The following is a 71,673-nucleotide window of genomic DNA, read 5'->3' as shown; positions in this document are numbered from 1 at the left end:
TCTTTTCTTTCTTTCTCTTTTTTTACTTGATGATGAAGTTTATGATACCAACTTGTGGTGTGGTGTCCGAGTTGGAAATGTGTGTTTTAATTCCCAAACGAGTCCTATTAATGAAAGTGAAGGGTCTGCAGAAATGGACCATATTGTAATGTTTTGCAGCTATATTTACATATGGTTATATGTATCACACTCTACTATATCTGGATCAGAAGTGCCCATTTCCACTAAAATCACCTATATATCTTTATTGCAACCTTTTCGACTGAATCACGCCAATATATCTTTGCTAAATAGCAAAGTGATTAAAAGACAATTCTCATCAATCTTTAAACGTCTTCTAGATTCCAGATTTTTTGGATTACAAACATAGTGCAGAAATTGGGGGTTTACTAAATGGACACACTTTTATGGGAATGTTAAACATATATAAAATCTCAATGCTTTCCAAAATGTTAAACGTAATTTTAGTTTTCCAATTACTGATTCAAGAGTATTGGAACTGATTTTATATTATTTTCTAAATATAATCACTCAAAATAAAAGCAAATAATTTCATAATCAATACTAATTTAGGCCATTATTAAAAAATTAACTTGTGTATTTAATCAATTTTAATATTTAATAATTATAATTAAATTTATATAATGGTTTTCTTGTACCAAGTAACAAGGCTTTCGCATATTACTAATATCGAAAATAATTTAGTTCATAGTTACCAAATTAAAAGGTTTAAACTTATATGGATTATAATGTAATTGACATAATAATCTTTTAAAATGACAGTGCATTAAAAATCAGATCATTCACGTAGGATTATTACCTTTTCTTATTAAAGTTTCCTTTGTTAAATCTATAAAATTTATTCTTATTTTCATAAGATTTTCTTTTGAAGAGATTTTCATCATCCTCTCTCGCTCTCTCTTTCTATATATATATATATATGGTATGATAATTTTTATCAGTACAACAGTGCATGATGGCAATTAAAGTTTTATGGAAAACTCCATTATTGCAAATTAAAATCATAAAGCTGAAAATCACGCTCAATCCTTATATAATATAATATAATATAATATAATCTCTATTTCACCAAAAAAAAAAATGGGTAACTTGAAGTCTTTATGTTCCGTCGCTACCATCTTAGTAGCGATCGCCTATTTTTGTTTCAGCGGAGTAGTCGTTGCGGATATAGCCTTGATTAAAAGCATCTGCAAGCAATCCCAAGACTACGACTTTTGCATGACAAGTCTCGGCACCGACCCTCGCTCCGAAACGACCGACGTACGTGGCCTTGCCATGGTCTCTGCTTCACTCGCGGTTATCCAAATTCAAGATACCCTCGGTCGCATTCCCGACATTATCAAACAAACGACCGACCCTGTTGCTGTTCGGCGACTCGGGGTATGCGAAAATGATTACGATGGTTTGTTGGGGAATTTCCAGAACGCCTTCCGCGCTACTTCGAACAATGCCTTTCAGGATACCGTAAAGTTTGTTAGAGATGGAGCAAAACAAGTTGCTGATTGCCATGACATTTTCAGGAAGGATGGACCGATTGCTACATCGCCGATTGAAGGGGATGATGTCAAAGTGTTCAAATTAGCAGAGCTGGTTCTGATAGCCATTTATCGTCTAATACCCAAAATATAGTAGAGTTAATTTTAGTTACAAAAATAATTGACACTGGACAACAACAGTTGATGATTTTCATAAAAATATCTCACCATTTTATCGCTTTTTGTTTAAGCAGGTAATTCTTTTAAAGATGGGATTCCATTTCTCTCTCAATAACTAAAGCAGTAACGACAATAATAAGTAGACAGCTTTTATCTGCGTTTCGGGTGATACTCGCAAAACAGCGAATGCCTTTGCTCTTTTTTCTTCTTTCAGTGGATCACAGAATTTTGGCGTTCCTTTTCGTTTAATCTAAATGCTCATTTTCTGTTGCTTAGTCAAGTGAGGTTAAAAACAATAGTGATGGTAAGATTAGTTAATATAGTGGTGAGATTGAATATTGTAATGGTGAGATTAAAAATAATGGTGGGATGTGCGTCTGAATTTAAGCGCAACTGTAGCGGTGAGGTAATAATAAAAAATAACTATTAAAGGCATTAAAATAGAAGTAATATATAATAGAAATTTTTTAAATTATTTTACTTTTACGAAATTATTAAAATATATGAATTTATAAATTCATTTAATAAAATATTAAAATGCATCTTCAGATATTTTATTATATAAAATGAGAATTTTAAAATTTTTAAATCAAAATAATTAAAATTTAAAATTAAAATAAATAATCTAAAAGTAGTTAATTCAAGGAATGGTAAATTTAAATTTCTTTTCATAATAATCTATATTAGTTTGTTATAAAATAATGGGAAAATGTTTATTATTTTAAATTAATAAAATTATCTTACAATTGAAAATACAAAATTATTGAAGTAGAAGGTAAAATGAAGAAAGTGACAAAAGAAAAAAAAAAGTAAAATGGAGAAAAATTAAGAGTAAGGGTGTATAAGGAAAAATGACCACTAATGGGATTTTGGAACATTTGACTGGAGCATAAAGCTCTAGTGGAGAAATCGATGTCCAGTGTGTTGAGTGATGCTCTAATCGTTCTGCTCTTTACAATCCAGATGGATTGGCACGATGCAATTCAACCAAAAAGTACTCCAAACGCACTGAAATGAGATCAAACGGGCATCCAAAGGAAGCCAGTGTTAGGATAAACTTGCATGAATTCCATCGTTAGTTGAATCAGTTAAGTAATTAATTTGGTGGTTTTATTAGTTTAATTAGTCAATTCGATTCTATTTAATAAATTATTAAAAAGTCAGTGTCAAAACCTTTTTTGAAATCAACTTTTTATTTAAAAAAGAACTAAAATGGAGTCTCCACCAATCCTTTTATGAGGTGTGATCGGATCACCTCGTAATTTGATCGTTTTAATAAACTGTTGGATTTACTAAAATAACGATTTTTGGTCTACAAAATTCAGGATATGGGTTCGGGAGTCGGTTATGCACAAGGAAGGATTAGCACCCTTGTGACGCCCAAAATTGGTACCTAATTGATTACTTGATGTCTTAGGTCGAGAATTAAAAATTAAAAAAAAATTAAAACACGAGTTCACTTTGCATGATGTTAATGTTAATTAAAATTACTTAAATAAATTAAGTTTTATGGAAAAAGGCCTTATTTCAAGTTAATCGAGAAGCAAAGATCATATCTCATAAGTTAAGACACGATCCCTCGAATTCTCGAAAACCAGAATAAACGCCATTTGATTGTTACCTAAATTTCTTTTCTTTTTTTTTTTGTTATTTTAAATAGGTTATTCAATTACTTCGGTTCTAGGGAGATGCCATACTCCGTAAGTTAGGAGCACGACTTCTCCGAATCCTAAAAATAACGAACATTGCCTCGGTTTTGAATATTTTGTATGCATTGGTTAAAACGAGTGTAACTTTTAAAACAAGGTATATTTAATTTACTTGGGCATAATGTAAAAAAAATGATAAGTACATTATGATAGCAAAATAAAATGAAATAATCATGTAGGTAAAAAAAAAGAAAAAAGAAATGATGATGTTAGTGTAATAAGCAAAAATAAAATAAAATAAATGAAGAAATTAAAACTAAAATTAAAATAAAAGAAACACGTTGGTAAATAACAATAATAATGTAAATATAATAGTAACAAGAATCTTGGTTTATAATAATAACAATGATAATCATATCGTAACTATTATCATAATAATAATATGAGTAAATAAACGATGATAATATGGATAACATAAAAAAACCGTATAATAAAATATAAATAACATAAATTTTAAATACTAAAATAAATAATATAGCAAATAAAGAGGCAAAATAAACCAAATAAGGATTAAATTGAAATTTAAGAGAAACTTAAAGTATAGATCGCAAAATAAATAAAGAAGAGGGAATAAAGAACTAAATTTAAAATATAAGAAAACTGACAATCTAAATTTAAAAAAAAAAATAGAGGATTAAATTAAAATAGGATAAAAACTTTAGGGGTCAAAGGGTAATTATCACCTTCATTTGACACGTGTCACTCCCTAAGGGGTCCACAGTGGGTCAGGGGACTAAATTGTACAGGAATTTAAATTGTGGGGAAAATATTAAAATAAATAAAACTGAATAAGATTAAATTAAAAAGATAAAAAAAGGCAGAAGGACCAAAATTGAAAATATCCCTCCCCTTTAAAAACACGCGGATCCTAATTCGGGTCGGGTCAGACCCAAAATTGTATCATTTTGGGGCATTTTGGAACCCCTTGAAACGGTGTCGTTTTGACGCCCTATTTAAGTAAAAAAAAACCCAAAAAAATATTTTAAACAGTTTTAAAAAAACACTTTGTTTTCTCTCTTTTTTTTCTCTGAAGAGGGTTTGGGTCTGGCCATTGTAGCCGCCGCCGCTCCACCGTGGCCATTGGCCGTCAACGACAGCGACCGTCGTCTCCGATGGCCAAAAAATTAAAAAATTACTTATTTAAATCCCCTTTTAAACCGTTTCAACCTCTTTTTTTAAAAAGAAAAAAGAAAAAAATTGATACCAAAACCCTAAAAATTTTCCATAAAACCTTTCAGTTTCTAGTTCTCCGACGAGGCTTGCGGCGAACCACCAAGTGTTTGGTGGCTTTCTAAGCTGGAGGAGTCTCCGACGACGGCGTTAAGGTAAGAACTTTTTTATTTTTGTTTTATGTTAAAAAACAGATTCAAATAAAAAGAAAAGAACAAAAAAGAGTCATCTTCGAAATTTTTGTGCTCTGTTTCTTTATTTCCTCATGTATATATCTTTTACATAGTTTTTTGTTTTGGCTTTTATAGCCAATACATTACATTTTTTTTACACTTTGTTGTCTTTTCTTTCTTTTTTCTTGTAGACGGTGGTTAAGGATGACAGTGACAAAGCAGTTGACGGTGGCAAAACTCAAGGCGCGAGTGTGCTGACATGGGGTACATGCGGCACTAGGGGGCTAGGGTTTTTTTTAATACTGTTTAGGTTCTTGGGCCATTTGGGCAATTAGGGTTTTCTGATTTGGGTCATATTGTAAATGGATTGTTATGGACTTTTGATTTTTGGTTTTATTTATTTTATTTATGGTTTGTTTTTTTTTTGTTTGGGCCCGGGCAAAATTAGGCTTCTACAGCTGTCCCTCTTTGCTCGTTGTCGTGTAACGAGAATGGAGTAAAGACTTTTAAGAAAGAACAATTTTCTTCGGTCTCACCGAATCTCGACCACTTTGGTGCTCCACTTTTTCAAGTAAATTCATTCTAACCCACTGCAACTTTAGAGGTACAGGATTTGTCACTTTAATCTATTCCACTGCAACTTCAGGAAGATTAGATTTGTAGCTTTAATCTGCTCCACTGCAACTTTAGGGAGATGAGACTCGAATCTTCAATCTACTCCACTGCAACTTCAAGAAGATGAGACTTGTAACTTTAATCTGCTCCATTGCAACTTTAGGGAGATAAGACTTGTAACTTCCATTTGCTCCACTGCAACTTCAGGAAGATGAGAATCGTAGCTTTAATCTGCTCCATTGCAACTTTAGGGAGATAAGATTCGCTATCTTCAATTTGCTCTACTACAAATTCAGGGAGATAAGATTTGCCACGATGACTTCAATCCGTCCCACTGCAACTTCAGGGATATAGGATTTATGGTTTCACTGATTTGTTACACCGTTCTCTAGGGAACATTACCTGTAGAATCCATTTCATGAGCCTATATTTATGCCAAGCGATTAGGATCTTATGATCAGAATGAATCAAATGCTCCTAACTAGATGTATATGAATGATATTTGCATGAATGCATAATGTCATTTTTCAAGAATAATTCTCATTTTAATGCTTAGGTTGACATTGCTCGTTGTTCGTCAAGATTCGATCACTGATGTGTTACCATGCCTTATTGTTCAGATCTGGTATATTTGATAGAAACCCGCAGAAATAATCACAATTTAAACTATTCGTTCCTAAACATTTTCAACTCTTAGATTTGGTCAGTTCTGACTAGTGGTTATGCTTCAAGTCATTGTACTATTTAGAAAACCTTTCAGAGCAATATACATGAATCCTTTTACTTGAATATTATTAGTCCATTAATCATTATTTTAATGAAAAATGCTTGAAAAAGATCATAAAAAGGGGACAAGATTGAAATTTATTCGGAGCAAATCTCTAAATAAATAGATTAATCAAAATAGCAAACGTTGCTAAAATACAAAATGAGTAAGATGAAACTAGGTGCCCAAGATATCGTAGCATGAGCTTCTCCGTATTAACTTCTCGATGACCTTTTTGAGCCTGATATGTGTTTAGAAGATCCAAAGTACTTTGTTGATGACCCAAGATGTAACTTTCTTCCTTTTGAGAAGACCCGACCATCACATGTTCAATCTTCAATTCAAATTTGAGCAGCCATTTTTTGGGATTTCAACTTAAAACCCTTTGGTCTCAAGGTGCCCTTTGCGAGTTTTCTCCTTGGCCTCTCCTTCCATTTTTTTGAGGTGAAGTATTTTTTGACTGAATTTGAATTCACAGGGTTAGGCAGGTTTTTTCCATCCATCTCGGTTAAAATTAGCGCTCTTCCAGAAAAGGCCTTCTTTACCACATATGGTCCTTCCAAGTTTGGCATCCACTTTCCTTTGAAGTCCTTTTGTATAAGAATGATCTTTTTCAATACCAGGTCCCCCTCATGGAATTCTCTAGGGCGAATCTTTTTGTCATAAGCTCTCATCACTCGTTTTTGGTACATCTGACCATGACGGATAGCTTTCAACCTCTTCTCTTCAATCAAGTTCAACTGATCATTTCGGGATTGGATCTATTCTGCTTCATCTAACTTCAACTTTGACGAAACTTGAAGAGAAGGAATCTCGACTTCAATGGGTAAAATTGCCTCTATTCCATAAACCAATAAGAAAGGCGTTGCCCCGGTGGAGGTTCTAACAGACGTTCGATAAGCCTAGAAGGCAAATGGTAGCTTCTCATGCCAATCTTTATAAGTTTCAGTCATTTTCCCCACGATCTTTTTAATGTTCTTATTGACTGCCTCCACCACACCATTTATTTTGGGGCGATATGGTGACGAGCTATGGTGTTTGATCTTGAATTGACTACAAACCTCCGCTATCATGCTGTTGTTGAAGTTCAATGCATTATCAGATATAATCCTTTCTGGCATCCAATACTGACATATGATCTCTTTCTTCAAGAATTTGTTGACTGCCGACTTTGTGACATTGGCGTAAGAAGTAGCCTCTACCCACTTTGTGAAGTAATCAATGACTACGAAGATGAATCGATGCCCATTGGAAGCTTCTGGAGAGATCGACCCAATAACATCCATGCCCTACATAGAGAAAAGGCATAGAGAAATCATAACATGAAGAGGTGAAGGAGGCACATAAATTTTGTCTCCATAAATTTGGCACTTATGACATCTTTTAGCATAATTGATGCAGTCCCCTTCCATTGTGGACCAATAATATTCAAATCTCATGATTTGCTTGGCCATTGTAAAACCATTAGCATGTGTTTCGCAAATACCCTCATGGACTTCTTCCAAGATTTTCTTAGTCTCAACAGTGTCCATACATCTTAATAGCACCTAATCATTTCTTCTTTTGTATAGGATCTCACCATCTAAGACATAGTTATTGGCCAGTCTTCTCAATGTTCTTTTATCATTCTCGATTGCTTGATCAGGGTATTCACGATTCTTCACAAATCGCAGTATATCGTGGTACCAAGGGTGGTCATCCTTTTCTTCTTCATTGATGTTGTAACAATGGGTCGGGCCTCATAAATACTCATCTGGTTAGGTTTTACACCCTCTTGTTTGTTCACTTTGATCATGGAAGCTAAGGTAGCCAGGGCGTCAGCCATTTGATTTTCATCTCGCGGAAGGTAGCTGAAGGTGATGTCATCAAACTCGTTAATTAACTCCAGAATCAACCTCTTATACTTAATCAACTTGGGATCTCTTGTCTCCCGTTCACCTTTGAGTTGATAGATCACTAATACAGAATCCCCATATACCTCGAGTACTTTGATCTTACATTTTATGGCTGCACGGATACCCATGATGTATGCTTCGTATTCTGTCATATTGTTCGTACAATCAAAATCCAATTTACTAGTGAAGGGATAATGATATCTGTTTGAGGATACTAGGATAACCCCGATACCGTTACCGATAGCGTTTGACGCTCCGTCAAAATTTAGTTTCCAAGGATGTCCTTCTTGAGCATCTTCTTCAGTGGTTACAACATACATCATATATTAATTCAGGAAATTGAAGTTCAAAGGCTCTTAATCTTCTAAAGCTCTACTGGCTAAAAAATTTGTTATTGCACTCCCTTTTACTGCCTTCTAGTTTACGTAGACTATATCAAACTTGAAAAGTAGAATTTTTCATCGGGCCATCCTTCTATTTATGGCAGTCGACTCCATCATGTGCTTTAGAGGGTCTATTTTTAAGATGAGCCAAGTTGTGTAGTACAACATGTACTGTCTCAGTTTCCGGGTTGTCCAGATTAAGGCACAACACAACTTCTTAATTGGCGAATATCTTGTCTCACATGCAGTGAATTTCTTACTGATGTAGTATATCGCTCTTTCTTTTCTTCATGACTTATTGTTTTAGCCAAGCACGCATCTCATAGCATTTTCAAATACTGCCAAGTACAATATCAGTGGCTTATCTGGACTAGGTGGCATCAGTACTGGGGCATTGGACAAGTAATGTTTGATCTTGTCTAAAGTCTTCTGGCATTCTTCATCCCATACACTTGGATTGTGTTTCTTAAGGAGACGGAATATGGCGTCGCATTTCTCAGTTAGTTGTGACATGAACCGGACGATGTAATTTAATCTCCCTGAGAAACCCCGGACCTCCTTTTAAGTGCGCGGCGGAAGCAACTCCTGTATACCCTTGACTTTGTCCTAGTCGATTTCGATCCCCTTTTCACTAACTAAAAATCCTAGCAATTTTCTCGACCTAGCCCCCAAGGTACATTTTGTTAGATTGAGTTTTAGCTGGAATTTTCTCAACCTCAAGAACAATCTCCTCAAGACTCGAACATGCTTATTTTCTGTTTGGAATTTTGCAATCATATCTTCAACATAAACCTCAATTTCCTTATGCATCATATCATGAAACAAGGTTACCATGGCTCTTTAATACATCGCTCTTGCATTTTTCAGTCCGAATGGCATCACTTTATAGCAAAATGTTCCCCACAGAGTTACGAATGTGGTCTTTTCCACATCTTCAGGATGCATCTTAATCTGGTTGTATCTAGAAAAACCATCCATGAAGGAGAATAGTGAATAACTTGGCATGTTGACCATTAATGTGTCAATGTGAAGCAACGAGAAATTATCTTTCAGGCTGGCTTTGTTTAAATCCCTATAGTCTACACACATTTGTACTTTCCCATTTTTCTTAGTGACAGAGACTATATTAGCTACCCGCTCAGAGTATTTAACCACTTTTATGAAATCAGCATCAAATTTCTTATTGACTTCTTCTTTTATTTTTAACAGGACGTCGGGCCTTATCCTTCAAAGTTTTTGTTGAATTGGCTTACATTCTTCCTTTATGGGAAGCCGATGTACCACGATATCAGTACTTAGACTAGGCATGTCTTGATATGACCATGCAAAGACATCTTTGAATTCTTGGAGTAACTTAATGAGGTTTCGTTTTGTCTCTGTAGTGATGCAATCTCCAGTCTTCACCTCTTTCTTTTCTTGTTCGTCTCCTAAGCTCACAATTTCTACTGACTCTTTGTGAGGTAAAATTTACTTCTCCTCTTGTTCTACCATCCTTAACAAATTAGGAGATACGTTACAATCTCGATCATCTAGATTACTCTGAATTAGTTCTAAAAATTATAGGGATCTCTTCTGTAGTCTAATTGTTAGAACACTTCCAGGAATGTAAGGACGAATACTTGAAAAGTTTTCCCCAATTTCTTCTTTGGATATGGAATTAATGCTCAAGTTTCCCAACATTTCTTCTGCAACTTTTTTTTCTGACCTTTTTTGTTCAGGATAAATGATTTTTCCTGATACGAACATTTTGGACATATATGGAAAGGTCATTGGTTCCGATTTGACCTCTCTCCCACTCAGTTGCGCTCTTTTTCTTTATTGTCACTTCTCCATCTTCTTCTTCTTTTGCCTCATATTTGGCTTGTACTCTAAGCTAAAGCGGTCTTGTTTGTTTATCAGCATAGGTGCTTCGACCCTTCCTTGTAGGTATTTTCTGAGTCCCTTCCTAGGTAAGACTCATTTCCCAACCATCAACTGCAGGTCTATCCTCGTAGTTTTAGATATTTTGGGCACTAGGATCTTCCTTCTTTCAACAATGAAACTTACATTAACAAATTCCAGTGATCGAAAGGAACATTCTATTGCCTCTCCATTCACTCCTATGTATAGTCACTAGTTACAGATGCGATGATATCTTCTTTAGCGTTTATTGTCACCAGTCGAACCTCAGTTACCAACTTTAATTTTTAGTGTAGTGACGACGGTACTACCCCAGCAGAGTGAATCTAAGGTCTACTCAATAAGAAATTATAAGAGGGCTTCATATCCATCACCAAAAAGTCTACCTCATATATTTTCGGACCAATTAAGAGAGGTATTTCAATCTTTCCCATCACCCTCATTTCTATACCATCGAATGTTCTTACTATATTTTGGAACGTCTTCATGTGAGAGCTATCCACTAGTAATCTGTTCAGTGTGGATAGAGGCAAGACATTCAGTACAGATCCATTGTCAAATAACACCGCTGACAATGTATATACTTTGCAGTGGGTAGTGATATGTAGAGCCTTCATGGATCCCATGCCCCTCGGAAGTATTTCATCATCATTGAAAAATATGAAATCGTCAGATGGTCTAGCTTGTTCACAGAGATATCATTAGCGACATAAGCATCATTCAACACTTTTATCAACGCACTACGATGTGTCTCTCAGCTCAAGAGCAAGGCTAGTATTGATATGCTAGCTGGTCGTTTGTGTAGCTATTCTACAACACTATACTCGCTATGCTTTAAGAATTTCAGGAATTCCTTAGCCTCATTCTCAGTTACTGGCTTGGTAACTAGTAATTCAAGCATAGCTATCTTTTCTTTCGTGTACTCAACTGCCAGGGTTTTCTCTTTAACAAGCTCGGTTCTTGCACTTGCAGGATCATAGTGTCTCCCACTGTAAGTGTAGAAACCAATATCTCGGCCCTCTTCTGAAGTGCCAACCGAATTTTCCTCTCTTGGGATCATCACATTGTAGTCATAATTCCATGGAGCCCTATTGCTATCCTTATAGGAAAAAGCCATGGGTTTCTGAATTATGACTCTCGACGCAGCTTGTGTTCCTACTTCATTATTTCTTGGTCGTGAAATAATCACCACCGGATGGTTAACCTTGTAGACCGTCTCTGTCGATCCTTCCGACTTTGCACCAAAGCTCTGAATTCAGTGTTCCTTCCGACTTCTCCGTTGACCTTGTGTTCCTCCTTCTGAGCCTTTGACATCTTCAAAGAATTCTAACTCATTATCATCCATCAGACTTTGCACCAAAGCTCTGAATTCAGTGCACTCTTGGCTCTCATGACCTCCTTCAACGTGGAACTCATAGTAGCTCATCGCTTCTTTATGTCTCTCCTCTAAATCTTGCATGATTAATCATCCCCCTATCATCTTTTGCCAAACCCAATTTAGTGGGGTTTTTATTTTCGCCACATCAGTTTTGGTCATATTTCCTCCACTCTCAATTATCGTGTTCACCCCTTGATTTGAATGATTGGGTAACGGATTTCCTGCTACATTAGGTCTCAATAGATTATCGAACCTTACGATCCTTATCTTGATGAACCTTTCAATCAGCTTTTTAAATGCAGTACAGTTCTCAATTGAGTGTCTCGTTATTCCTGCGTGGGTTTAAGTAAAACGGGGATACCACATGCGCATTGAGCAAATTCTGATATAACTCCCTATATGTCATCGGGATGGGTGTGAACAGGAGTTTTTCTATGTTTTGTCTAGTTAGATTCTTGCTTTGAGGGGCCTTGATGGTTGGTTGTTACGGTCATTGGTTGACCTACAGTGACCGATTTTGAATAACTTTTATACACACTCGCGGAGTTCGCTTATTTTTCTTCTTTTTCGGGGCTGATCTTTTAGTATTTTCCCCCGTATCTATTTTCTCACTCCTTACTACATTTTCAATCATTTCTTCGGATATTACTATATCTGATAAGCTCTTGGTAGCACTTCCCAACATATGGTTAATGAACGGGGCTTTTAGAGTGTTTATAGAAAGCATTGTTGTCTCCTTCTCCAGAAGAGGTGGTTGGACTTGTATTGCCACCTCTCTTCATCTCTTAGCGTACTGTCTAAAGCTTTCAATTTTCTTTTTCTCCATGTTTTGCACGTAATTCTATCCGGTGTCATGTCGGTCACATGGCTGTATTGTTTCATGAAAGCTTGTGTCAGGTCTTTCCATGAGTTGATTTTGGCATGGCTTAACTGGTTGTACCACTTGGCGGCCGACTCGATCAAATTATCCTAGAAGCAGTGAATTAACAGTTGGTCATTATTAACGTATCCCGTCATTCTTCGGCAGAACATTGTGATATAGGCTTCAGAACAACTAGTTCCATTATATTTTTTGAATTTTAGAGTTTTGAATTTTGGTAGGAGCACTAGGTCAGGGACTAAGCTCACCTCCTTAGCATCAACCCTGCAAAGGTAATTGGCATTCTCCATAGCTCTGAATTTCTTTTCCAACCACTTGCACCGATATTCTAGTTGTTTTGATAATTCTACCTTGGCTCTATCCATTTCGACCATGTCGTCCATATCGAGAGCAACCGGGTTGGTCAGATTATCCCTAGGGTTGGAACCTAAACCTGTTGGGTAATTCACTAGTGCTGAAGTGCCAGCTTGATATTGTTGAGGTTTTATGGTAACGGGTACCCTTCGTGGATATGTATCTGGTTGGGCTTGGACATTTGCTAGGGTAAAGCTTGGGGGTATATAGGGTCTTCATTATCGTTCCTAGAGTTATTTACACTACTTTTCCCTTTTTCAATCCCTTCGGCCAGCAACTAGGTCAACTGGCTTACCATGTTTCGTTAGGACTTTTTATTTGATCCCTCATGTCTTGCTGTACCTTAGCTAATTGTTCCTGCAACTGGGCTTGTAACTAATCTGGCATGTCTTTCTGAATTTGTTTTAATCTCTCTAACCTTTGATCCATGGCTCTGGTTTTACCTCGGGTACCGTAACAATATTCGGTTGGCAAATTCTTGTTGGTTTCCAAGGTAACTTCAAAATTTTTGATTAATTAGGGTCTTTTTGTGAAACTTAATGCATATGATGAAATATAATGCTGATGAATGAAAAATGAATGCAAAGAGAGGCGCTGGTTCTGTTTCAATTCTCTTAGAATAACTTTACTAGAAAACAAATCCCTTTACATAAAATGAATACATTTTACATATACGGCTTTACCCTAATACTCAAAGCCTTGACTTTCTTAAGAAGCCAAGCTAATTTTCGTCCTTCATCCAGTTCTAATTCGTATTTTAAGCTCAGCATGTCGACTTGAACCGCTAGGGTTTGCAAATGGTCGGTTACTTCCCGTACTTGAGTCACAGCTTCGCCCATGACGTGATCTCTATCCCTAATCTGACCTTGAAAGCATTGGAGTTGCTCTTTTCAGTACTCATTGTTCGTTTCAAGAAGCTCAACTTGAATTTCACAATTTTACAGTGCAGTCTCGATCTCTTCTATCTTTCCCTTCAACTCTTCAATCTTATTTAGGCTTGCTTTAAACTCAATTACGGAGTTGTGACTACGACATTAATGTAATAAATTTTCTAATTCTGCTACTCGGGCTCTTAATCTAACACTTTTATTTCACTTTCTAACAAATCCCTTTTTAAAGCATCTTCTCGAACTCGAGCATCTTGGAATTTCTTTTCCCACTGATCAGCTATAATCTTTTCTTTTTTGATTTCTTGTCGCCATTGTTCTCATGTTTTACCCAACCCGGCAGTCCTTATCAACAAACGTAACTTCTTATAATCTGTTTTTAGATTGTCTAAGCCTTCCTCAGCCTTTTCCTTTCCTTTTCTCATTTTCTCCACTTCTAACTTCTGGACTTCGACAAACGCTACATCTTTTCCTCTTCCAATTGTTCTATCTTTTTCCCCAGCTCTGAACTCCTTTTTTCAAAGTCTTGCTTTATGATTTCTAACTTAGACAGGATCACTTGTAAGTGTTCTTCTATTGGCCGAATGTTTTCTTGACTTGAGACAGGGACATTGTCATTGGCTCTTTTACCCCACCACCAATCATACTCGGGGGTCGTCATGGGGTTTGCAGTGAATCCTTTCATTTTGTAAGTTTGGTTCCAAGCGTTCGATATTTCACGAATCTTTTTTTGTAATTATCACCCTTGTACGCAAACTTGCACTGAGCCAACCCTTACGTTGTCGGTATGAACTGTCTTAATCTATATTGTCTCAATACAAGTAGAGGGTCGTATCCAATAGCTCCCCAAATCCCGAGTAGAGAGACTTAGTCGAAGTCTTCACATCGGTATAAAATCTCATCAGGGATCATCCAAAGGGCCTTCCATTCAACATCTTTGTCTTGGAGACTCTGGAGAATTGCCATCCATTTCTCCTCTAAAATGTCGTGTCGCCTTAGCGTAGCCACGAATTCTTTCAACGGAGAGTGGTTCTCGGAGAATACTTGATAAGAGATATTTTCTACCTTTCAAAAGTGGCTGTGAAACTAGGCTAGCAAGAGTTATGCACACTCGATAAATCTTCCTTCACCCGCTTTCTGACATGCAGTCAAAGATATAAAAGTTTTGGTCAAAATCGTCGGGACGGGTGTGACCCTTTTGTCAAGCCGGTCGAATAGATCTGAAATTGTATCATCTATGTGGCCTAGTACTTTAAAAAAGATGACCAACCCGTAAAGACTCAAGGCGAAGACGTCAACTCTTTTCTTCGTATCCGGATGTGCTAAGATCAAGTCCTACAAAATTTTCCAAGAGATGTATTTACTATCTCCCTTTTGTTTAATCCAGGTTGTGGCCCATTGCTTACTAATTCTCGTTATGCTCATTAGCCTCTTCAAGAAAGTCGGCACGTTGACGGCTCTAGAATAAGCTTTGTAGGCTTGGATCTTCGGGCAACGGAGCAGAGTTGTGTACTCTTCTACGGTGGGTACCAAGTCTGTTTTCCTAAAAGTGAAGCAGCTATAGGTGGGATTCCAATACTGGGCAAGAGCTCGGAATAAGTGCTTATCCACTTTGACATCGAGTAAATAAGATAAGTCACCATAGTTAAAGTAGAATAACTGCTTGGTTTCGTCATCCCATTGGTCTCATATTTCTTCCAACTCTTGAAGGTTATTCTGAGTCACACTAATGTAAGTGAAATCCCATAATTCTGACACATATCCCTCCGTCAGGCTGTTACCCTTCTCTTGTTATGTCTTCTCAGACCATATCTGGACGACCGCATTTTCTTCCACTTTATCAAGAAATCCCTTTTCCATGACAAGCTCTATATTTAGCACTGAACGTGAATCAGCACCCTTTTCTATGATGAAAATGCAATTCAATCATAACCAAAACAAAATGAAACAAGTCAGTATATTTCATACAAATTTAGAATTCAAAGCAAGAAAAAATAAATATAACACCTAATCAGGTGACCACTAGAGGTTCGGTATGGTTCTACCTAAGGTAGGCTCTTAGAGCTCATTATATGCGGTTCGGTTCTAAAGTAAGGATACCTGAACCAACAGATTCCTCGGTCCTCACCCATTATAGGCTCATACGAACTGAGTTCGGTTTATGGGAACATATTTCCCTATGGCTATATGAAGATGAAAATCTCACGAAGACATAGGTACGGATGTATCTTGAAAGCAATCTACTATCCTATATGGAGGTGAAGACCTCACGAAGGAATAGCTTCTCACTCCTACTTAAGAAGGGAAAAATCAAACGATTATGCAATGCAATATGCAGAAACATACCAAGAGACTCGAACCAATAAAGCAAACATATCATTATGTAACAAAATGATGAAGACCACAAAAATGAAGGATGAAATGCAATGAAGGGATCGTAAATTTAAATCAAATTATCAATTTTCGACAAAAAGACCAAAATTAATAAACTCGCGGCTTGGCTCTCTTATTTTGTCCTCAGTGGAGTCGCTAAGCTGTCAAAACCCTTTTTGAAATTAACTTTTTATTTAAAAAAAGAACTAAAATGGAGTCGCCACCAATCTTTTTACGAGGTGTGATCGGATCATCTCTTAATTTGATCGTTTTAATAAATGGTTTGATTTACTAAAACAACGATTTTTGGTTTACAAAATTCAGGAGATGAGTTCGGGAGCCGGTTAAGCACGAAAAAGGATTAGCGCCTTAGTAACGCCCAAAATTGGTACCTAGTTGAGTACTTGATGTCTTAGTGTCGAGAATTTAAAATTTTAAAAAAATTTAAAACACAATTTCACTTTACATGATGTTATTTTTAATTAAAATTACTTAAATAAATTAAGTTTTATGGAAACGGGCCTTATTCCGAGTTAATCGAGAAGGAAATATCATATCTCGTAAGTTAAGACACGATCTCTCGAATTCTCGAAAACCAGAATAAACGCCATTTGATTGTTACCTAAATTTCTTTTTTGTTATTTTAAATAGGTTATTCGATTACTTCGGTTCTAGGGAGATGCCATACTCTATAAGTTAGGAGCACAACTTCTTCGAATCCCAAAAATAACGAACATTGCCTCGGTTTTGAATATTTTATATGCATTAGATAAAACGAGTGTAACTTTTAAAACGAGGTATATTTAATTTATTTGGGCAAAATGTAACAAAAATGATAAGTACATTGTGATAGCAAAATAAAATGAAATAATCATGTAGGTAAAAAAATGAAATGATGATGTTAGTGTAATAAGCAAAATAAATTAAATTAAATTAAGAAATTTAAAATTAAAATTAAAATAAAATAAAAGAAACACGTTGGTAAATAACAATAATAATGTAACTATAATAGTAACAAGAATACGGTTTATAATAATAACATCGATAACCATATTGTAACTATTATCATAATAATAATATGAGTAAATAAAATGATGATAACATGGATAACATAAAAAAACGTATCAATAAAATATAAATAACATAAATTTTAAATACTAAAATAAATAATATAGTAAATAAAGAGGCAAAATTAACCAAATAATGACAAAATTGAAATTTAAGAGAAACTTAAAGTATAGATCACAAAATAAATAAAGAAGAGGGAATAAAAGACTAAATTTAAAATATAACAAAACTGACAGTCTAAACTTAAAAAAAAAAACTTAAAGGAATAAATTAAAATAGGATAAAAACTTTAGGGGGTCAAAGGGCAATTATTCCCCTTATTTGACATGTGTCACTTCTCAAGGGGTCCACAGTGGGTCAGGGGACTAAATTGTACAGGAATTTAAACTGTGGGGCAAAAATTAAAATAAATAAAATTGAACAGGATTAAATTAAAAAGATGAAAAAAAGAAAGGACCAAAATTGAAAATATCCCCTCCCCTTTAAAAATACGCGGATCCTAAGTCGAGAGGTTCAGCTCTGCCCCAAAATGGCGTCATTTTGGGGCATTTCGGAATCCCTTGAAACGGCGTCGTTTTGACGCCCTATTCAAGTAAAAAAAAAACCAAAAAATTCATTTTAAACTGTTTAAAAAAATGAACACTTTGTTTTCTCTCTTTTTTTTTCTCTGAAGAGGATCTGGGTCCGGCCACTAGAGCCGCCGCTGATCCATCATGGCCACCAGCCGTTGGCAATGGAGACTACCGTTCCCGTGGCCAGAAAATTAAAAAATTGCTTTTTTCTTTTCTTTTTTAAAAAAAATCCCCTTTTAAACCCTTTCAACCCTTTTTTTTTAAAAAATTGATACCAAAACCCTAAAATTTTTCCAAAAAACCTTTCGATTTCCAGTTCTTCGACGAGGCTTGCGGCGAACCGCCAAGGGTTCGGTGGCTTTCTAAGCCAGAGAAGTCACCAGCGACTGCAGCAAGGTAAGAACTTTTTTATTTTTGTTTTACGTTTTCAAAAAAAAAAAACAGATTCAATGTTTCTTTATTTCCTTGTGCGTATATTTTTAACATAGTTTTTTGTTTTGGTTTTTATAGTTGAATACATTACATTGTTTTTCACTGTTCGCTGTCTTTTCTTTCTTTTTTCTTGCAAGCAATGGTTGAGGATTACAGTGGCAGAGCAGTTGACGGTGGCAGACCTCGGGGTGCAAGCGTGTTGTCGTGGGGGACGTGTGGTGCCAGGGGGCTAGGGTTTTTTTTTTTTTGAATACTGTTTAGGTTCTTGGGCCATTAGGGTTTTCTGATTTGGGCTATATTGGGCCATATTGTAAATGGACTGTTATGGACTTTTGATTTTTGGTTTTATTTATTTTATTTTTGGTTTGTTTTTTTTTCGGGCCTAGGCAAAAGTGAGCTTCTACAATCAGTTTAATCGTCAGTTGAATTAATTTTTTGCTTGGTTCAATCAATTTTCAAGTTAACCGGTTCAATGCCTTTCTACGTATAAATACCTTATTAATTATCGATTCAACTAGTTTAGTTTGATTTAAACAATCTTAATAATCAGGAATTTGGATTTACAAATTTATTTTTTATATTAAATAAAAAATTTGAATTCCAATTCCTTAAATTCCAATTCAAATTCAATTTTTATTTTTTTATTTTTTGATATATCAAATTTAGAATTGGAAATTTATTTATAAAACCTATACATTATTTGAGGGCAAATTACACATAAAAGCCCTATTTTTTTAAAATTTATCGAAATGGGCCCGATATTTTATTATTTATCAGAATGGGCCATTTTCCCCTAAATTGCGTCCACGTCAGCGCGATGTCAGGGGACGTGTCAGCAAATCGCGTCCACGTCAGCGCGATTACTTACGTGGCAACAAATCGCGTCCACGTAAGCGCGATTTGCTGACGTGGAAGAAAATCGCACTTACGTGGACGTGATTTGCGTCGTACGTGAACAGTACAGCAAATCGCGCTTACGTGGACGTGATTTGCGTCGTACGTGAACAGTACCCAGCAGTCAAAAAATTGACCATTTATGTTTTTTAGCTTGAAAAACTTTGAAAGGCCATAACTTTTGGCTCGATTGTCCGATTGAGACGATTTTTTTTATTTCGAATAACTTTTCAAGATCTACACGCTAACAAACTGCCAAAGGCAATTTGCCGCAGTTTTTGTCGAAAAAGATCCTTTTTTACCTCTAAATTTTGATTTTTTCGGTTTAAACTTGAATTTTGAAACATTCAAATTATTATTTTCCTTATTTATTTGAAGTAAACACCGGATTTTTTTTACAGAATTGTTGTATTATTTTTTCTGATTTGACACGTGTATGGAATAGGTCTGATAAATCGTTAGAACGTAAGTAATATAATTAAGATAATAACAATATTTTTATAATATGTTAATTAATTAGTTTAGCTTAGTTGGTTAAGATGCTTGCTCTTTTCCCTTAGTACCTTGGTTCAAATCTTGTTGGCAATAATTTTGAATCTTTTTTGTACTTGTTGCATTTATTTTTTTTATCAATTAACTCTTCAATATTACAGTAATACATATTGGGGCAAAATACCAAAAAAAACCCTATTTTTTTAAAATTTACCGAAATGGGCGTGGTATTTTATTATTTACCAGAATGGGCCATTTTCCCCGAAATCGCGTCCACGTCAGCGCGATGTGTCAGCAAATCGCGTCCTCGTAGGCACGATTTGTGTCCACGTAAGCAAAGCGCTCTGACGTGGACGCAATTTGCTGACACATCCCCTGACATCGCGCTGACGTGGACGCGATTTCGGGAAAAATGACCCATTCCGGTAAATAATAAAACATCGGGCTCATTTCGGTAAATTTAAAAAAAATAGGGCTTTTTTTGGTATTTTGCCCATTATTTGACACATTTCTTCTTCTTCTTTTTTTTAAATTTTATACAGATATAATAAATTTTACATTGTTATGAGTAATTCAAATTTATTTATAAGATATATATATATTTGGACAAAGTTTGAATCTTAGAGTCAATCCTTATTATTAAGAGGGTTTTATTTGAATGGCACTCTCGATCCAAACATGACTAGTTTCAAATAGTAAAATGAATTATAATGATTTGTTATAAAGATAAAAGAAAGTGTATCACTTAAGTTTCTATCTTGTTTGATTTAGTATTACCAATCAATCGGATTCCAACTCGGATAAGAAATTACCAAAAACGCATTCTTTTTACAAAGTAATAAATAAATATTATTATGAGAGTATTCTTCATCTTTTATAATCTAAAATATATATACACCATAAAATTTCAACATAAACAGGCTGGTTTAAGTTGTTTTAATTATTTTTTCTAAATATCATTGTGTTTGGTTTTTTTTTATAACATGAGTGAAAAAAATATTATATAACATATAATATTTCACATTAATTGGGATTAATACATATATTTTACCTTTGTTTCCCAAACAAAGGATTTAATGAAAAAATTATTCATGTGTGCTAAATATTAATATTGAAAATCCATTGCATTTATGATTTTTTTTTTAAAAAGAAGAAGAAAATTCATCACATCTGATAACAAAACAGGGACTCCATAGCTAACAAGTAACAAATGGTTGTGAACAAAAAAAGAAAAGAAAACCAACAAAGAATTGATGCTACACTAGAAAAATACTGGAATTATCAACAATGATTTCACTAAAATCCAACACTTAATTATCCTAAAAAAAGCTAAATGAAAGACGTGAAGCTTGCTTACTGCAGGCATCTCAACACTGACACAACATTTCTTCCATATCCATGTTGCAGACACTTCAAATGTTGTTCCAGTTTCACAACAAGACTTCCATGAAGTGAAATTTCCCTTTTCTTACTCTCTTTCAAAGCTGTTTGAACAACATAGTTTCCATACCGATCTTTCGCGACCGAAACAAATCGATCACTTCGAAGAAGCTCGTTTATCACCCGATCCAACCCTGACGATAGCAAGCAGTGCTCCACCACATAACTTCTGGTTTTCGTTGTCGACAATTTCACATAGTAGCCTTCCAAATTCCTGAATATTTGGTCATTCATCGCAGGGTTTTGGAGTCGTATCACACATTGGACAACATAGTTCCCTGTGGGATCTTGTGCTAGGAATGCCGAATTCCTACTTATCAATTTCAGCAGTTGATCTCGTCGCGGTCCTTTGATTCGGGTCACAAACCCGCTCATCGACACTGATCCTTGCTCGTGTCTAACGAGTTCCAAACAATGTTTCATCGCTTGAATGTTTAACGGATCGTTAGTCTGAGAATCGAGAACATCGAGGCACTCGAATATCACATAGTGTCCGATCGGATCCATCATCAGTTTTTCGAATTTGTCACTCAAAGCTTTAATGACACAAGTAATCAATGGTGATTTCTCAAGAACAGTGATCAATTTCTTGATTGAACAGCTTCCATATTTGAGAAGTGATGCATAGTAAATGTAATTGTGAGGAACTAATAGCTTTTCCAGTATCATTTGCAACTGGGTTTCGTCTGCAGATTCGATCAATTTTTGGAATAAATAGCGACCGGATTGATCGATCATCAACTCGACTATGAAGTCGAAAACCCAACTAAATATCATATTGTTATTTGTTGAATTAGATAACAATTTCTGGAGATCTTTTGATCCCTCTTCAGTCTTTGCCATATCAATAACCCAATTACTGTAACCATAAGAATACTCTGAACCCAAACTGAAGATAGGTTGAAACCCAGGGCTTACATTAGAATTAACGTCATCGAACATGGAAGAACCCAGATTCATAGATTCTCCGGTGAAGTAATCCAAACAAGACCGAAAACTCCCAACCCTTGAAAAACCTAAACCATGGTTCCGTTGAGGATCAGGGAAAACGCCAGTTGAAGAAGCATTCAAAGACAAAGACGAATTGTCGAAAAGATGCAGATTTTCAAAAGGAAGCTGAAGTGCTTCAAGAGAAGAAGAATACATGGAAGTCATTGTGTTGGGGTTTTGGGGATGAGTTGAACTCTCCATTGAAACAGGAAGAAGAGAGAGGATGCAAGGAAAGACAATGAGATCTTTGGTATTTATAACACTTTGAAATTGTTGTTGGATTCGAAGTATGTTTTCCAGGTTCTTTTGGAAGTGGGAAATTCATATTATATTTTTAAAAACAATACTTGAAATCTCTTCTTCGACTCTCCGTAGGATTTTAAACTTCTCCACAAACTAGGGATTGAGAAAACGTGATTACTTGTTTGACAAGTAATCTCAATTCTAGTTAATCTTAAGAATTAACCCTCCATATATTTAATTTCTTATTATATCAAACTAAATATTTAAATTTTAGACTTATGTATATAATATAAAAATTAATAAATATCTAAAATGGTATACCAGTTCAATTAATTACAGTAAAACCTCAATAAATGAATATTCGATAAATTAATAATCTCGGTTAAATAATAATTTTCGGTCCCGACTTGGGGCCAAGGGATAAAATAATAACATCGCTAAATGTATAAGATAATATTTTTAGAAAAATCCTTAAGGGCCCAATGAAAATATAAAATAATAATTCATTAAATAAACTGAAATTTTATATACAATACATAAAACTAAAGTGTTTTCTAGATAACTCTTTTTTTCAATTTTATTCTTTGCTAAAATATGCATCTATAGTTAACTACTTATTCTTTGCATGTGAATCAAATACAATTTTATCTTTAACTTTTAGAAGGGTATAAACCAAATCTCGTATATTCTTCTCGTGTTATATTAAATAATTCTTCAAGGTATCCACAGCTAGAAAAGCCTCTTTTGGAGAAACATGTGGTAAAACACTATTGCCATTTGGATCTTGCTCGTCATCAGCCGGCACATCCATTACTCCTTGAATAATTTCTTCATCCGTAGGTGACTCCATCAAAGATTCATTTTCACTTAGATAATTCAAAATCTGCTCAACATCCATGGCATTTCTATAGTGTAAATAAGAAATTACTTCTTTTAATTTATGAATACCTTCAACATCACCAATTTCTTGTTTGAGAGGCATATCCTCCTCAGATCGAATTTTGCAATGTCGAAAACAATTTGCAATAGTTGTAGGCTTCACATCAATATTCCAAGCAGCATTAATAAAATGGATTACATCCAATACATTAATCTTTTCAGGATCTATTTCTCCTTTCTCATAACCTTCCAAGATGCTAGAATAAAATCGGCGCTGATCTTAACTGCTCTAATAATTTCAACATCACATGGTTGAATATGAAGGCAAAAAGAATAATTCAACGTTTCTCAAGCCTTCAATATCCTTGGGATGGGCTAGGCAATTGTCTACCATAAGCAATACCTTTCTACTAGTCATTTTAGCATCAAACCAACAAATAAAATCTTGAAAAAGTAATCTAGTCATCCATGCTTTTTTGTTGGCTCAATAATGACAGTTAAAATTGTCAATATTCACATGTTTAGAGCATCTAGGATTAGCAAACTTACCAATAACCAACAGAGGCATTTTATCTGAACTATCCTTATTGTAACAAACCACAATAATAAGTCTTTCATTGTCCTTTTTTTGTCCTTATAATTGCTTTTGTAGCCAGTGAATGATCTCTGCTTTCAAACGATAAAATAAGCCTATTTCATCCACATTATAGATATTCTTCCAATCAAAATTTTCCAATTTAGCTCTTATTTGAGGTAAAGCATCTCCAATATTCTCCATAACAACTGAACCACTTTTACCAAATCTTCTATAAGACTTAATCCCTTGTCTTGCCTTGAATTGTTCTAGCCAACCAATTGAGAAGTTAAATTTAGAATTTGCATCATCATACATTTTCTGCAGAAACCCTTTTGCTTTAGTTTGAATTATTTCTCTAGTCATGTTTACTTTCTCTTGATATTGGAGAAACCACTCATACAATACATTATCTAATTAAGAATATTTGGCTGATTTGTGCCTTTTAACATTGCTATTCTTTATCTATTTTGACAAATATTTAGATGACCTTTTAAGAGTATTTGATATTGTTGATTGGCTAATAGAGAGATCAAATGTTTGTTGAACCCACTGTTGCAAATATTTTTGACTTGAAGAGGGATGCTCATTTTTGTACTCACATAATGCTTTTCTCATCTCATCTGTCAATGTAGACTTTTGTACAATATTTTGATACGTACATGTGTTTATTTATAATAAAATTTTTAATCTATCCAATGAATATATACGTATTAGATTTTGAAACCATTAACTCTTTTTTTTTCTTTTTGGTTACATGAGCCAATTAATTAACTCTTTTTTGTTACATGAACCAATTAACTTTGATTCATTGCACCTACATGCATATTGGATTTTGATAAATAAAAAACTCATGCATAGAGTATGAAATTTTCTCTAATTAATTTATCGATAAATTAATAAAATATTCATTTATCGATAAACTAATAACCTCGATAAAATAATAATTTTTCCAAGTCCTAAGGGTATTATTTTATAGAGGTTTTACTGTACAAAAATGGTATGGTATGGTGGTGAAGGCTGTCAAAGAGGTAGCACCACCCCTCTTTTCTGAAACATGTCAGTCACCGTTAAACAAAAAAAAATTAATGGGTGAAGGTATCTTCATTAGTGGCACTGAAAACTCGTATATAGGTCAAAATGGGTTAAATACTGGTCAAAATGGATTAAAATAGGGGTCAAAATATGAAAATGGTATTTTTGGTGAAGCCTTGTTGATAGGTGACACCAGTGGGTTAAGCCTCTCTGACAGGCGGCACCATATTGATGAAGCCTCAATGACAAGCAACACTGGTGTCAGCGAGAGGTCTTGTCGACATAGGGGAGCTGACGTGATGGGATGAGGCAATGGTACTTCATGTGAGTGAATGTTTTAGTTTGGAGGACCTTATAACCAGCCATGGTCCTCCATTCGGTGCTAAAGAAATAGAGGGAGGAGTTTTGGAGTTAAAAAGAAAGGAGTAGAGAAGAGAAAATGAAGAAGGTGAAAAAGAAAAGAAAAAGTTAGTAGAAAAGATAAAAGAGAAAGAAAGTAGAAGGAGAAGAAAATGAGAAGGAAGGTAAAAAAGAAAAAAAAACAATTAGTAGAGAAGGTAAAAGAGAAAGAAAGGAGAAGGAAAAAAAAGAAGAAGAAAAACTCATATTTTAGGATAGAGAAGAGGAAAGAGAAGGCATGTGTGTTTGTTTGTTTTAAAAAATAGAGGAGATTAGGGATTAGGGAATAAATTTTTGTTTTAGGGTTTTAAAGGAAGCTTAGAAATAATTTTATTAGTAATAATTATAAATTATTAGTTAAAATGTGAGGGGTAAAAAGGCCCAAATGCAAATTAGTTACCGAAATGTGTTTTTTGCAATAAATTAATTAAACTGATTTTTTTTTTTTGAAATTGTAGATATCTAAATGGATTCTTTGATTAATGACGACAATCACATATAAAAAAGGTCAATGTGATGTTAATAAAATTGTTATTTGTTATTCAACGGTCCTCTTATAAAAAGTGCAGCCATTTACGGAATTAAATTAGGTTATATTAACTAATTGGTACTTTAATATTGTCAGGGCCCATATTGAGCACTGAAGGATCGCGTGAATGGTGTAGGCTATCTATCGGATGAACGCCTTATCCCATACTTGGAGTTAGTCAGATTCGAATCAGCAGCATTGATCTGAACATTTGATTTGTAGTACGACTTAATATCCGTTTTAGTCAAGTGGTGGCACCTAAAGACCCACACATTTCATTTGCTGTGTGGGGAGTGCACCATCACACTAGAGAATGTTGCACTACAACTCGTGCTCCCAATCGACGAGAGTGTAGTTACAGGCGATTTTCATGGTTGAAGATAACGTTGATTGCCGCGAGTACCCGCAACGTCAACATCGGGCACTACAATGATTTACCCCTTAGACCACAGCATCAAATCATTAATTTTAGAGGTTTCTGTAATTTCAATGTTCAAGTTTGTATTTATTTAATTATATTAATATTTGGGCATTCTAACTAAATTCTCGTGGAACAAACTTTGGATATTTTGCTACTAAATTTAAATGAAATTGTGTCTAAGATATAAATTATCGACTTACATACATGCAAAACATACATACAGAAATATACATGCAAAAATTAGATTCATTGGAAGAAATTTGGAACAAACTTCGTAATTTAAATGATATGCACTGCACCAAACTTGGAACAAACTTTGTAATTTAAATTAGATGCATTGGAACAAACTCGGTAAAATACATATCCAAATTCCAGCATGGAGTACATTAGTACAATTCCTACCCGATCATGACGATTGTCCAATATGGTAGGTTTGCTGTAGGCATTTACTCTGATTATGCCCAGCTAATCTATACATGCCACAAAGCTTCCCGTCAGTTTTCTCCCTAATGTCAATTTCATTAAGGATTCTAGTCACTTGCGGATGACCTTTCGAATTCCTATGCAACCCTTTGTCTGGGACAAGCTTGAAAGTCATCGGAGGCACCTCCCATATAGACAGATCACATAGAATAGGGAACTCATTTTCCCAAACATGCAACGTGCGCTCAAGAGTATACACCTCAGTGATAAACTATTCAGCATTGATCGAGGTGTGAGCACAGGCTGCAACAACATGAGCACATGGACAATGAAGTGTCTAGAACTTCCCTCAATCGCACTGTCTGTTTTGGAGATAAACTCCGTAGGACTTAGGTGAGATACCGGGTTGACGACCAATTGACTCCGCAATTTGATATGTTTCAAGTTGTCGTGAATATATTTCTACATTCATCGACCTCGCCCTCTGACAGTTCACATCCATTGCATTCCTGACATCTTCGACAAACACATGTCACACCTCTATCTGGTTGACTTATTTCAGCCACATTCTTGGCATCAAGGTAGCTAGCTAGCTTGTAGAACATAGCCAAGAACACAGATGAAATCAGAAGATGTCATATTTTTCTTAACACGAAGTTAAACGCCTCTACCAAGTTGGTGGTCATATAACCATATCGAAACCCGTCATTGAAACTTTGAGCACATTGCCATGGCTCTATGGTACTCAACCACTGTCGGAAAGGAGTGTTTCTTTCACCTTCTATGTCACTTTCAAGTCTAGTCATCCTTTGTTGGAAAATGTATGGCCCTAGCTCGTACGCTGTGTATGTATTAAGAAAGATAAGTTATAGTCTCGAATTAAATTGTTCTAGTATAGATAATAGTAAAACATATATTGAAATTAAATTTTACATATTTTCACAACTTTTCTCTGCCAGTCTGCATTCTTATACTCTCGGTAGAAGTTAGTTGTGATGTGCTAGAAGTAATAAACGGATATTTATGGAACACTGGAGCACCTAATGGCGACAATTATTCCCTTCCCTCTATCAAATATGATGCAAATATTATCATCCCTAACAAGATACATCCGCAGGTTAGTGAGGAAGAATTCTCATGATTTCATGTTCTTCTTGTCCACAATGGTAAATGTTATCGGGAGCACATTTTTGTTCTCGTGTTGGGCAACCGCAATAAGTAGGATCTATGTATATTTCCCGTATAACTAGGTCCTATCTACCTACACAAGTGGCTTGCAGTAGGGAAATTCCCGCATGCATGGATCAAACATCTAGAACATTCGATGGAAAATTCTTCTTCTCAATTGTAGTTGGTCATCTGGGCCATAATAAGGTTGTGTCTCCAACTCAATGACAGTCCTCGGTACATACTCCTGCATAGCGACTATCCATTATTGTAGCTCATTGTACGACGCATCCCAATCCTCGTACAACAGCTCAATTGCCATCTGTTTAGCTATCTGCTCAATTGTCATCTGTTTAGCTATCCATGATTTCTGGTATGATACTCAATACTGGAATCGTGCTTGCATTTTGACAATCAGTACCAAAACTTTAATGGTTGGCATGTCTTTCACCATTGGCATGAAGTATGTGCAAATAGTTTTGGAATCAAGTTTTCGGTGATCTTCTGTCATATGTGTTGAAATGCATGTCTAAGGCCAAATAAATTTTCGTATCTCACACATTTGCGACTTCTGGATAAATGCAGCTCGTACCAGCCAATTGCAGCCTTCTATCAACCTCCAACGCTCCCCAATAGACAATGTTGGTTTAGACACGATGACTTTGTAGTCCACCGACACATTCATGCTATACCACTTAATGACAAATACACACTCTTCCTTGGTTGCGAATTTTTGGCCCACGAACAACTCTTCAAGTTAGGAATCTACGGCCAACTGGTGAGCAGGTAGTATATCAGGGTACTCTAGGAACTCGGCTGCATGTATCGCATCGGGGTTTATGAGCTGCATATGTGCCCCATGATCACTGTGTATCACAATGCATCGAATCAGGTTCCCGACTAAAGACTCGTTAACATTTTCATCGACATTTGCGCCTGCATCGTCGATATCATCCGGAACCTCGTCTAGATCGGGATCAGTATAAACCTTGTGATTAAAAGGATCACTATTATCATATCCATAATCACCATCCACATTAGTCTCAAACACCACCGGATGTAGTTGTAAACGAGGTCCCGGGTTCTGGTTCTCAAACACAGGTGCAACATTAAGATCGATATCGATCCCATGTACAGTTGATTGGCTATCAGTGTACAATATCTGAACCACCAAACATAGATCTTGAAATCAATATTCTTCACCTAATGAAGTGGGACTTCAGCTGACTCCACATCAGCTAACTCAGCAAATTATTGAATCGATGCAGTTATGTGGCTCCTATTCCCACAATAAAGAGCGACTATTGTCTCCACGTCTTCATCATTTACAAGTTCCATCTCGGTGATTTTGATGGGATATGTCAAAACTAGAAACTTGTAGAAACGTTTTGAGATCCTTCTCCCACGACGCCTAACAATTTTCGCACTAATCCTTTCCTTCATATCATCAACCGAGACATTTCTATTAAATCTCATTGCTATTTGTTGGCGACATTCAAATATACATCCAACTGTTGTTGTCAAAATTACTCCATCGAAATAAACACATAAGAAAAATTGATTATCTATTTTCAATACTAAATTTGTTAAAAAAGAAATAAAAACTCTCAATATAATTTCAAGCAAAAGAATTATTGTAATGTAAAAAAAATGAATTTCATATCTACTAACCTTGTAAATTCTTCTCTATCTGTTTACTCTTCTTCTATAGAAAATTTTTTTTGTTATTCTTGAATTTTCAAAAAAAATTTGTACAAAACACTGGTTAAATACTGGTATGGCTTGATTGGTACCGCTTTTGACATGGGCACCACCACCAAACGACCCAAACATATATGACCTAGACCTAGACCAAACCCGTATTTAACCCATATAAAAGACCATTTTTGGTGCCGCCAATCAACATGCCTTCACCCATTAAAATTGTTTTTTTTGTTTAATGGTGGTTGACATGTGTCAGAAAAGAGGGTGATGCCGCCTCTTTAACACCCTTTACCACCCCTACCATACCATTTTCATAATTAATTGAGTTGGTATACCATTTTAGATATTTATTAATTTTTATATTATATACGTAAAAAAAACCTAAATTTTAGTTTTTATTCAAATATTTAAATTTTGGGTTTTAGGCGGATATTTAAATAAAAGAGAAACTTATTAAATTTCGTTAACTATAAAAATATCATAAAAGTCTTTGTACTATATTTTGGTTCTCTTACTAAAAATAAGTAAATTGGTCCATGTACATTAGACAAAAGCAAAATATTCTTTCAATTGAAACTTTACTATTAAATGTTTATTTTGGTATTTTATATATAATCATAATAACAAATTTAGCCATCCACCTTTTCACATTTATTCAATTTAATCAATATTATTTTATTTGATTCCTTACTACATGACACTATTTTATTCAATAAATAATTTAAATGTCATAAAAATAAAAATTTCTTCAAAAATTTCAATATGGTATTGCTTGGAACCGGCTGTAATACCGATTTATCATCCCAATACCAATCTATTTCTATAATAATGATATATCCATTATTGAAGCGATTAAAATTATTGGGTAAAATATATTAATAGTGATCTAACTATTACTGTTTTTTAGATCATATAATTATTCAATTTTTCATTGTTTTGTCACTTGTCGTTAAATGGCTAAAGAAAATATGATGTTTTATATTTTTAAAAATAATTTAATAGCAATTTTAAATCTCAAACATTCATATATTGTGTCAATTTAGTCTTAATTTTTTTAAAATTAACTATTAATGTCCACAAAAATAGTTAATTATCATTGAGAAATATCAAGTTCTCAACCATTTAAAGCACAAGAAAAGTAATTTATTTGGGGATTATCTAATTTAATAATAAGCAAAATTTAAAAAAAACTTTTGTTTTTAATTTTAATTTATTCATTGTGTATTGAATTATTTTTCATGTAAAAATAGGATAAATTAGGAGATGTGTAAACATTAAGAGCTATTTTAAAAAAAATTAAGACTAAATTGTCACAATGTATAAATGTTTGAGGGTTAAAGTTATTATTATTTCAATTTTAAAAGCTAACACATCATCTTTCCATTACCTATTTAACAGTTGGTGAGAAAAAAGGAAAAGATCGAATAGTTGAGTGACTATTTTATAACTTTTCATAATTGGGTAACTAAAAATACTTGCTTAAGTGACTAGCATTATAATTTACTCAAAATTAATGTCATCCATAATATATAACATATATAAATTCAATTATTTGATTAATTTTTTTATATTTGTTAAAGAATATAAAAAATTGTATATTTGATCAAATTTAAATTCTCACCGGGGATGAGGCTTACACTTTTGTTGGAATATGATGGCTTCAAATGCTTTATACTTACTAATATTAGTTTTTAATTACTTCTACTTTGTGGGGTGATGCGGAAGCTGGGGATTAAATTTTAGAAGCTCCAACAATCAACTCGAAGTAAACCAAATTAAAAACAAGCTTTCTTAGAAAAGAAAAAAACCACGGCAACAAAGACTTTTAAACCTTCAAGAACTCAAAAAATTCAATCAAATAAATTAAAACTCAATCAAGAATTTCTAGAATTAAAGAAGTAAATAAAACAAACAAGGATGAAAGAATAGAAAGATGAAATGGAAGGTAGAAGATCAATGATAAATGTCGCAAAAGTAGATGGATAGATAGCCTAGACTACTTTGGTGAACTTGTACAAAAAAAAAAAAAAAAACTATATTCGTCTTTAATCAACTCTCCCAATTGACTTGAATTAGGTCAAACCTCCGCAACAATTCTTTAAGAAATAAAGTAAAGTCTATTAAGAAAATAACAAGAAGCTATTCTAGTAAGAAAGAACTTCATTGGAGCATTTTTATTAATCAAAATAATCAACATACAATATATATGGTGGCTATAAAAAATATAAAGGCATATATATAAGGAAACAACCCTTCCTTTATCTCCGAGCAATTAACCTAGCCTAAACTACTTAAACAAATGGTTGTATATAAAATTGTCCATGGATTGGGTTAGGCCAAGTAAAAATTTTAGGCTCATTTTCTAGGCCCGAGCTAGCCTAAGAAATGGGCCTAAATTTTGTCTAAGTCTGGTCCGGATAAAAATGCTAAAACTTGAGTCTGGCCTAGCCCACTCGTATTCAAATTTTTATATTTTTTATATATAAATAAATTTAAAAAATATAATACACTAGAAACATTAAAATAAATGTTTCCCAACAAATGGAAAAACTATAAAAAATACTTAAATAATACTAAGATAAGTACAACTTAACAAACAAATACTTCTAAAATAGTAGCAAATTTAATAATAAAAAAAGAATTATACAATTACCAAACAATAACAACAAAATAGTAAGAATGTAATAGTGAAATGATAGAAAAACAATGAAAAAACGGTGGCAAAATAGTAAAAAAAATAGTTTTTTTTTTTGCAAATCTGGGCTGAGCCCAAGCAAAAAAGGCTTACCTGAGACCTGGCTCGTTTAGAAAATGAGCTTTATTTTTTTTGTCCAAACCTATTTTCCGGGCTTATATTTTTGTTCAAACTCTCTCACTTTTCAGACGGACTTTCAGGTCAAACCGGGTGGCCCAACCCATGGACAAATTTAGTTGTATGGGTGTCTAGGTTCATTGTAGACTTAACGTTTTTAAATAATTTAAAATAATTTTTATTTTTGCACTGCTTAACAACTGACTTAACAAAATCAGAAAATTAACGGTGAATGACTGAAACTATTGGTTAAAGGGACTAAATTGATTGTTTTGGCCAAAGTTCATACGCTTATCTATCCTTAAGCACTACGCTCATTCATTTTTTAGCAAAAGCAGCATACCTTGGAAGAAGGATTTATGCAATGACTTGAATGCGGAACATTCAGCAGATGAACCATCAACTTGCATAGAGGATTGATGCTTGTAAAAGTTACTGCAAACGTAGAGCTGTCTTTTGCGTTTGGATTCTCAATTGCGACTAATTTTTGTTCAACATTCATAAATTAATTTCAGATCTTTCCATGAGCTTGGTATTATAGAAATTGGTTAAAGAACTGTTATGATTATGTTACATAATTTAGGGAAGAATAAAAAAGGTCCACTTATTGCACATGCTTAAACAAGCATTCAAGAACCCAAACAAAGAAACGACATTATATTGTATTTATATATTTAACATTACAGCAATCAAACGGCGTAACCATCAATTTTCACCAAGGAAGAATGGCCCAAAACTGTTTGTTTCTTTTGGTAGCTATATTCAGATAATACCACAAGGAAAAACCAAAAAATTTAACAATTATTCTTGAACTACAAGCAACAAATGGCAATTTTTGCGAGAAACCATGAAAAATACAGCACACTTGAACTGGGGTAGACATCCATATAACTCAAAAAGGAACCTGAATTAGTGGTGACTGAACTCAATTATGCCATCTATGCCTGCAAGGTGCGTACATGTATACAGGTGTAACTGAAGATGTCAAAATACTACTATCTGTAACTTCAGGTATAACTATAATAAGAATTATGTGTGAGCTTCTTTACCTTGTTTGCAATATTGTTCGAGAGCCAGTCCAGTCCCTCGTACAGTCCTTCACCGGAAGTGGCACATGTGCTCTGGATATACCTGCAGAATGTATTCTAGAGGGTGATATACGGATCCACAAAGCAGAGAGGGTCAGATACAGGACAGAGAGAATTGATCATCTTACCAGTGGCGCTGGCGGGGAGAATGAAGACCAAGCTTGTCAGTAATCTCAGCAGCATTCATAGCATTTGGAAGATCTTGCTTGTTTGCGAATACTAGCAGAACAGCATCCCTCAACTCGTCCTGCCAATGCACAAAAAATAGCATGTTAAACTTCAGCAGAACACATGCCCCCCTAACAACCTAGAGAGCAACTTCGAATCATTTCACAACCATTTTTATAGCAATCATTGCACCAGTATAAGAAATTTTACTGCTCAAGTACCTCGTTCAACGTCCTATGTAACTCATCTCTAGCCTCAACCACACGATCGCGATCATTGCTATCAACCACAAAAATAAGTCCTTGTGTGTTTTGGAAGTAATGCCTCCACAATGGTCGGATCTATATAGAAAACTCAAAGCAAATAAGCCAAGTGATTAATTAAGATCAACAAAAACCATAAACGCTTCTTAATTTCTAACAGGATCTAAGATATACTCAAAACAGATGGTCCAATTTTGACAGACTAAGTATCCACCTTCGTATATATACCAAATGAACATCTACCTAGGCTTCTCTCCTTTCAAGGAACTATACAAACTTCAGTTTATCAAGAAATTATTTATACTTAATACAATATATGAGATCAGCACAATCCCATTCTATGGTCATAGTAATAGACAAAATAACATACACAAAAATGCCCTAGATAAAATCTTTTGATGCAACCTTTACAGTTAATAATATATGTAACGGTACCTTGTCCTGGCCACCAACATCCCAAACAGTGAAACTGATGTTCTTGTATTCCACGGTCTCAACATTGAAACCTACAAGATTATAGTATATCATAATAAGCCATCTTGTTTGAAACAAAATGCAATTGAGAAACGAATGTTAAAACTCCATCCATCAAAAGAATAAAAGAGCGAGTTACCTATGGTGGGAATGGTAGTGACAATCTCTCCCAACTTGAGCTTGTAAAGAATTGTGGTTTTACCAGCGGCATCAAGTCCAACCATCAATATGCGCATCTCTTTCTTGGAGAAAAGCCAACTGAATAGCTTTGTGAAAGATAGCCCCATTTTTCATGTCTGCCAAACACCAAAATCCACATCAATTTCAGTAATCATCAATTTATTAGAAAACCAAAATAACTAGAAGTATTCAAGGTCAGAGCAGATCCAACGGTCATAATTGAAAACAAGCATAGGATCTTAGAGAGACGATCGGTAACCAAACGGAGTCCATATCAAAACATGAAAATCTAAATACCAATACTACACGAAATCAATTAAAAGAAATGCATATCGGAGCAATTTAATGAACTTACAATGCTTCCAAGAATCAAAGCAGATGAAATAACAAGGAATTGAAAACTCAAGATATTTAAACAAAGTTGAAGTCAAAATTTTAGAAAAGAAGAAGGGAGATGGGGAAAAATAAGTTAAAAATGAGAATATTCTTTGGTTTTGAGAAGAGATAGAGACTTGCCTGAGAGAAATGTGTACGATTATTACGCGAAGACAATCAAAGGAGAGAAGCGAAGATCTACACCCCTCCCTCGAAATCAAAGGTGCTGTCTTTCAGTGTTTTTACGGGGATTTGGAGATTGATAGATCCAAAACGGGATACGCCGTCAGCCGTTTTTTATTGCTTTACCAGGTAGTTAGCTTCGTCCTTTAAACGCACGCGTTTTAGATCGCTATCCCTTCTAGTAAATAAATGGTCGGTTTCCCTTCGACCAATGAGATCTTTTTAAAAAATTGAATAGTTTTTATTCCTATTTTGCTCTCAGTCCCTCTACTATTCGAAAATACGAAACTTATGCAAGTAAAAATTATAATCACCTTACTTTACAATCCTAAATTTTGAATAAAAGACCTTACAACTCCAACTTCATTATTCTTATTGGCCTATCACTTAATTCAATTTAACAGAAATCACATCAATTGGAGTTTAATTGATTAAATCAAAATAATAGAAATTTAGAAGTAGAGAGACCTAATTTCAAATGTGTAAATAGAAAAAAGACCAAAAGCATAATTAACCCCCCCCCCAAAAAAAAAAAAAAAAGAAGCTTTCTACCTAGTAAAACATTTCAAACACCTAATTATTCAACTGACGCTATACGGATTCCCCCCTATGTTCAACTGACGCTGTTAAAAGAAAAGAAAACCCAGCATAATCATCCTAATTATTCAATTCTTTTTATTAAGTGAATTCTTAGAAGGTGTTAAATCCTCATGAACAACAGTCATTTCTCTTAATTATCTTTTTCACCATCAGAAATAGATTTATAGAAAACAATGGTAGTATCATAAGCTTCTATGTCTACAACATGCAGCAGCAAGCAGTATAATTAAGTATGCTCTGCTAATCCGCGGCATCAATATCATTGATCTCACAACTTAGGTCAATGTAGTGGCTGACATATCAGCACGTCCTCCGGTCATCCTCTCGCCTGAAAATTGTGTCTACAGTTATTAAGGCTTGCATAAACAGGCACCCATCCTTGGTATGGTAGTTGTTAAAGCAAAGAAATGATTGAGCTACTATTATCTTAAATAGTAATTAGAATTTACCTGTGCGAACTCTTATAACATCCGTGACAGGTATCACTGTAGAACCGACAATTAAAATATTAGTATTAATCAACAGCAACAGGTTAAATTCTTTACACGCATGAAAATCAGATCAATTATAGCCTTTTGCTAACAATTTCATTCATTCATATATTAATGGTTGGACACAAGAATAAGAATAAGAGACCCCAATACAATTTCGGAATGTTATAGTCAGTGAGGTCAAGTATAAACAGTTCAACAAATGGTAGTAATCATGATGCAGCTGCCAGTTGTTATGACATTTAGACTTAGACATGCAGAATTTAATCAATATTCCAATTTTTCCAAATGCCAGCACAAACATATAGAATTCAATCCTTATTCCCATCACACCAAACACTGCATCACATATTCAGTGACCAAACCATTTTCCATTCACGAAAGAACAAAACTAGACTAAAGTTTTTCTGTAAACAGGCTTTGTACTTAACCTGATAGTTCAGAGCCATAAATTTCAGCTAAAAGGAAATTAAAGGACTTCACTATTAGATATGGAGAGTAGAGAGTTTGATCTCTTACATAAAATCTTGCCATCACCAATCTCATTTGTCCTTGCTTCCTCAATTATCTTGTCTATTACTATAGCAAGATGGTCATTTAGACTAAATTTTCATAATCATGCTTCCACCTTTGGCAGGATGGTCATTTAGAAATGTACATGGTTAGAAATAAATATAAACATACTACCAAATCATTCATATATAGGAGAAATGACTCTTTAGATTATGTATGTACATACCTGGTCCTTGCTCACCACAATCTCTATCTTGACTTTAGCTACAAGCTTGTCTTCAGAAAATTCAGAGCCTATAGAACAATAAACACGAAGAAAATTTAGTAAACAAAAGGAATATCGGCTAACTTAAGCCTGCCCAAGAAAGAATAGAGAAGTTTGACTAAGGTACATTAACTAAAAAATTGTTGAATTCCACCAAGATCATCATTAACACATATAGATCATAAATTTGATAAACAAATAAGGAAAAGGTATAACTTTCAGCCCCTTGTATATAACAAGAGCTTACCATCATGTCTCTCTGTTGAACCTCCTTGACAGGGGCGAAACCAGAGCAATTGTTTGGGGGGGGGGGGCAAATGAAATTTTAATTTCTTATAGTCTATATCTTTATAATTTTTAAAGAATTAAATCAAATTTTTATAATGTTAGGGGGCCAAAGTGAAATTTTACCTTTACTTAGAGGGCCTAAATGGCAATTTTCCCCTGTGGCCTTTTCCCCTCCCCACTCATCTTAAGCTATTATATAGAAAAATTATTCCAAGGTCCAAGCCCTGTCCTATAAACTATCCTCTTGCCATTAATAAAGCCCATCTTTTTTGCAGATGCATTACATAGGCTCGGAAGAGTACCACAATTAGGGGTGAGTATTCGATCGAATCGAATTGAAAATTTTTGAGTTAATTGAGTTTCCGAATTTCATTTTATCATCCTAACTTTATTTGAAGTTTTCTCGAATCGAGTTGAGTGAGATGGAATTTGAATCGAATCGAGTCGAATATTTATTCGAGTTAAATTTTAAAAAATAATTTTGGGTCCTTGTAACCACTATCGCCCATCGTAATAAAATTTGTCTGACTTAATCAAATTTTTTATTAACTTTCATCGCCTCATAATTTATTTATTAATTTTTTATATATTGGTTAGCTTCTTTGCTTGCTTAGTTGTTTCAATTATCTTGATTCTTGTCACTATATATTTTGGAATTAAAAATATATTAAATGTAAAAATATGATTTTTTAATAAAAGTTATTTTAAAAATAAAATGTGAAATTGATACCAATATAAAATTTTAACACGAATATTTTATGGCATAATTAATAATTCAATTTTAATATAAATATTCAATATACTAAACAATTCAATAATATAAATAATATAATATGTGAAATTTAATTTAATAATATAAATAATAGATATAAATAAATTTATTACTATTTATGTTTAGTGATTTTTTTTGGATAATTTTGATTTTTTATTTAAGAGTACAAAGTAAAGTTTAGGGGGAAAATAAAAAGTTTTGAGGAATAAAAATTTGAGGAAAAGTAAATAGGGGGAGGGTTTGGGGTAGATGGGAGGTGAGATGAGAAGGTAATAAAAGTTTTAGGGGAAAAGTAGGAGGGAGTAAAAGTTTTGGGGGAAAATAAAAGGTTTTGAGGGTTTTTGGGAGTAAAATTTTGAGAAAAAGTAAATGGGAGAGTAAAATTTTGGTGGGAAATGAATTTTGGGTAGATTGGGGGGTTGGAGGGGAGGGGAGTAAAAGTTTTAAGGTAAAAGTAAAAAGGTTTGGGAGTTTGGGGTAAAAATGTAAAATATTATAGTTTGATATTCAAATTATTCAAATTATTCGAGTTATTCGAATTCGAAAACTCAACTTGATTCGAACTCGAAATTTGAAAAAAAAAATTCGAGTTGATTCGAATAACTCGATTCGTTTAACTCGAAATTCGAATTTTTTTTCGATTTTTTCGAGTCGAATCGAGTTTTGCTCCCCCTAATCACAATAATGCCTCACTATCATTACAAGGTTTACTATTTAAGGTTAAACTTGAACACATTTTAAGAACGTAATGCTCAAAATCACTGCAATACTAGAAAGCATACCATAGGCGCAATTTTTAAGTAACATTTGCCACATACATTGTCACATTGCCTAACATTTCAGTACTATATCAACTCCAAATACGGTAAAAAAAAATCAAAATTACGCTGTAAAAGTGGCTTTTACCGAAGAAACCTGCTGAATTCACCATGGTCTATTGCGTTCAATTATTTAGCACAACAAGAAACCTAAATGAAATTAGATGTGCTATATAACTAACAGACCAACTATGCCATCCACTCTCAATTATTAGGGGAAAAAGGGAAGAAGAATATAGTGAACACCTTAGAATAACTTCAACTTTATAAAATTCTGCGTCGGTGGTGTAATTTACAAGCAATGAAAACATTTAAAAAAGAAAACCCAGTAAATTTTAGAGGAACCCATTTCTCTATACTTCAATGAAGAAAAAATGCAGGAAAATGAAAACTGGTAAAGCTATGTTTCTGGTCGCTAAGTTATCCATCCATACCAAGAGAGTTTTGGGCTCTGATTACAGGAAGAATTGAAGCATTTGTTGAGCGTTTGAGGGTGACTTTAAGCTTAGATAAATGGGAATCTCAAAACCTGGGAACAATAGAACTAGAAATGGGAGGATGGTCTTTACCATGGAAAGGGGAAAGAAGGGGAGAAAGGGGGTTTGATGTTGCTACAGCAGCCATGTTTAATGGGAGGAGGAGATGAAAAGGTGACTTTGGGGGCACTGCAAGTAGGCTGTCAGTAAAACAAGGCCTTTTTTCTTTTCGATTGTTGAAAATTGAAATTGACTTGAGTGCATCTCACATACATGGGTTGCCAACATATGTTAAGAAAATGAAGCCCATAAAAGGAATGTTATGGTATCTGACTCTCTGTCCCATATCCTTTTTCTTCTGTTTTGACTTTTGAGAGCCTTCACTATTGTTTATGCATATGCAATTGAATAACTATTTTTTTTAAACAAGGTTTAAAATTATTTTTAATTTTTTTCTAAACCTTAAATGGGAGGATAATGCATTTCAACGCACTCGAATTGAGTTAAAACACAATCATTGATTTGAATTATCAATTGCTACAAATTAAGTTATTTATGTATGATTTGAATTATATCTTGCCCATTAAATTTTAATTACAATACAATCACTAATGTTATCGGTTTGTTACATTTTTATTATTAAACTCTTAACAGTGTCAAAACAAAAAAATATTACTCCCGAATGAGCTTTAGTTCAAATTCACCATGCCTAGGTGTAGATATAAATTGCTTTCATTTTATCTTTTGACTCATTTTGAGCACGATAAAGTGGATGTTATCATAAATTTATATGGTTTCTAATCTAGCATTCATCAATATACAATGTCTTCTCTTAAAGATTGAGGAGATAACATTTTGGATAAAGAGCTTAAGTTTGAAGAGTTTAATGAGGACTTAATGTAGTCAAGCATGTGTATGGAACACCTTGGGATTGATACTTCTCAAAATTGGTAGACTACATGTATAACCATGAAACTATCATTTGAATTTTAAGCTGTATTCTATTGACCGAGTTTAAATTTTTCCAAAAATAGTTTGAATTTGAATTAATAAAATAATATAAAAGAATTTAATTGCTAAAAAATAAAGATTAATTATGAAATTTGATCTAAATTTTGGTTTGAAATAATATATAATGCGTCACGTTAGTTTTTGTTATACCATTACGATAATTAACGGTTGAATGATGAAAATATAAATGATTAATCAATTGTTTAGGAGTAGTGACTAATATTTTAGTTAAAGCAAGACAAACGATGTAGGTTGTCTTGAACGTAAAGGTGGATGTTGTGTACCTTTCAAATTGATGCTAAGGATAAAACAAAAACACACACTTCATATATTTTGTCAAAGAATTATTCATTTTTTAATTAAATTATTTTAATTTCACAAAACCAAATCTAAAAATTATTTGAAAAACATTAGTGTCTTTCTCTTTGCGGATAATTTTAGAAATGAAGTTGAAAGGAGTTGGGTAGCATTTTGAAGCCACTAACCCAACAATATAACTATATTGTATAATCAATATATTTTTTGGTTAAATAGACTTGCAATGTGAGCCGCACATATTGCTAATTAACATAATCGTGACTTATCATATTAGCATATTTTAAGGTTTCAAATGGAATGATATAATAGAATTTTTTTTTTTTTGATAAAAGAAGAAAATAAAGAAAAGACTAAATTACATAATTCAAACCCTAGTAAGGAGATTTCAAATACTTGCAACCCTTAATTATTTATGTGAGTCAACTTGGCCAGTCTGCCAGCTTCTCGGTTCTCTTCTCAAGGGATAAGGCAAATGCTTCAATGTTGGATCCGTGAAAGGCCGAGTTTAGTCAAACTGTGTGACTCTTCTGTATAGCATTAGTCACTTCAATACTATCAGTCTAAATCTGCACCTCTTTGTATCCTCGAACACTGAACAGCTCCCCAGGAATCTATTGAAACCCAAGATCCATTGCCCACTTCGGTCACGTAAAATTTCCCCTGCTATAGCAAAGCCAACCTTGGGTTTAATAGAACTATCAGTATTCAAGTAAACCCCATTCCAAGACAAGTTAAAGCATGAACAAGGACACCGAAACTAACTTATATGTCTCCTATCTGACATATAAAGTGTTTGGCCCAACTATATGAGGCTTTAATAGTGTTATTATTGCTCCAAGGCGCACCCTGAAAAATAAATAAATTACGATTTTTCCATATACGCCGGATGAGGATCCCAAATAAACATTGCCAATCAACCTCCCCAAAGCTAAGATCATGTTTATTCTACAAATTTTAAGTGATCCAATCCTACAAATTACCATAATAAAAACTAACAAGTCGGTCAATAAGAATTAAAAGGTTCCAGATTTCTCTTGCTAAAGGACAATCTCGAATAATATGCAACAGATCTTCGATGATATGCCCACAGACCCCACACGTTGAACTATGGCTAATATCCCCCGAACTCTTTCCACGTTAGTGAGCAATCTCTGTTTGAGAACAAGCCAAATAAAAAATCTAACCCTTTGTGGTCCTTGAAACTTCCATGGGATCTTCCACACTTCCTCCTTCGACTTCCAAGAATTCTCTCGGATTTTCTCATAGGCGCTTTTAACAGAAAATAAACCTGTTGTCGTACCTCCCCAGATGATCCTATCAACTCCTGCAGATGGGTATGGGTGGGGTATCCTGATAATCTTACGAATGACCATCTCTGGCAACCAAAGTTGAAACAAATCAAGGTTCCAAATGACATCATCTAAGACTATATTGGCTAGCGAGCATTCTAGATCAAGGTTTAAATGCCCAGGAATCAAATTAACGATAATTTGGTCTAGTTACTGTTAGAAATTTTCTTTTTGGTTCTTAAATCTGACATAATTTAAAAGTTTAAATTTATTATTATTTTAATATTAAAAATTATATTTATATTTTTTGTAATTAAATTTAAATAAAAATATTTTTAATTAATTAATAATAATTTAGGGTGTTGATACAAGATATAACAAGAGAGGAGATGGGGAGGAGTAGGGGGTGGTGCTGTGGAGACCAATTCACCTAGACAAGCAGAAAGCTAGAAAGAAACAAGAGGACATGTTTATTGTCGGGAAAGAGGATATTTGTGCAGAGTAACTTTGAGAAGTTGAGGGTTGATCTCTTCTTCATCGTTAGGAGGATATTTATAGGAGAGGTCGTCTTGTCCATTAATATGATGTGGCAAGTTGTTATGAAGGAGGCTACCATCGTGCAATACGTAAAAGACATGCACTGTGCGGCCCATTCTATTATGCATTCGATCAGTATGAGCTTGTTATGCTTAAGTGGGTCCCCATTACCTTAAAGGCATGTTCACACCATTTTTGTTTGCTCCATCATATAAGAGTTGGGGGATTTGCTGGGAGAATCTATCGAGCGGGTGGTCCTAGGTACAAAAGGTTGGTATGTCTCCAGTCAATGCAAGTGACTAGGCAGAGTTGCCCTCTCAAGTAAAGTTAGAGAAAAAGTCAATGTCATTTGTCTTGCTTACATGTGTATAATAGCCTCCCCCAAGTCGAATGATAGGTTACAAAGTAGTATTCCATGAGACATTCCTTTGCATAATACTTAAGGGAAGAAAAAATGTTTCCCCTTGGAAAACGAAAAGTTGTTGTAATCCTTCTAGAAGACTAGCCATAAATGCAATATATAATTCAACTACTTCTCGGAGTAGTGGCAATAATGAAAAGTATCTGACATGACACATACGACCAGATACCATTTGTTATGGTCTTCAAATCCAAAACAGTGCATTTGTGGGGTCCTTTGAGAACATCTATAAATTCGAGTATTAGTCATTTCTGAAACCATTTTTTATTTCTTTGATTTTCCAGGCTTTTCCTTGTTTTTTCTTCAATCGTTGCAAGTTTTTCTTTAGTTTTTAGAGTTAAGGGCTTTCTTGTATTTACTGCTAGAATTTTTATAAACATTTGTCTTCTCTGGTATTATTTTTGCAAGGATTAACTATGGCTAGGACTCAAAGATCTAGATATACAAGAAGAAAGAAGGCTATGAAGGATCAATCATCAAAGGGCAAGTCCTTCGCCACAAAAAATAGGCCAATCACGACGAGTTTAAGCTTGAAGAGAAGAAACCCAAAAGATAAAAGAGTAACGGATGAAACAGTTGTTAATGGTGAGTACGAATGTACTACTATAGAGCAACAAATGTGGAGGGTATTGATATGTAAGAATCTCCTTCAAAATCATCCTAAATATGGTTTTAGTGCTCCAAGTGGGACACGCCACTTAACTGTTGTATTCAGGCCAAATTATGGTGGGGGCAGACCCAGGTTTTATTTGCATTTATACGCATTAGAAGTAGGCTTTCACTTTCCCCTACACACATTCATTTGGGATCTTCTAAACACTTATAATGTGGCATCCAAGCAGTTCCCAATGGGTAATCACAGGAATTATTATATTGTGTGAGCAAAAAAATATATGGCCCGATGTGCTACTATTTCAGCATATGTACTACTTTCAGGAAAAAGAAGATGACAATTGTCTTGGACATTTTTTATGTGGCCTGGAAAGAAGGAACAAAACAACTTATCTTCAGAGGGGTGGGCAAGTTATCCCTAAACCTAAATAAATATATATTAGTGGAATTGATGTTTGGGGGATCTTTTGGGTTTCCCATCGAATAAAAGAGACTTACAACCTTGTAATGTACTTATCACTCAAGGCTTGAAGATATTCGCAATGGGCATGAGCGTTATTCTCTTATTAATACTCTTTTGATCTTAGTCATTTCTCGAGATATCTCATCCTTTGGGGTATTGCGCTTTTGTCTTCGCAATCAATGTGCTATGAGATATGTGCGGGGTGACATAGTAGAAGGGTTGGGACACCTTAAGCATTAGAAACCACGAACATAGCTTTGGCCTTTCGATTCGAGAGATACAATTGCCAAATATGTTCACGAATTAAGGCCAGAACATTGGAATTTTTTTTATGAGCACACTAGACTTCCAAATCGTTGATGAAAATTCATGATGGATATCCCCACACGATGTCGATGTAACGACCCGAAAGTCAGTGGTGTTAGAAATTACGATTGTGGGACCTTATTTCCCTAAATCGAGTCCATAAATATTAAATAAGGATATTTACGAAGTTAATATTTAGATGAATTGAAATTTGGATAGTTAATATAGCTGAAATTGTGTTTAATTAAGGCCCATTGACTAAATTGTAAAGTTTAATCACTATATATTTTTAATTAGAAAACAACTTAGAGACTTAAATTATAATTATTCAAAGGGCCAAAATGGTTAATAAACCATCACTAAAAACATGTTAATGTACGATATCATTATATGCCAATTATATTAAATATTTTAAGATTTGTTTAGTTAAAATTTAATTAATTAAGTTTAACTAATAAGTTAATCATGTATAAATAGTAAATTTAGCAGAAGGAAAGAGAAGATACTATCATCTTCTTCAAAACCGTGAAAACCAAAGAGTAAAAGAAAGAAGAAAGCTTTTAAGGTTCAACCATTCAACCATTAAATTGGTATGTGCAATTAAATCATTTTCTTGTAATTTTTATAGATTTAAGGCCATGAGAGAGCTTGATTTAGCTGGATCATGTACCAATTTGTAAAACTGTTAAAGATTTTTTTAAAAAATCATTGTTGGTTTTTGATAACTCTTGAAAAAAATTATATTTCGAGCCTCTAAACTTGATTAAACGCATGTACTAAAGTAGATATACTTGCATTTTTAGGTTATTTTTAGAACATTGCATAATAACAATTGGATTGTGCCTTAAATGTCATTTTATGTTACTTTTCCTAGGGGAAGAAAGAGAATTGGTTGTTGTATGCAATAGGTATAGAAAAGATGAAGAAAATGAGGAAGAGAATACAGGAAGTGAAATATTACCATGGTAAAAGGTTAGATGGATTGCCAACATAAATGCCATGCCAATTCCAGGATAATGCTGACGCAACACTCAATCCTCGTCACTCTCAACCAGCTATCCGTGTACTAGATAAATTCGCCTGAAAAAGAAGGAGAAAAGTGTGTGCAAAGAGAGGAGGACTTATCCTATAAAATAGGAAAGAGAAAATAAAGAAGGAGAGGATTTTTTGGAGAAGAGGAATTAGAGATGATTTAGAGATTAGTTTTTCTCTTCAGAAAAATTTAGTGGAGAATTCTAAAGAAAGAAAGAGTAGCAGCTTAAGAGAGCAGAATGCAGACGTGAAGAATGAGGAGAGACAAGTATCCTAGATTTACGTACAATCTAAAGATGAAAGAGAAGCTGGAGTGTGACGAGAATTCCTGCATTTTTGCCTTTATTTTTATGATTTATGTGATTCGAACTTATTTGAGAATGTTGATGAATGATTTTATTTTGATGTTAACTTTTCCACCCATGAACTAAATCTTTTTTGGGTTGGAGTTATTTGGGTAAATGTTTTATCATCTTTAATGCCCATGATTTGAGATTGTCTATGTCACTGTTTCATTCGATTTATGCTTATTTTAAATACATGCATGCAAGCCCTAAACATAGTTGATTGTGTATTGTGTTTTTAGATGTATTTTTAATTTTGAAAAGGTTAAATATACTGGATCTTGAATTGTTTGATACAAGTGAATACTCGATAGAATATTCGTAGCACTCTAGACATAGATGTTACAAGTTGTACAGATAAGAATGTTCATTGTAGTTATTAATCTAGAGTTCTGTAGACATACAACAACTCTAGCTTAAGTTCTAGCTATCGAAAGAGACAGGTTACAGTAGTGACTCTCTGAGCAGTTGATTAGACAATATTTTTTCATGGTATTATTTTGATATGAGCATTTCACCTGAATAATTCCATCCCTATTCATTAAAAAACATGAATACTCTTACTTTTCTCTATAATTTGCCACAACATTTTATTTGCCATATCAAATTTTTGTTTTTAGCATTTGATTTCATTAATTCATTATACAAACATCTTATTCAACTTGAAAGTATTTCCTGCTCTTCAGTATAGTCAATAGGATTATAATAACTTACTCAATTTCTTACCAATTTCTGATCCTTGTGGAGACGATACTTACTTATCACTTTATTACTTGAATGACGTGTACACTTGCACAATTGCATTAGTTATTTACATGCAATAGTTTCTTGAAGAATTAGGTGTTAAATTGATAGAAATTAAGCTTAGTTTAAGAAAATGACTAAAATGTAAAGCTCAGTTGTTAGTTTTGTATATTAGGGACCAAATTGAATAAAATGTAAAGTTGATATGAAATTTTAATAGGAATAAGAAATAGGAGGTCCCTAGTGAGTAATTGTTTAATTGGATTTCAATCCAATGCTTTAAATTGGAAGTTATGTTTGTCTCGAATTTATGGACTAAATTGTAAAATATGCTTGATTTTGTGACTGGTTCTGATTTGAATGGAATTTGATAATATTATGTGTTTTATGATTTTATTTAGCTAAAGTTGACACGGAACTGTTGAGAAGGAAAGGAAAACCGAAAGTTGACGACGAATAGCTTAGAGTTTCAGTTTGTATCTCTATGATCTGAAATCAATCTAATTACTGCATATTCATGACATTATGCATTATATAATGTTGATGTGAGTTATTAATGGTTATTGAGTTGAAATGCTATGGTTGAATTGAATATAGAGATAGAGATTAAATTGAATAAAATAGAAAGTTGTTTGACTTAACTGATATAGGAAATTGGTGTGAAATTAAGTTGAATTATGTCATAATATATATATATATATATAATGAAATGGTGAATTGGATTGAGAATGATGGAATGTGAATTGAACTATGTGATGAAATTGAAAATTGATTACTCGTTAACGGCATGATTTATACTTTGGTATATTTGATAATACACTTACATATCGATATATTTACTTTGATTTATCCGATAATATGCTTACGTGTCAGTATAATTACTTTAATTATCTGATAATGTACGGCGTATATCAGTATGATTGATTTAATTTATCTGATAATATACCATATGTGCTAGTATAATTGCTTCAGTTCATTCGATGATGCAGTACGATAGTAGATTGAGATACAAGGCGGTGGGTTAATAAAGTTACAAAGGAATAAATTGCTTAAATGATATGTAAAGTAACGAGGAGCAGAACAACCCAACAAAAAGTCATATGAACAACCGACGAGTCCATAGTTTCCCAAGGTGAGCAAGTTTGTTGTTTACATTTTACTCCAAGTCAAATTTGACAACCGGTGGAAGCGTGGAAGGTACGTGAAGGATGAATTGGTCATTTTCCCAACGAAGCAAGGCATTCGGCAAAGTGCTTGCGGAAAAATAAACAAACAAACAGTGTGACGCGTGGACGTAAAACTTTCACGTGTCCGTCAAGCCAAAGCTGCTTGCTATTATGTTGCGTATGATTTGGATTTTATTATGTTTTTAGTTGGGTAGAATTTGCAAATATGCTATAAGCCTATAAGGCTGTAAGGCTTACACGCGTCAATCAACAGCAACTTTTAAACCCGTTGCTAATTACATGTCCATCCCCATTTCCGAACTTATTTCAGTTTAAGCCCACCAGCACCAAGTTTGATCAATATTTTTGCTGACCCAAACCAAAAAAAAATTCAAATCAACCGCGAGTAGGGAGGAAAAAGAAAAACCCAAATCGTTTGAATCTGAGTTTGAATCATTTTATTTTTGTTGTGGCGCTTTTGCTTTTTGTTTATGGTAATTGTCTGAAAGTAGGGAGATGGTAGCTGAAGCTGAGGTTGTTTGTCACCAGAGCGTGCCGGTGTCGGACGTTCCGTTTTTTGTTAAAGGAAGTAATATTGAAGAGATCGATGAAACTCTTGCGATTAGATCGCCGAAGTTCGGACAAGTTCGTGTTGCTGAATCCGATGTATCCCTCTCTCAACAGGTTTCTCTCTCTCTCTCTCTCTCTCTCTCTCTCTCTCTCTCTCTCTCTCTCTTTTCCCCAACTAAATTTTTTTAGTACGGTTAGAAAGTTTTAGATGGAATATGTTCATAGCATAGCTTTGGGATTCGTAGATTTTATGTTTTCGGGTGTTTTGAAAAGGTGTTAAATTTACAAGCTCTGGTCAATGGAATCTAGGGAATGAAAAATGAATCCTTTAGGTGCTAGTAAATGTATTATTAGTTGCTGTAATCTCAATTTAAGAGGAAATCTACTTGGTAGATTAAAGCTTAAACCTTTTACCAGATGAGAGTTTTTTCCCATTTCAGGATGCGAGATCTGTAGAAAAAGTCCCGGATCCATGTGTTGAATCCACCATTCTGCAATTTTTACCGAGCATCCGTTCAGGTAGTTTTGCCGACATCGGACCCAGAAGATTCATGGAAGATGAACATATTAGAATAGATAATTTATCATCACATTTAGGATCCATTTTCAAGTTTCCAAAGCCTAGTGCGTTTTATGGGGTAATTACTTTTCGGCCAATGTTGCTACTGTCTTAATTCGATGATGTTGTACGACTTGTTAACTAATTTCTGGTTCTATTTTGTATGCAGGTGTTTGATGGTCATGGCGGTCCTGAGGCAGCTGCGTATGTTAGGAAACATGCACTTCGATTCTTTTTCGAAGATGTCAAATTTCCCCAGACATGTGAGGTTGATGATGTTTTCTTGGAAGGGGTTGAGAACTCGCTCCGGAAATCATTTCTTCTTGCAGACCTAGCTCTTGCGGGTGATTGTACGGTGAATAGCTCTTCTGGGACAACAGCAATTACTGCTCTGATATTTGGAAGGTAACTTCATGCTTTATAGCATTGATTGCTATATATTTACTTGAGTGAGTGTTGTTTTCAGCTTCTAAATCTATGCCTGATTTCTGTGTGCTTTAGGCTTCTAATGGTGGCCAATGCTGGTGATTGCCGAGCAGTTCTCTGCCGAAAAGGGGAGGCAATAGATATGTCTGAAGACCACAGACCTATATATCCATCAGAACGGAGGAGAGTAGAAGAGCTGGGAGGGTTTATTGATGACGGGTATCTTAATGGTGTTCTGTCAGTTTCTCGAGCCTTGGGGGATTGGGACATGAAGTCCCCAAAGGGTTTGCCATCACCTCTCATTGCAGAGCCCGAGTTCCGACGGATGGTTCTTACAGAGGATGATGAGTTCCTCATCATCGGGTGTGATGGGATTTGGGATGTTATGTCAAGTGAGCATGCAGTAAGCCTAGTTTGCAGAGGGTTGCGACGGCATGACGATCCTGAGCAATGTGCTAAAGACCTTGTCATGGAAGCCCTACGTCGCAACACATTTGACAATCTCACGGTGGTTGTTATATGCTTCTCCGCACCTGACAGCCGAGAGCAACCATCACCTCGGCAAAGAAGATTGAAATGTTGTAGTCTATCAGCAGAAGCTCTATGTAGTTTGAGGAGTTTGTTGGATGGAAATGCCAATCGGTGAATTTAAATACTCAAAAAAACTAAATCCAACAAACAAGCTTTTAGTATTACAATAATCAAAACATGGTAACGTTTTACATCTTGTAAATGAGGTCTTCCGGTGAATGTAAATACACTTTTTAGATGATACTATTTGTTAGTAGGGTACATTCGTACTGTTTCTGGCTGCTTCAGTTAGAGTCTATAAAAAGCAGCTACCAGTTTTGCAGGGCTTAAGGGGAATGTACATACAGGATGGTCCTCTATATATATTGCTAGTTAGTTATACTGTCAATAGAGATATTTATCAATTAGGATTTTGCAGAATATGAACATTGAAGATCTTATCAATGAAAATTTGATGCATTTATTTCCAACCCCACAAAATTGCATCTGGTTTAATGGAATTACAGAGCTTATGCAAATAATAATAATAATAATAATAATGTGATAAAATCTTAAAATCAGGGTAGATATTTTAAGAGATGAATGAAGAACTATACCCACACGGTGGGGTATTGGGATTGAATATAGGTGAACTGTCACATCAATGGATCAGCGATTATGAAATGATTATCTTGCTGAGCTTGAACTTTTAGCAAATTTTGCAAATCGGTCCATACCTCGTTCCAGTAAATTTTCCATGAAAGGTTGAAGTACCTGAATATATCAGAAAAACGACGGATTACTTCATGTTAACCTCAAAATGATGAAAAAGATTACTTACGGAAGCCACCGGAATCAAAAGTTGAGGAACTTCATATGAAATTCTTAGCTGAAAAGAAAAAAAGGATTGCAGCAAGTGAGTACAGTTCGAATAAAAACACTCATTAGCTCTCGTCTATGGTTTTATCATATTGGTCTTACAACAGCAACATCAATCTAACAGGTTATATATGCTCATAGTGTGATGAAAATATAGTGTAGAGCTGCCTCACATCTACTAAACAGGATGAGGGACCTTTCGGATAGAATCGAACAGCACCCCTACCATGTTAAAAGCCCAGTTAGTGTTAATTTTTAAAGCTTTAGATGTCAAAAAACCACAGAGCAGAACTAAACCCAGAAACTGTCCTAAAGAATTGAGTGGATAACAAATTGGGTTACAGGGTTCTTTTGTGCTTGCCTGTTACCAAGTCCTTCCAAAGATCTCCAATGAATTTTCTGATTGGGAATGGGCTGCAGCATAAACACTAGTTGAATCAAAATTTGCAACAAAAACTTATCAAATTGAAAGGATAAGAGATGACTGATACATACTTCCATATTTTTAGCAAGCCAAGAGTATTCAATATTACGACCAAATGCTTTATATTTCACGAACCACCGTGACAAATCAGGCTTGTCTTCTAATACCTAGTTACACAAAACAAAGAAGCAAGCTCACAAATATCCTGCCCTTGTACCATATATACATACAATACTTGCCTTCACAGATGAAACGAATGGCATCCAATTGGGAATTGCTTCTCGATCAGAGTACAATTGGTAAGCCACCGAGGCAGGAACATCAATTTCCATTTTTACCCTGAATTCAGTCAACAAAAATTCAGTCCAACCTATACTTGCTTGTTTATGAGGAAAAAGAAAAGAGAGAGAGAGAAGAAGATTATGAAACAGACGTGCAATCCTGCCATTTCATGAGAGGAGAAAAGGGCTTGGAGGAAGTGAAAAAGGAGGGCTTCTTAAAGGAACCATATGGGATTCTGATGAAGGAAGGTGGCTTCAAGGGAGGGACCCTGCAATTGAATATTGGATTTGTTTTAGTTGGGAAGACATGGGTGAGGCTAAGTGATTGTGGACTTGAAATGAAGGAAATTGCAGACGAACACATATCTGCTAGACTTTTTTGCTGCAGAAAACAAATTTTCAACAGAAATAAATGAAAGATTGAAGGTGACTGGACTACACACCAAACTCACCCAAAGTTTCTGCTCTTTGTAATGATATAATTTTTTTAATATTTTTGTGGAATGAGTAGCAAAGTACGAGTTTGATTGGATGTGGTCACTGAAACCTTTGCCACGCGTTTTAGTTTTGCACAAATGAAGGAAAACGTGAATATCAAGATGAAACAAATTATGCTTAGATATTTTTTTAACGGCTCTAATTATTATTTTACGCTCTACTTTAATTTAATATAATTTATTTTTAATGTTAATACCATATCCAAAAATTGTTATTATGAAATTAATAATGTAAATTTTTTTATTGTTATTTAGTAATACGGTAACATTTATTTAATTAATAATAAGTTTAATATTAGTTGGATGCTTAATACTATTTCTTTTGTTAAACAAAAGGGTAAATTCACTCAACTTTCGTAAGTACCATTCATTTTGGTCACCCATCGTCATTGTTAATCTGATGTTATATTGCCCTCATTCCATTCACTCATTTCTTTTTTAAATTCATTTTATTTCTTCACAAAAATACTGAGAATTGAGTTATTCAACTACGGAAATGAAATGAAGCCAAATGTTCCTTTGTAACTCAATTCATCATAAAAACTCAAGTTTTCCTTTTTCTTTACTAGAAAGAAAATTAGGGTGAATTATGAAAATAGTCACCCAGCTATCCACTTTAGTTATTAATTTACTATGCTTGAGTTATTATATTATTAAATTAATATATTATATCATTATATATTTTATATTTTATATTTTATATAATCATTAAATTTAAATCCTGTATATTTGAATAATTATTAACTTTGTATATATATAACTATTGCATAAAAATATTTTATATTCATAATTAACAATTTTAAAATTTATTTTAATTCATTAATTTAACATAAAAATATATTATTAATTACTTTTCTTATTAATAAAATTTCATATAATTATATAATATTTATAAACTTTTAATCTATTATTTTTACTCATTTAATTTTAATTTAGGTATTTTTTTTATCTTTTAGGGTTCGTTTGTTTACATGTAAAAGATTTTACGGAAAATATTTTTTGCATTTTTCTGTGTTTGTTTCACAGAAAATAGCTTGGTCAACGAAAAATGAGTTACAGGTCAACGGAAAATAAGTCTTTTTCCTTGTAAAATGACTTACCCTTTTAAAAAAAGTAAGTCATTTTCCAGAAAAGAGCTCCTCAATAGATAATTTTACTTTTATATAAAAATTAACTTAAATCAAGTTTAATATTATTATATTGATAATAAATTTTATTTTTATTTTTAAAAATATTAAAATATTAATATAAAATATTATATTTTTAATATTATTAAACATACGTATTTAATTATTTATATTTAGTTATATAATAAATTATTTAATATTTAAATTTTATTTTAATAGTAAATTTTAAAAATAATAATTTTAAATAATATTATTCACATATTATTGAAAATATCAATATTAATATTTTAATACTAAATATTTATTACAATTATAAATATATTAATAATAAATGTTTTGTAGTATAATTGTTAAAATATGTCATAAGTCTATATACTCTTCACAAATTTGCAATTTAGTTTCTATACTTTTATTTTCAAGAATTTAGTCCCTTTACTTTCCAGATTTGAAAATCAAGTCCAATCACGACATTGTTAATTTTTTTTGTCAATTTTGTTAAAGTCACATTTTTAAATAAAAAATACTCAGTTGGTAGTCATGTAACTAAAAATAATCGTTGCAATGAACCTAAATTTAACAAAATATTTTTAATATATGTAAAAATAATGTAAAATATAAAATTATAGATATAAAATAACTCAATTAAACAATGAAAAATAAAAAAATCTCAAATGTATGTTTGTTTAATTGAAAACGACTTTTATGAAATATTTTAAAAACCTTCCAAACAAAAGAAAATATTTTACACGGATTCATCTAAACACCAGAAAATATTAGTTTTTTTTAAAAAAACAAGTTATTTTCCAAAAATTATTTTTCAAAAATCATTTTTAGTGAAACAAACGAAGCTTTACTTTTACACAGCTTTTAATCTACTCACTTTTAAAAGACAGTTAACTGCTAATTATTCAGCTACAGTTCCTTTCCTACTAGGCAGTAGGCTCTGCCTTCCCTACCTCTCTAAGCATAATTATCAGCTATAATTGCTTTCCTCCTACATGCCTTCCCTTTAACTAGGTGTTTGGCCAATTTACTTTTCTTCCTCTCAATTTCTTTCATACCTATTAACTCTTTTAATTAATTTAATAAACTAAAAATTATGAATTTAAATTATAAAATTATTTGATATATTATTTAAAATTAATTACGGAATATAATTAAATTATTTGATAAATATAGATTTTAAATTATAAAAAATAAATTCTTCATTTTATCTCTATTTTATATTCAAAATCGTGTCCCTAAATTAATTAAACAAACAAATCTAAAACATTCATCTCGCCAATAACATTTAAAATATTTTTCTTAAATGATAAAAGGTCTTTGAAAATGATAATTAATAATAAAATTAATGAAAATTCAATTTTTTTGTTGAAAATATAAATTTCTTAACCATATATAAAATAGACATTTAACATATATATTTTCAGACTAATTGTTTTTGTTTTATTAATGGGATAATGACCAGACGACAAAATAAAATACAAAGAGAAATAAAGGAAAGACACACGGGCACACTCTAAACCTAAAAAGTAAAGTAAAACTAAAAAAAAAAACAACTCAGAAAATCCCAAATTCCAAAATCGACATAGCTTGAAACCTTAAAATTAACAAAAAAAACAAACGACAGACCATATCCTTGAAAATCGACCAAAACGAGGAATCTCCCTACAAAACACACCGAAGGGGTTAAAAGAAGGAGGGAGATTGAGGGAACCCTTTTCCCAAATCATGAAACCCTAATCCTAGAACCTAATAGAGTAAACTAACTCACAGTGGGTCAAGTCAACATTGATCTTTTGCTGCAACTTCCTGACCTCTGAAGGGGCATCTTCCACCCAGAACCGGTCAATTGAATCTTTCTGACCTAGCGCCTCCATTGCATATGTGGTAGAATTACATCATCGAAGCACGAATTTGAAACGATATAACTTAAATTTTCTCGAAAGAGCTTTCACATCCCAGGTAATCGGTCGAAGAGCTGAATAATCTTCATCATTTGTTTGCAATTTCAGTATTACAATTTTTGAATCACTCTCTAGGATGACTCGTCGGAAGCTCATTTCTTAGACAAACTATAAACTATGTAGGATTGCTATCGCCTCCGCCACACAAATTGTAGAAACCTAGATATAGATACGATACCCTGATCCTAAAATTTGCCCTATATCATCCTGTACAATAAACCCTGAACTCATTTTATTTCTTAGTCCATAGTAACCCGTATCCACATTAATCTTGACCCACAATGGTAGTGAGGGGACCAATGGACTACCGCAGTAGGAGGAGGGTGTCTCAACACAGATCTCAGTCCCCCGATATTCACTTCCATAGCTATGAATAAAGGTAACAACTTCATTTATACTCTGTAAAATTCTTTTATGGAGATATTTATTTTGCGCGTACCATAGCGCCCAAACTGTAATAGCAGCAATTTCTTTATTATCTGTGGTTGAATGTTCAAAAATCCAGCATAACCAATCCAGAAAACCAACATTGGCCACCACTTCAGGCCATTGGAAACCCAACTTTCCCCAAACCTGCTTTGCAAAATAACAATCACAACTAGCATGAGTGGTTGATTCAACCTCCAGCTGATATCGTGGACATAACTGTCCTATTGCAATTCTTTTACAGTATAAAATTTGCATGGTTGGAACAGAGTTGTTAACAAATCATCAAAGTGGTGTTCATTGATAATGGGTAACAAATCATCAAAATGGTGTTCATTGATAATGGGTAACAAATCATCAAAGTGGTGTTCATTGATAATGGGATGCTCATAATGGTGTCCACCTCTTCTTCTGTGAATAGAGATCTAATGAGTCTAGTATCCCAGCTTTTCGACTCTTGTAAAATTAAATCACTGACACAATCTATCCCTGCAACTCGCTACGTGGTGACCTCTCCGGGTTCTTTACCCGGCAACCAATAATCTTCTCATATTGATACCAAGTGACCTGAATTGATCCTCCATTTTAGCCCCAAATTCAACAAACCTTTTGTACTCCAAATACTCGTCCATGTAATAGAAGGATTTGAGCCTAAATTCAACTCAATAAAACTTGTGTTTGGGTAATACTTCGCATAAATCAATTTTACCGAGAGCAATCCAGGTTTCTAAGCAGCCCCCATCACTGTTTCGCCAATAGAGCGATGTTAAATTTTGCCAAATCCTGAAAACCCATCCCTTCATCCTCTTTTAAATAACATAATGTCTCTCAAGAACACCAATGCAACCCTTTCCTTCTCTCAATTTCTGCCACAAAAAGGGCCATCATAGCTTCTAGCTATCTACAAAAAGAACTGGGCAATAAGAAATATGACATGGAAAATATTGGGATAGCCTGTAATACAATTTTTATAAAAACTTCACGTCCTCCAGTAGATAAAGTTTTTGAGCCCCACCTATTTAATCTACTTATACATCTCTCTTTTAGTCCCCTAAAAGCCTCCTTTTTGTTCCTTTCCACGATCGACGGGAGCTCTAGATACTTCTAAAAATTTTGAATAGAGTGCAGCCCTAAAATTTGATACACTTCTATTCTTCAAAAGTGGGACACATTCAAGCTAAAGAAAGCTCTTGATTTATCAAAATTTACCAATTGGCTCGAATCGTCAGCATATTTCTCTAAAACCCTTTTCAAAGTAATCTCCCATTCTAACAACGGTCTACAAAAACCATACTATCATCAACAAACAGTAAATGAGTAACAGTAGGGGCATACTGGTTAATACGAATTCCCTTTAATCGCCCTTGCATAGATGTCGTGCGCAATAATGCAGATAAGTCTTTGCTACAGGTTCGAAACAAATATGGGCTAAGGTGGTCCCCTTGACGTAGCCCACGACCCGATTGGAAAGACTCTCCTACTTTTCTATTAAACACAACCAAGTACGAGATCGATTCCACACATTTCATCAACATTTCGATCCACCCATCCAAAAAACCCATCTTCCCAAGCATCTGCCTTGAGAAAACCCACTCAACTCTATCATAGGCTTTGTTCATATCTAACTTTAGAGCAATAGACCCCAATCTTCCATTCCTCTTATTCTTTAAGTAGTGTAATATCTCGTAAGCTGTTAGAATATTATCTGATATAAGCCGTCTAGGTATAAAGGTGTTTTGAGCCTCATCAACACATAAATGAATCATCGATTGTAATCTATTCACAAGCATTTTTAAGATAATTTTGTAGAGAATATTACACAAACTCATTAGTCTAAATTGAGTCATGTTTTGCGGGCTACTAACATTTGGGATCAAAACCACTCGGGTCTCATTTATCTTTGTAATGTTCTGCTTATCAACCAAAACTTTTATACAATATGCAGCCACTTTCATTCCCACAATGTGTCAAAAACTCTGATAAAACACTACACCGAGTTCATCCTTCCCAGACGCTTTTAACGGACTCATGGACTTAATCGCATCGCACACCTCTATAACCGAGAAATTCTATAACAAATTTTTATTAATATCTGCTGAAATGAAAGTCTCAACCATTTGCCAAACTTCATCAACGCATGTTGAACCCTTCGAAGAGAAGAGAGAAAGAAAATTATTTTTGGCAATTTTCAACAGATCCGAATCGCCCTCATACAAAGTGCCACTCTCATCTATAAGATTTGACACATGATTTCTCCTTCTCCTGCGTGAAGAAAAATTATGAAAATAGGTAGTATTTCTGTCACTATTTTTCAACTAGTTAGCTCTTGCCCATTGTTCCCAATAAACCTCTTTTTTATCAGCCTCTAAATTTAGAGTTAATTTCATATCTACTGTGTCCCTTAAAATTACATCCGTAGGGTAGCTCTCATTTAACTGTTGGAGTCTCTTCTGTAAATCATATTTTGTTGTTGAATGATTTTTCCGTAATATATTCAAAGTAAACACACTTTACCCAAAACCAGACAACCTAAAGAAATCAAAATCATAAAGGCGTGCAAAAAGCAAAGACCATGCTAAAAAGCAGAAAAATACATGCCGAAGAGGTAGAGAAAAAAATAAATAATAATAAACATAGACATTTAACATATTTAAAAGTAAATATGTTATAACTTTTAAATTGGTCAGACAATCAACATAAATAGCCTTCAATACATACATAAATACAATTAGGTACTACATGCCTTAATCTATATAACCTATACTTAATGCCTTAACATTTTGGTTAAAATATTTTGTGGTTATATATAATTTGAATACCTTAATAGTGTTAGAGACCCACATATGACTTCCCATTTCTTTTAGGTTTACGTAAGTGCTTACCCTTTTTTTTTTGCGTTTTAGAAAATGGTTAAATTTTAGATTTGGTTCATCTATTATGCCTAAATTTGAAATTTAGATACTACACTTTAATTTCTAATGTAATTTGGTCCTGTAGTTTTATATTGTTATTAATTAGACAAAATAGTTAGTATTTTTAATTTTCAATTAAGATATTATTAGGTTATATATAATTTGAATGCCTTAAGGTTTTAGAGATGAATACATAGCTTTTTATTCCTTTTAGGTTTGCCTTGTTTTATTTTTTATATTATAAGACAATGATTAAACTTCGCTTTTAACCTTATACTATGTTGAAACTGTTATAAAATAAAGAGAGACGGAGAGAATAAAGAACAAAGAAAATATGAAAGCAATAAAGAATGTATTTTATTGATCAAAGGGATGATTTACAATGTTTCATCAGAGTCTCTATTTATAGGCATAAAAAGTATAAAATAAGTAGATATCTAATTCTAATAACTATTAGAATTTAAAGTACATCAAAACTTTATCTTGATCATGATGGACATCCACTTAATAAGATATTCATAACACTCTCCCTTGGATGTCCATTGGTAGATAATGTGTCTCGTTAAAACCTTATTAGGAAAAACCCTGTGGGATAAAAAACCTAATGAAGGAAAAAGAGCATACAATCTTCTATTACAAGTTGCCTCGTTAAAAACCTTTACCAGGAAAACCCAATGGGATAAAACCTTGGTTAAAGGAAAAGAGTACAACTTGTTTTTAGACTCCCTTGATGACAACATTACATTATATCTTTGAGTCGACGCGTTCCAATCTTGTGTAGTAGTCTTTCAAACGTTGAAGTTGGCAATGCCTTAGTAAAAAAATCTGCTAAATTATCACTAGAATGAATTTGTTGAACATTTATATCACATTTTTTCTTAAGATCATAGGTGAATAATAATTTTGGCGAAATATGTTTTGTTTTATCACATTTGATGTAACCACCTTTCAATTGAGCTATACATGCTGCATTATCTTCATATAAGATAGTTGACATCTTTTCCTATAAAGGCAAAAAACATATCTTCTAGATATGTTAGGTCAATAACTTTAGCCAAACACACTCTCGACTTACCTCATGTATTGCAATTATTTCTGCATGATTGAAGAAGCGGTAAGTAATGTTTGCATTGTTGACGCCATGATATAATAGTACCCCCACATGTAAATAAATATCCTATTTGAGATCAACCTTTATGTGGATCTAATAAGTATCCAGCATCAGCATAGCTAACTAATATGGATTTTGAATCATTTGAATAAAATAACCCCATACCAATGGTCCCTGTGAAATATCTAAATACATGTTTAATTCCATTCCAATGTCTACATGTTGAAGAAGAACTAAATTTTGCTAACAAGTTTACAACGAAAGCTATATCAGGTTTTGTGTTGTTTGCAAGATACATCAATACCCCTATGGCACTTAGATATGGCACTTCAGGACCAAGAAACTCTTCATCTTTCTCGCAAGGACGAAATTGATCTTTATTCACATCTAACAATAGTACATCCATTAGAGTACTTAATAGGTGTGTTTTATCCATGTAAAATTTCTTTAATATCTTTTCCATATCAGTTGATTAATGAACATGAATTTCATCTTTTAAATGCTCTATTTGTAATCCAAGATAAAACTTTGTTTTTTCAAGATCATTCATCTCAAATTCTTTCTTTAAACAATTTATTGTATTTTGAAACTCTTCAGAAGTTCCAATAATATTTAGACCGTCAACATAAACAACAATTATCACAAAATCTGATCCAAACCTTTTTATAAAGACACATGAAAAAATTGGATCATTTTCTTAACATTCTTTTAACAAAGATTCATTAAGAAGATCGTACCACATACGTCTAGATTCTTTTATTCCATATAAAATTTTTTTAATCTGATCGAGCAATTTTTTTAAGAAACTTTATATCTTTTCGGGATTTTAAATCCTTCAGGGATTTTCATTTAAATTTCACTATCAAGTGTACCATATAAATAGGATATAATAACATCCATTAGATGCATGTCAAGTTTTTCACGTACTGCCAGACTAATAAGATATCTAAACGTGATTGCATCCACCACATGAGAATATATCTATTCATAATCAATGTCGAGCCTTTGCGAAAATCCTTGTGCTACAAGGCGAGCTCTATATCTTACGACTTCATCAATTTCCTTTTGTTTTCACACAAATACCTATTTATTCCCTACTGGCTTTTACATATTTAGGTGTTTGAACTACAAGTCCAAAAACTTCACGTTTAAAAAGTGAACTCAGTTCTGCTTGAACTGCATCTTTCCATTTTGGCCAATCTTTTCTACTTTTACATTCCTTAGTAGATTTAGGCTCAAGATCTTCATTTTTTTTATTTTAATAGCAATATTATAAGCAAAATTGTTATCGACAACTACTTTTTTTTTGGTTCCATCTTTTTCTCGTATTGGCATATCTCTTTATTTTCATCATTTCCATTTTCACTTTTAGGTACCTGAATCTCTTCTTGAGTTTTATAATTAGTTATGTCATGGGTTTCTTCAGGAACCCCCGCCTCCACTATATGACCATTTTGAATGTTTGCTTCTTTACTTTTACGAGGATTTTTATCTTTGGAACTGATCGGTCTTCCACGCTTCATGCATGGATTACTTTCTTTTGCATTAACAGTTTGCCTTATTAGGACATTAATTCATATTGGAGCATTTTCAGCTGGTGTGTGAGATTTAACGAATTTGGCAGTTGATTTGTAAAATAAATTATCTGTTGAACTTCTGGTTCACATTGTTTTATACGAGGATCTTAGATATTGATAATTCATGTCAAATACTTTATTAATCCAGCTTTTTCTTCTCTCCCCCTGATGTTGGGAAAACTAACAACTCTTGTGATAACTAAATATCGAATTAATAGCTCAAAAATATTATAATGAGACTCATATAAATATAGACTCACAATCTTTTATAATGACCCATCTTTGTGCGTTGTGGTGGAACAGCTGGAACATATACCGCACATCCAAAAAATTGTAAGATGGGAAATATTTGGCTCTTGACCAAAAAAAATTTGTAATGAGGAGTATTTATAATTTATTGGTTTGATGTGTACAACATGTAAATCAATACAATCTCATGCTGAAATAGAAAGTTTTATTTTCTCATAAGTAATGATTTAGCTATTAGTTGAAGGCATTTGATAAACAATTCAACTAAATCATTTTGTATCTGAACATGAGCTACAGGATGTTCAACTTTTATCCCAATTGGCATGCAATAATCATTGAAAACTTGAGATGTAAACTCACCAACATTAGAAAGATGAATTGTTTTAGTTGCATAATCTGAAATTAATCATTTAAACAAGCAATCTCGCAAATGACAGTTTGCGAGTTGATAACGCATGTGATTATTTTGTGGATGCATCTACCAAAATCATATAATATCAAAATCATCCACATGGTGGATGAATGTGCCCATAGTTATTTCAGAAATGTCAGACATTAAATCTCAACTTTAGCTAGTGGGTTTCTAAGAACCAATTTTTATTGAGAACAAGCAACAAATGTGAATTCTTTAAATTAAAGAATCTTCTGGTTCTTTAATGGATGTCCATATGAATTCTCAATTAATTTTCGCATCATATACTATCTAGGATGGTTTAACTGGTCACGCCAAGTAGCAAACACATCTGTATTAGTAAACTTCTGGTTTACTTTAACATGTGTTTCAATTGTACTAAATTGTAACAAATTGATAATTTTATTATCATTTCTTTTAATTTTTATCCACATATAAGTACTATTGTGACATTTACTACTGGAAATGTCTAAATCAATGTGAAGCCTATAATGCCACCAAGTCAATAAATATAATTTCCAAATAATTATATGCAATATTCGCTTTAGGGAATATGCCAAAATCTTCAAATGCCTAAAAATCTATTAATAGCAAACTTTGAGAGTAGATCTTATTTTCCAGATGTGCACCAGGTACATAACCATTAACTTTTCATACATAAGTTTTCTCTCTTGCAAGTTCTCATCAGTAATATTTTACCACATAATTTTAATTGAGAACTTATTCTAAATACTGTAGAGTTATACTCACAGTTTTTAAAAAAACTTGCAACTTTAGATGCATCCAACCATAATAAGCTTTAGATAGAATTATCATATTCTATTGGTCATAAGTGTATCTTTCACGATCAAATATTTTGTTTTCAACCCTTTAATAGGGATGATGACAAAAGAATATCACAAAGATTATAAAATAAATATAAATTAATAACTCAATCCCTTTTTTATTCATATGAAATATAATATTTTCCTCATTTACAATCTCAATATGAGATCCATTACAAATAACTTTTAAAAGTAATGTATTAACCATCACAAATTTTGTGCTTTTTAGATAGTGATTTATTAGCTCTTCCGAGCTTTCATCTAATTTTGTACTATCAAATATTGGAATAATATTTGTTTGTTTCAATACCAAATAAGATAAATATTTTCTATCTGTAATGATAGAATTCATTACTACATTTTCATATCATTCCTCAAAGAATATTAATGAAACAAAATATTTGGGCATATGTCACATATGTGGTCAATAATCTTTCATATCACATTGATAACATAAGTTATCTTCACCCTTTGAAAAGTTATCTTATCTTCACCATTTGAAAAGTTATCTTGAGAACTCTCATTGTTCTCTTATTTATTACTATATTCACACTTTTAGTGGTCCATGAGTATATATATATATATTTTGTATACATTCACTTCGGGGAGTGCAATAGATTTACTAGGACGAACTTATAAACGTCTCAATAGATTCTTTATTTCATAATCATCATCACAAACATGCGTGGATTTTAAATTAGAATCTATATATTCATGTTTTCATGATTAGTCTCCAATTATAATAAACATGATATGATAAATAAAATATAGTAAAATATACCTGAAAATCTTTAACATCATCGTCATCACCTTGACAAATCAATTCGTTACCCGTGCTTGTACAATTGTAAATCATCATGCTGATAACGTGTAATAAAATAAAGAGAGACAGAGAGAATAAAGAATAAAGAAAATATGAAAGTAATAAAGAATGTACTTTATTGATCAAAGGGATGATTTACAATGCTTCATCAAAGTTTTTATTTATAGGCATAAGAAGTATAAAAGAAGTAGATATCTAATTCTAATAACTATTAGAATTTAAAGTACATCAAAATTTTATCTTGATCATGATGGACATCCACTTAATAAGATATTCATAACAAAAACTTCTTTATACTTTATTTTTGGCATAATTTTATCATTCTACTTTTATAATATCATTAGTAGGTCTAAATATTTAACATTTTTAACTATTTCAACCAAATGCTTACATCAATTTTTTTAGGAACACTATTTCAACAAAAAAATTATTTATCATGATGAGTTCGAATGAATGTTTTAAGAAAAATAATCTATATAAAAATTTTCAATGTTATTTTTATTATTATATGACTACCAAGTGATTTTTGTTTTAATTTCAAAATGTCACGCTAATAAATTTGATAGAAGAATTTTAATAGTAGTAACAATTGGACCAAAATTTCTAAATCTAAAAAGTAAATTAAAGGTCTAAATTTCTAAAAATAAAAAGTAAGAACACAAACAAATAATCAACCTAGTTATTATAATATAAGAATCAACATCAGTTAATTAATTAAGCCTAGTCAAATCGTAGAAATAATCTTGTTATGTTGAATCTTTTGAAGTTTCCTCCAATGAAAGATGATTGGGTATGAAAGAAATTGAAAGGATAGGAAGTAAGCAAAATAGTTGGGGAAGGCATCGAGAGGTTAGGGGGAAAGGAGTTGTAGGTGAATGAGAAACTCTTTTAATCTACTAATTTTTTTATAAATATTTTAGTAGATTAAACGAATTTTAATCCCATAAATCTGTGGTTTTTTGTAGAGAGATACTTGTAGCTAATAAAATTATGACATGAGTGAAAATTCAGGGCTTTAATGGTAAAAACAATAAATTATGGACTTATTTAACTACAAAATAAATTGTTTAAAACATACCATAATAGTTTGAGGATTCCCCCTTCGGGCAAAAGTCATTAGGGAAAAAAATCAGTGTCTTTGTCTGCGAATTAAATATTTAATAGGATGCTTACCAAAAGGAAAATGTCAGAGCCGACATAAAAGCAATTTATGTAAAATATTTAACAACTGAGTTTGACCGGCGGCTTGCTACACAACCTAAACTATTGCCTCTAAAATAATACATGGACTTCCCTAAGGCGAACGATTGATTATAAATACACAAAGATCACGAGGTCGGAAAAAAAAACAGCAGAACCCAGGGGGCGCCTTATAAAAAAAAGTTGTAGCAGGCAGGCAGGCTCACTCAGATGTCTAAGTCAAGGTATGCTAGATCTTACTTTGTGTTTCTCCAATACTGTAGAGAGTAAACATGTTGTATTGTTACCATTCTATGTGTGAGATGTTGTAGGTTGGAAGGTAAGGTAGCTCTTATCACTGGTGCCGCCAGCGGGATTGGTGAGGAGACGGTGAGGTTATTTGTGGAACATGGGGCTTTTGTTATCATTGCTGATGTCCAAGATGATCTCGGGAACAAAGTCGCGGCATCCATCGGCCTAGACAAGGTTAGTTACTGTCACTGTGACGTAAGAGACGAGAAGCAGGTAGAGGCAACAGTGAGTTACGCGGTGGAGAAATATGGAAGGCTGGACATTTTGTTCAGCAATGCTGGTGTCTATGGACCGTTACCTGGGATCTTGGAACTTGACGTTAATGGCTTCGACAACACCATGGCCACAAATGTTCGAGGTGTTGCAGCCACGATCAAGCATGCCGCTCGTGCTATGGTGGCTAAAAACATACGCGGATCCATCATATGCACTGCGAGTGTAGCATCTTGTGTAGGAGGAATCGCAACGATTGGTTATACGACATCGAAACATGCTGTTGTAGGACTTGTTCGAGGAGCATGTAGTGAGCTAGGGGGTTACGGGATCAGAGTGAATTGCGTTTCTCCATTTGGAGTGGCCACGCCTCTTGCTTGTAAAATTTTCGATATGGAACCAAGTGAAGTAGAGGCCAATACTTGTTCCAGGAGCAACTTGAAAGGTATTGTGTTGAAGGCTAGACACATTTCGGAGGCTGCATTGTTTCTTGCTTCTGATGAATCCGTTTACATCAGTGGCCAAAACTTGGCAGTTGATGGAGGCTTTTCAGTGGTTAATTACAGTTTTCCAGAAGTTCATAACTAATGCTAGTCATCACTGTTAGAACGCAATATTTAATAAAGATTGGCCATTAATTCGGCTCCTATTTAAAACTTTATCAGCCAAGTTCGACCGGCACATTGCATGTGCATTTTCCTTGTAATCTGCAAACACACACACACACACGGGGACATATCTATATGTTATATATATATATATATATATATATATATTCACATATCCATCAGTCTTGTCTGCCAAAATCTCAATTGTTTCCTGAAACTTTTTTTATTGTTTTAAGTAAAAGAATGAAATAACCTTCCTTGAATGTGGGAGGGTTGAAGTATAGAAGCATGGAGCTAGCAAATTGGGTCAATAAGCCACAGTTCAATACCACTAATGATGACTAAAAAACTTGAAGCTGAAGCCAAGAAGACTGGCACATTAATTCAACAACAACTACAATATAACAATATTGTTTCAACCAGATCAAATCGAGAATCAGTACAGATTGGTTGAGCCGAGTAAAAAAACCAATTGAATCAAAATTATTTATTTTAATTTTTAATAAATTTTTAATCGGATCGATCGGAGTAGCAAGCCAATGAACATCGATCCAATTTAAAAATATTAAAATATACATTGAACAACTACAAAAAAAAACAAATGCTATTTATTCAAGGTTAGAAAACAGCCAATAAAACATTAACAACGGGTTTGGTTCACTAAAATAGAATGAAATTGTATTCTATGAGAATGAAATATTATTATGCGGGAATGGAACAGAGCTTCAATAAAATATAATAAGCATAATAATTGAATTGAATAGACATTGCTTGGTTGGTAAAATAATATTACCAAATAGGTAATAAATAGTTTGAAAGTAATAATTATACTCTTATATTAAAAAATTTAGGGTAAAGTCCTAACAACAACGCGACTAGCACGATTCAAACCTAGGTTACACTTGGGACGATGAACACCTTGTCCATCAAGCCAACACATGGGGTTCACATTATTAAAATATTTTTATAACTATAATATAAATGATATAAAATATAATAATTTTAAGGGTAAACTACTAAAATAGTCACTTTTGTTTGTCTAACCGTTAATTATCGTAACGATGTAACAATAAGCTGACGTGGCACTTTAAATCATCATTTCAAACAAAACTTTTAGGTTAAATTATACAATTGGCCCCTATATTTTTTTTGTTTTGAGCAATTTGATTTTTTTATGTTCTTTTAACCTTTTTTTTCTATTTTTTCCATTCTCTTCCATTTCTCCCTTATTTTCCTCCCTTCTGCATTTCTTTTAACGTAGTTTTTCTATGTTTTCCATTTTCTAAAACTTTTTTATACTTATGGAAAAAAAAAAGGCGAAAGCTGAAACCAAAATAAAACTTGTTTCGCATATTCTCACCCTACAATTACAAACCCTCATCATCCACCAATGCTTTAACGAATCAAGTTGGGCCTCTCAATGACTTAGTCTACAAGCTCGTCTCACTCGAAGACCTCGTCAGTCGTGACTTATGGCAATCTACTCTCAACAAAGTTTCCCAAGCTCGTTCCCTCAACCTCCTAAACAACCCCCACAACCACCTAATCTACCTTACCTACAACATTCTCGTCCTCTTGAAACTATGTTGTTTCACGGATTCTTCAAACGAGCTCTACACTCTCAATGAGTAAAATGACCACCATACGAAACTACCCTCAATTTTACCCAAACTAGTTTGGTTCCATGCTTCATTTATCTCTTCAGTTCATCTATGTTCAGCTTCCAATCAAGTTTGCTTGGGAATATCCAAGAAGGTTTAGATCAATTTTACCATTTGCTTAATTTTATTCGTCAGAAAACAAAAAAATAAATATAAATAATTCAATTTATGTTTAGATTTGATTAAAGATATGGTTTTTTTTATATTGATTAGTTAGATCCGATTTTAGTTTCAAAATTAGGTTATGCTCAAATCGGGATTTGGTTAAAATGATTTATATTTGGTTTTGATTGAAATTCAATTTAGGAATCATGCGAAAGAAATAATAATTTGATTTATTTGTTGGGCAAAGATTATATTTATGCAATAAAGAATATGAGACTAGTTTTAAAGAAAAACTAAAAGGAAAATAAAGAAAAAATTGTTCAAAAAATAAAATATAGGGACTAGTTTTATCAAATGGAAAACATAGAAAAACTACATTAAAAAAATAGGGAAGGGAGGAAAACAGAGAAAGAAGCGGAAGAGAATGGAAAAAAAAAGAAAGTTAAAAGAACAAAAAAGAAAAAAAATAAATTGCTTAAAACGAAAAAATATAGGGACCAATTTTATAATTTAACCTAAAATTTTCGTTTGAAATGACAATTTAACGTGCCACGTCAGCTTATTGTTACACCGTTAATGACAATTAATGGCTTAATGCCTAAAATGTTACAACATAATAAAGTAAGTGACTAAAACGTAACATTTCAAATATAAATGACTAAAATATAACTTGAAGCAAACAAAATTGACTATTTTAATAAGTTATTTGTTTAATGAATCTAAAATATTACTAAAAAGGATTAATATTATGCATAGACCTGTGTAATACAGGCTTCAAAAGCTTTTATTTTATTTTGGATTGTGATTATTTAATTTGATATATTGTTGTTGGTCTTAAAATTGATATTTTTATCTTTATTAAAGGGAAATAATGAATTAAAAAATTTAATTCAATTAAAGACTTGTTTAGCAATACTTTTGAAAAATGTGGTGAAAAATTACTTTTGAGAAATATTTTGAAAAGTTTGTTTTAAAATTTGAGTGTTTAGCATTACATCAAAAAGTACTTTTGAAAATAATGTTCAAATGAGTTAATATTATTATATTTTAGTAATAATATAAAAAATAATTTATTATAACTTCTTGTCAATATTTTAATATATAAAATATAAATTTTAAATATTTTTAAACAATAAATATTAATTTTTATAAAATTTAATTAGAATATATAAACTATATTTTAAATATTTAAATATAATTATTAAATATTTATAATTAGATATTAACACATTTGTCTTATTTTAAAAATAATTTTTATTTTTAGTTAATGATTTTAACACATTTATAATTAAACACCAAGAAAAAGGAAAGAAAAGAACTATGTTATTAGAGGAGTAAAAATGTAATTAAACACCAAAAGTACTTTTGGGAGAGAAAAATATTTTTGTTTTTCAAAACACTTTTGAAAAGCTAAAAGAATTCAACTAAAAATAATTTGCTTAACAGCTTTTCTTCATAAGTGTTTTCAAGCCAAATGTGTTTTTTTTTTAAGCACCATTAATCAAGCCATAAGTCATGTTAAGCCAATTATGGTCCAATTCGATTATTTTATATTATAATCAATTTAGTTAACCGAATGCTCATCCAAACACAAAAGGCCCGTTAAAGCATATTGCAGAATAAGCTGGGCATGAAAAAACATAATAGCAACATTAGAGCAATCTGATTTGGATGTTGCTTAAAGCCTTGGACTCCAATCCGATAGTGGTGAAAGTTGAAACTCAGGATGATATAAACTAGAATGTGAAGGAAAACTTCAACTCCATCCATTTTCCCACTCTTCATACTCATCATAAACAGACAGAAGAAATACTCTTTAAGGTCTCATTTTCCTACAGGTAAACCATTTCATAAATAACACCAGAAGGTACCATTTATCTACTGTTTCCATATCCTCCACCAAAGCAATTGATGTTTCACATTCATCACAAGTTCTAGCTTGAAATATTTCTTTCGATAAACCTAATGAAAACAAATTCTATAATGGTATGGAGTTGAGAGAGCAAATTAACAAGCCAGTAAAAAAGACTCGGGCAACAGACAATAAGTATTTTCTTTGACTAAACCCCATTGGTGTTCCATAATTCCATTGGTATTCTGGCCCTAGGCAACAGACAATGAGTACTTGTTTTTCTCTGACTTCATTTTCAACATACCAGACTTGTGCAACTCGGCCATCTACTTAGCATATTGCTCAGAGTTCCAGCCCCCTCAACATCATAATGCGGCTAAACCCCATAACATACATGGCACGTATAGCAAACAACGGCTTTGGTCAGAAATAGCAAGCATTCTAGTGCAATCGTTACACTTTACCATCGTTAAACATTCAAATAATACCCAACAAAGGTAGGAGATATAGATAAAATGATTCACGGTGCTTGGAAATATCCAAATTCACCAATCCACCGAGCCCAAAACAACATAAATAAAGCATATACAAAGGTCATCAGCCAAACAAAAACAAGTAGAAAAACCCATAATTCAATTCAAATTGGTAAGCAGAAGTCAAAAATCATATCCAAAGTATCATAACATTAGAAATAAATAAAAAAGGTCCAAATATTATGAATATTAATGCTACTCATACTGATAAAAATGAACTATTGATTCGTTTTTTTTTTTACTGAAGGTGGAGCCGGACGCTACTCAGTCTCCACCAGCCTTCTGGTAAACGTAAGTGAGCCCACACTTACCACAATAGTGCCTATCAAAATGATTAGCCATGAAAGTCCCGGCCCCACACTCCGCATTAGGACACTCTTTCCTCAGCCTCTGAACCTTCCCGGACTCATCCACCTTGTAGAACTGGAGCACTGCGAGCTTGACCTTCTTCTTCTTGTGCTTGATCTTCTTGGGTTTGGTGTAGGTCTTCTTCTTCCTCTTCTTGGCGCCGCCCCTGAGACGGAGGACGAGGTGGAGAGTGGATTCCTTCTGGATGTTGTAGTCGGCTAAGGTGCGGCCGTCTTCGAGCTGCTTCCCGGCGAAGATAAGGCGCTGTTGGTCGGGTGGGATGCCCTCCTTGTCTTGGATCTTGGCCTTGACGTTGTCGATTGTATCGGAGGACTCAACCTCTAAGGTTATGGTCTTCCCCGTCAGGGTTTTGACGAAGATCTGCATCTTGATGTGGGGCGGGGGGTCGGCTAGGGTTTCAAAATGGGAGATGACTGAGGATGTGAAATGTGGGATTAGGGTTTTGTTAGAGGGTTGGGATGTGAGATTGAAAGTACGTAATTGCCCCTGCTCTTTCTAGGGTTTTGGGCTTTTCGTGGACTACTAATTGACTCAATTTATCATGTGAAAATAATTCGGTAAGAAAACGTACGTATAATGCTTGATATTGAGTCAAATTGATTCCGCACAAAAAAATTTAAAATAATTAAAAAAAAAACTCCCTTAAATTTCTAAAAATAATCTTAAATAACCCATACCCAAGTTATCTTTATCCAATACCAAATTTTTTATAATTTTATTTTTAGACTTTCTTTTGACATTTTGATCATTTTAAGGATTTCTTTAATATTTTTTATAATTTTAAATAAATTTTTGCATTTTATAATTTAAAATTGAATATTTTAAAATTAGCAATTTTTTTCCTTCGGAGTTTTTGATATATATTTTAAAATTTTATGAATTTTTCATCAAATTTAAAAAATTCCTAAAATAATTCTTAAAAGTAATTTTATAATTTCAAAAATAAATTGTGTTTTTAAATTTTCTAAAGAAGCCTTAATTAAAAATTTATCTCCTAATCTATACCCATTTTACTAAAGAGATACCTAAACTTTTTTTTTATCAATTGTGATACTTAAACTAATGTGTCATATTCCATTTAACCCCAAATCTTAATGCCCACACCGGTTGTAAAAAGAAGAAAAATTTTTCCAATCAAGATCGTCACCTCACCATGTGTTACGGAAGAAAAGTCTAGTAGCAGTCGAGCACCAGTCGAGCGTCACAAGTGTCTTTATAATTATGTTATTTTCAGTTATTTTAATTATTGTAAAAATGTTGCATCTTGAGTCTTTTCATTTTAAGAATAAGGTGCATTTTTTTTAAATGGGTCAGTATAAAACGACTCGTTTTGATGGTCAGTAACTGTTTAAGTGAAACAGCGCGGTTTGGAGAACACATGGACTAATAAGTGCCAAGTTGTTTTGAAGTCATTATTCTGACATCTTTAAGGCACCAATAAGGGAAAATAAGGTGATTAAGTAATTTCATTGACAGAATTCTCAATCTCTTTCTCTCTAATTCTCTCACTCTTTCTCTTTGTTTCTTTTGCAATTTTTCTATTATTTTCGTTACAATGTATCAGAGCCACTATTTCCTCATGGCTAATGAAGGCATCACCACCAAACTTCAAAAGGAAATAAGATAGATGCTACAGGAGCTATCTCAGTTGCAGCTAGAGGTTTCTCGAATTGACACCAAGATCGACTCGCGTTTGAAGGACTTTAATAAAAATATCAAAGGTGATATTCGTTCATAACTTCATTCACTCTTTGAATAGTATTTTGGCCAGTCACCATCAGCTAGTGCTATAGGAGCTAGGGTAGACAAGGGAAAATGCATTTTGGGAGGCCATCCTT

The 71,673-nt window shown here is 33.4% G+C and overlaps 9 protein-coding genes across 13 annotated transcripts in view; 4 read left to right on the top strand and 5 right to left on the bottom strand.

Moving 5' to 3' along the window:
• LOC105795043 (galactinol synthase 1) overlaps positions 1 to 149 on the top strand; it is a 1,624-nt gene extending 1,475 nt beyond the window's left edge. Inside the window, exon 3 of the mRNA XM_012624498.2 lies at positions 1 to 149. This exon is cut by the window's left edge and continues 375 nt beyond it. The gene's annotated coding sequence lies outside the window, so the exon portion shown is untranslated.
• Positions 150 to 1,101: 952 nt separating this feature from the next.
• Positions 1,102 to 1,650, top strand: LOC105762577 (pectinesterase inhibitor 5). Its single transcript, XM_012580337.1, has one exon. It carries the CDS (start codon positions 1,102 to 1,104, stop codon positions 1,648 to 1,650), a length of 549 nt encoding a protein of 182 aa, XP_012435791.1.
• A 19,319-nt stretch (positions 1,651 to 20,969) lies between these two features.
• LOC105770970 (putative pumilio homolog 8, chloroplastic) lies at positions 20,970 to 22,247 on the bottom strand. The gene has a single exon (XM_012592353.2). The coding sequence runs from the start codon at positions 22,245 to 22,247 to the stop codon at positions 20,970 to 20,972; it is 1,278 nt and encodes a 425-aa protein (XP_012447807.1).
• A 10,619-nt stretch (positions 22,248 to 32,866) lies between these two features.
• On the bottom strand, positions 32,867 to 35,088 carry LOC105795049 (ADP-ribosylation factor). The gene is made up of 7 exons (XM_012624505.2): positions 34,922 to 35,088; positions 34,365 to 34,521; positions 34,187 to 34,257; positions 33,710 to 33,829; positions 33,449 to 33,567; positions 33,282 to 33,363; positions 32,867 to 33,176 (listed from the first exon to the last, which is right to left on the bottom strand). The coding sequence occupies exons 2-7, from the start codon at positions 34,510 to 34,512 to the stop codon at positions 33,171 to 33,173; spliced, it is 546 nt and encodes a 181-aa protein (XP_012479959.1). The 5' UTR covers positions 34,513 to 34,521; positions 34,922 to 35,088; the 3' UTR covers positions 32,867 to 33,170.
• Positions 35,089 to 35,838: 750 nt separating this feature from the next.
• Positions 35,839 to 39,428, bottom strand: LOC105762584 (nitrogen regulatory protein P-II homolog). The gene is given in 9 exon segments (XM_052633913.1): positions 35,839 to 35,891; positions 36,013 to 36,048; positions 36,574 to 36,682; positions 36,794 to 36,861; positions 37,080 to 37,103; positions 38,586 to 38,661; positions 38,799 to 38,826; positions 38,957 to 39,002; positions 39,145 to 39,428. Coding segments are annotated over 9 exon segments (630 nt in total). The 5' UTR covers positions 39,335 to 39,428.
• An 8,280-nt stretch (positions 39,429 to 47,708) lies between these two features.
• On the top strand, positions 47,709 to 49,756 carry LOC105795056 (probable protein phosphatase 2C 49). Of its 2 annotated transcripts, XM_012624516.2 has the most exons (4): positions 47,709 to 48,113; positions 48,440 to 48,637; positions 48,728 to 48,963; positions 49,060 to 49,756. In XM_012624516.2, exons 1-4 carry the CDS (start codon positions 47,946 to 47,948, stop codon positions 49,628 to 49,630), a joined length of 1,173 nt encoding a protein of 390 aa, XP_012479970.1. In that variant the 5' UTR covers positions 47,709 to 47,945; the 3' UTR covers positions 49,631 to 49,756. The 2 variants fall into 2 exon arrangements, with proteins under 2 accessions (XP_012479970.1, XP_012479978.1); XM_012624524.2 differs by lacking the exon at positions 48,440 to 48,637.
• A 196-nt stretch (positions 49,757 to 49,952) lies between these two features.
• Positions 49,953 to 51,678, bottom strand: LOC105795071 (uncharacterized). 4 transcript variants are annotated; one of them, XM_052633386.1, is made up of 8 exons: positions 51,531 to 51,678; positions 51,231 to 51,347; positions 51,037 to 51,136; positions 50,869 to 50,964; positions 50,735 to 50,787; positions 50,547 to 50,595; positions 50,336 to 50,383; positions 49,953 to 50,268 (listed from the first exon to the last, which is right to left on the bottom strand). In XM_052633386.1, the coding sequence occupies exons 2-8, from the start codon at positions 51,248 to 51,250 to the stop codon at positions 50,182 to 50,184; spliced, it is 453 nt and encodes a 150-aa protein (XP_052489346.1). In that variant the 5' UTR covers positions 51,251 to 51,347; positions 51,531 to 51,678; the 3' UTR covers positions 49,953 to 50,181. The 4 variants fall into 4 exon arrangements, 3 of the variants coding, with proteins under 3 accessions (XP_052489346.1, XP_052489347.1, XP_012479988.1); XM_052633387.1 differs by having other exon boundaries at positions 51,522 to 51,540; XR_001134194.2 differs by lacking the exon at positions 51,531 to 51,678 and having other exon boundaries at positions 50,476 to 50,595; positions 51,231 to 51,515.
• A 12,592-nt stretch (positions 51,679 to 64,270) lies between these two features.
• Positions 64,271 to 65,368, top strand: LOC105795079 (short-chain dehydrogenase reductase 3b). The gene is made up of 2 exons (XM_012624550.2): positions 64,271 to 64,427; positions 64,515 to 65,368. The coding sequence occupies exons 1-2, from the start codon at positions 64,414 to 64,416 to the stop codon at positions 65,293 to 65,295; spliced, it is 795 nt and encodes a 264-aa protein (XP_012480004.1). The 5' UTR covers positions 64,271 to 64,413; the 3' UTR covers positions 65,296 to 65,368.
• Positions 65,369 to 69,549: 4,181 nt separating this feature from the next.
• LOC105795088 (ubiquitin-40S ribosomal protein S27a) lies at positions 69,550 to 70,268 on the bottom strand. The gene has a single exon (XM_012624561.2). The coding sequence runs from the start codon at positions 70,199 to 70,201 to the stop codon at positions 69,731 to 69,733; it is 471 nt and encodes a 156-aa protein (XP_012480015.1). The 5' UTR covers positions 70,202 to 70,268; the 3' UTR covers positions 69,550 to 69,730.
• Positions 70,269 to 71,673: the final 1,405 nt, after the last annotated feature.

This window comes from Gossypium raimondii, chromosome 7 (genome assembly GCF_025698545.1).
Source record: "Gossypium raimondii isolate GPD5lz chromosome 7, ASM2569854v1, whole genome shotgun sequence".
Lineage (NCBI taxonomy): Eukaryota > Viridiplantae > Streptophyta > Magnoliopsida > Malvales > Malvaceae > Gossypium > Gossypium raimondii.
Note: the sequence above shows the minus strand (reverse complement) of the source record. Positions and strands in the feature narration are given on the sequence as shown.

Excerpts from the sequence above, each read along its gene's own strand:
- LOC105770970 (XM_012592353.2), bottom strand. The coding sequence starts at position 22,247 with ATGGAGAGTTCAACTCATCCCCAAAACCCCAACACAATGACTTCCATG.
- LOC105795049 (XM_012624505.2), bottom strand. The coding sequence starts at position 34,512 with ATGGGGCTATCTTTCACAAAGCTATTCAGTTGGCTTTTCTCCAAGAAA. Across the intron at positions 33,568-33,709 it reads TACATAGGACGTTGAACGAG|GACGAGTTGAGGGATGCTGT; the intron begins GTACTTGAGCAG and ends GTGCATTGGCAG. Across the intron at positions 33,364-33,448 it reads TCTCCCCGCCAGCGCCACTG|GTATATCCAGAGCACATGTG; the intron begins GTAAGATGATCA and ends TACATTCTGCAG.
- LOC105795071 (XM_012624534.2), bottom strand. The coding sequence starts at position 51,442 with ATGTGTTCGTCTGCAATTTCCTTCATTTCAAGTCCACAATCACTTAGC. Across the intron at positions 51,137-51,230 it reads ATGAAATGGCAGGATTGCAC|GGTAAAAATGGAAATTGATG; the intron begins GTCTGTTTCATA and ends GACTGAATTCAG. Across the intron at positions 50,596-50,734 it reads TTGGAAGGACTTGGTAACAG|GGGTGCTGTTCGATTCTATC; the intron begins GCAAGCACAAAA and ends TTAACATGGTAG.
- LOC105762577 (XM_012580337.1), top strand. The coding sequence starts at position 1,102 with ATGGGTAACTTGAAGTCTTTATGTTCCGTCGCTACCATCTTAGTAGCG.
- LOC105795056 (XM_012624516.2), top strand. The coding sequence starts at position 47,946 with ATGGTAGCTGAAGCTGAGGTTGTTTGTCACCAGAGCGTGCCGGTGTCG. Across the intron at positions 48,114-48,439 it reads ATGTATCCCTCTCTCAACAG|GATGCGAGATCTGTAGAAAA; the intron begins GTTTCTCTCTCT and ends TTCCCATTTCAG. Across the intron at positions 48,964-49,059 it reads ACTGCTCTGATATTTGGAAG|GCTTCTAATGGTGGCCAATG; the intron begins GTAACTTCATGC and ends TGTGTGCTTTAG.
- LOC105795088 (XM_012624561.2), bottom strand. The coding sequence starts at position 70,201 with ATGCAGATCTTCGTCAAAACCCTGACGGGGAAGACCATAACCTTAGAG.